Source organism: Elaeis guineensis, chromosome 2, assembly GCF_000442705.2.
Source record: "Elaeis guineensis isolate ETL-2024a chromosome 2, EG11, whole genome shotgun sequence".
Classification (NCBI taxonomy): domain Eukaryota; kingdom Viridiplantae; phylum Streptophyta; class Magnoliopsida; order Arecales; family Arecaceae; genus Elaeis; species Elaeis guineensis.
In genome coordinates this window covers 123,275,998-123,348,086 of record NC_025994.2, presented here as the reverse complement: position 1 = coordinate 123,348,086, position 72,089 = coordinate 123,275,998, and the positions used below count along the sequence as shown (strand labels likewise).

General features: G+C 38.7%; 4 protein-coding genes across 5 annotated transcripts in view; 2 read left to right on the top strand and 2 right to left on the bottom strand.

Annotated features, from left to right (window-relative positions):
- LOC105032310 (uncharacterized) overlaps positions 1-2,747 on the bottom strand; it is a 5,138-nt gene extending 2,391 nt beyond the window's left edge. Inside the window, exons 1-2 of the mRNA XM_010906756.4 lie at positions 2,613-2,747; positions 2,401-2,501 (exon numbers count right to left, since the gene is read on the bottom strand). Coding sequence (XP_010905058.1) covers positions 2,401-2,501; positions 2,613-2,615 — 104 coding nt within the window. The 5' untranslated portion in view covers positions 2,616-2,747. The remainder of the gene's footprint in view (positions 1-2,400; positions 2,502-2,612) is intronic.
- A 21,796-nt stretch (positions 2,748-24,543) lies between these two features.
- Positions 24,544-36,635, top strand: LOC105032387 (SWR1-complex protein 4). 2 transcript variants are annotated; one of them, XR_829819.4, is made up of 18 exons: positions 24,544-24,673; positions 24,876-25,045; positions 25,163-25,252; positions 27,707-27,772; positions 27,895-27,954; positions 28,103-28,159; positions 30,246-30,375; positions 31,392-31,459; positions 31,559-31,651; positions 31,812-31,859; positions 32,739-32,909; positions 34,486-34,596; positions 34,891-34,986; positions 35,425-35,496; positions 35,914-35,971; positions 36,076-36,110; positions 36,200-36,331; positions 36,413-36,635. XR_829819.4 is itself a non-coding variant. In XM_010906865.4 (17 exons), exons 2-17 carry the CDS (start codon positions 24,932-24,934, stop codon positions 36,275-36,277), a joined length of 1,347 nt encoding a protein of 448 aa, XP_010905167.1. In that variant the 5' UTR covers positions 24,544-24,673; positions 24,876-24,931; the 3' UTR covers positions 36,278-36,635. The 2 variants fall into 2 exon arrangements, 1 of the variants encoding a protein (XP_010905167.1); XM_010906865.4 differs by having other exon boundaries at positions 36,200-36,635.
- Positions 36,636-43,258: 6,623 nt separating this feature from the next.
- LOC105032618 (polyamine oxidase 1) lies at positions 43,259-45,330 on the top strand. Its single transcript, XM_010907141.4, has one exon. It carries the CDS (start codon positions 43,503-43,505, stop codon positions 45,051-45,053), a length of 1,551 nt encoding a protein of 516 aa, XP_010905443.1. The 5' UTR covers positions 43,259-43,502; the 3' UTR covers positions 45,054-45,330.
- A 19,496-nt stretch (positions 45,331-64,826) lies between these two features.
- LOC105032745 (pathogen-associated molecular patterns-induced protein A70) lies at positions 64,827-65,820 on the bottom strand. The gene has a single exon (XM_010907327.4). The coding sequence runs from the start codon at positions 65,794-65,796 to the stop codon at positions 65,035-65,037; it is 762 nt and encodes a 253-aa protein (XP_010905629.2). The 5' UTR covers positions 65,797-65,820; the 3' UTR covers positions 64,827-65,034.
- Positions 65,821-72,089: the final 6,269 nt, after the last annotated feature.

Below are 72,089 nucleotides of genomic sequence, written 5' to 3'. Positions count from 1 at the left end.
GGCAGACATTATGGTGCCAAACTTAATTAAAGAAACTTCATTTCCAGATGCAACAAAAGGCAGCAAGTCACAACTCACTGAAACACATGATGGACTTAAATTTCAGCACGACTTGCAAACTTGTGGCCACTTTGGTTAAAGTTACATACCATAACAAGTGAGGCATCAAGCAAAAGATAGAAAAGAAATGGTTTTCCTGAGTGAGAGGAGCACCTGGCAATTCATTAGAGCTATTCCTAGTATTAACATACAATTATTTTTGTAATCAAGAGGAAGAAATAGCTAAGAATAGCTATACTGCAGAATTCTACTTCTACTGTCTCAATGAGACAGTTCCATGTCACTATGTCAGGCCGCAGTTGTCATCGGCAGAGTAACTGAAGGAAGGATGCAAGAAATTTGGACTTTATCTAGCCAAAAAGAAACAAATTTCCTCATAACAGGTCTAAGCGCAGCATGAACACTTACCAATAAAAAGCTAAATGCGGCAAGCTAGCCAACACCCATCCCAAGTTGAACCCAATCAAGATTCATGTCCAGCTCATGCAACTCATGGATAACCCATATAACACTTGTTCTGAATAGCCATTCATATCCAGGCCATATGCAGTGGCACATCCCAGGTCAGGATATGCCACAGGGCACCAAGATTTTTTTTTTTTTTTTGTTGTGTGTGTGTGTTGTTGGGGGGGGAGTGTTAAGAGAATTATTTGATTATAAGCTTTAATGTAGTGGTAAATCAAATGATTCTAAACTATTTATCTACACAATCTGTCAATAGAATTATTTTTATGATAAAAAAGGTTGTCAATTAATAAAAATAAAAAGATAAAAAAATCAACTTACTTTTTCTAGAAGTAAATCCAATTTATTAATTTATAGATGAAAATAAGATCCCATAATATTTATATATGACAGTAAAATAATGTGTTTTGTTGGATTTCCTAATTAGATATTCATTTGAAATGGAATTAGATCTCAGAGGAATTGAGCTATCATAAGAAATGGAAGATATAATCAATAGACTAGAAAATGGAACTCATAATTTATTCAAACTCAAAAGCTATAAGGAGTACTTGTCCAAAAAACATGGGAAGAGAAGGCCTGATGCAGAAGTTTTTTTCCTCTTTTTTTGTGTGTGGGGGATGATCTACTTTGACAGGGGCTGATAGTGTTTGAGATATCTGTTTTGAGGGCTCACTATCTATCTCCTAAATGGAATTTTTGGTTTTCAGGGAAGAGGGGATGACTTGAAAAGTTCCATTGGAGATGGGGCAGTGAAGTGCCCGTTGAATTATTTTTTGCATCCTCTAGCAAGGAGATGCAGAAGCATAAGCAACTCAAGCAGTGCCAAGCTTCAGGAAATCAACAGGCTAATTGCTAAACTTCGGTTAAGGCTAAGCTCCAAATCTAGGACATGCAACTTGCAAACCGGGGTCAACAAACATGACACTTTTGATATTTCTTTAAAGCATTTCTTTCATAAAGTCAAAGCAAAAAATATTCACTTCAGATTTCAGCTACCAAAATAAAGGCAAGAAGCAAAGGCGAATTGTTCTGTACTTCAAGCCCGCAAAGATCAACAGAAGACCAAATATTATGCATTCTTAACCAATTTCTACATACATGGAACTTGAGAAAACAACAATGTCCAGAATGTCCAGATATCCAGCCAGGAGCAAAAGAATTGGGAACCATTACATAAATGTTCATGAATTGTAAATGGTCTTGGCTTGCAGCACTGAAAAGAAAGGGAAAGCAATGGACAACAGTGCAAGTGACATTCTCAACATATCAATAGCCAATGAACCTCTGTATATTTGACATCTTTATAGTTCCCATTATGCGGTTTTTTTTATTTAAGATCGCACCCTGCAATATTGAATCTATTCTCAATTACCTTCACTCTGCTCTCATTAGATCATCATCTAAAGAATTTGTCCCCTCTGTTGCGATTCTTTAACTAGGCTTCCTCTAATGGGCCACCTCAAGCTTATCGCAATAAGTTTCTTCTAAATAAACCAAACAACAAACAAGTATTGTCTAATCGACATGGCTTCAGCTACATGGATCGAGTTACGAGTTATGACCCATCTGGTTAGAGATTGTTCTATAACAGACTCTCAGCTGAAATTAAGCCTCTATAATTCAGTGCCAAACTCTTTCTTTGAGTCCTTATACTTGTTATTATGGGGTCGCCGACTCATCGTCATAACAAATGTTCTAAAATAAATCAGGCTGGTAACGGATAATAAAACATTTGAGTTTAGATCATCACAATTACAAGTTGAAAAAAAAAGATATATAGATCGAATTCTTGTTTTTACAAAAAATCAAGAAACAAATCTTTGCAACTTTTGTCAAAGAAAGCATCTGGACAAGGGAGGTGGAATGGCTTACATGAAGAAGGTCGCAGTGCCGATTAGTCCAGCGACCAGCTTGAGGAAGGCCAGAGTTGGATACCACGCAGCGGGAACAGGGCTCGATATGGATGTCGATGCCTGAACCATTTTATTACCATGATCGGAATTATGAGAAGCACGGTAAAAATCCTCGAGAGGCTATTAAGAAAGACTGTGAGAGAGGAGAGACGGGCGTAGCGTGCTTCTTACCATCGGATGAAGGGCGAGAGGGGATGGATCCGCCGATTTACCTTTTGCGCTGATTCATGGCCCGGGCGAATTGAGATGGGGCTCGCGGGATCATAGAGAAATTTGTATTTGGGAAAACCTCGCCGCCGCCCACCCAAAAATCCAAGCCGGAGCCGTCCATATTTGATTAGTACCTGGCACGTGAGGTGCACATGCTTTGGCTCCCAAAGAAAAGAGGTATTTCGTTAATTGTTGTAATATTGATGATCGTCTCAATTTAGACTAGTTTTACCCAAAAAAACTCATTTTGGACTAGTTATAATTCATACACAAATGCACGAATGTTAAGTATTGAGCAGCAATATTTATGTCAGTAAAATATTCTTTTAACAAACACTTGATATTGATTGAATTGATCCGAATTACTAATATCTTCGCATAGGCAATTGATTAGTCTAACTCATAATTCATAGCCATCTTGGTTCAACATCATTGTAAAAAGGCATATAATACTTCTACATGCTTTACATAATAAAGTTTATGTGGAGTAACAAGGATGTTATTCACATCTTAGTACGACATAATATTATTAAGGAATCTAGGACTTCAATTATGGCATATGGATGCTACGTTGACATTCTCACCAAAAAGAAAAAACTGGGCAAGTTGTAGTTATACATTGTCTATACGCATGTGGCTGGGTGCACGGTTTATTAGTCTCGTGATGGATGCACACTTCTATTGTTCTTTTTTTTTTTTTTGTGGTTTAGCTTAGAATGGTGTTACTAACACATGGTGTAGTATTATGAATAAAACTTTAAAAATACAACAATCAAATTATTGATTAAGAAGGTGCATACTCCACTTTACATGTTTCTTCATGGAATGGAAATATGTAGAACAATTATTTGTAGATTTAAATTTCTCTTGATTGTAGTGTACAGAGAAATTGCAAATAATTTGCTATTTAACAGATTTTTTTTTGATCTAGGGATTGATTTGAGAAATATTGCTTTTTTCTTAACATTTTTTTGCACAAAAGGCAAGGCATATCTCTTGATGATGAAAATTGGAACTCAGTACCATGAATATAATCAGGGGTTGCAAATAAATTTTACTTAATACTATGTGATAATTATAACTTGGAAAACTTTTTGAGTATTTTTTAGATTCATTAAGAGATTTTTAAATATTTATTATTATTGCTCAAAACTTGTCATCTCGGAACTATAATTAATTGGATTCTTCTACTGGTTGTTATAAAAATGGGTATTACCAAAGTTTCATCACACCTTCCTTCCTTTTACTCCAAACCAAAAACATATTATTAAGGATAGATCTCAATAAGGACTTTGAAATATTTTTTGATAGCATAAACAAGAAGCATTGGGAGTCTCTATATGAGACATGAACTACGAACCAAAAGATGGTTCAACAATCTCCTAGAGGTAAATAATTTTTATCAGTGCAATAAACGAGATGATCACATATTGCTGAGTTTTTATTTGAATTTTATCATTCAAAATCTACAAATCAATCATCAACATCTCGGGATCTTAAATTTTTTATTTATATTTTATTATACTCGTATGGAGAATGTAAATTTTTATAGTCATCACATGAAACTAACTGAAATGCATACAAATTAGAAATAATTCTGCTGGGGTCTAGATCTTTTTTTTTTGAAGATTTTGTATATATCTTTAAAAGAATGATTATTGCAAATTTATTCCTTGAAGACTGCTCCTGCTCCATGTATCCTAACTCTATTATTTTCTTACATCAATATTCCTAAATTTTTATGCAAAAATATAGTTTTGCCGAATGGTAAAATTTTATAAGGATACTATTGCACTCAACATAGACTTATACAGCTATCTATTTATACGACAACCAAAAATATATTGAGAAACATATCACTATATAAAGAATGAATTGGGAAGCATATAGAAATATCATTGGAAAAAATAGAGGATTCAACTCAAGTCTAGAATTTTTTTAGATTTTTTGTATACATGCCTAAAAGATGAATTTATTCCTCAGATACTATGATATACCTTTGATTTAATCTATTTTTACAAAACCTCAACCAACATTGCTAATAAATAAAATCTTTAAGGTGCTATTTGGATATAGAATAGGGAGATAACCTGCAAATTTGGAAATATCCTTGCTAAATATTAAAAAAGTAATGAAACATGGGCTTAAATCGTGCAAGGAACTAAGCATATAGATAAGATCATGTGCTATAATTTCATCCCACCATTTTAGTGGAGTATACCTCTACCTCATAATAGACTTGCTCTTATCTCCTTCAATTACTTTTATTCTCTTTTCTATTTTATAAATATGCATTAAAAAATAGAAGAAAAATTTCACCAGTATGATAAAATCTAAAAATTCTTAAAATTCAATGTGCATTAAATGCACCTTATAATGTTTACCTATTCCCCCTATTTGTCATTCCTATTATGCGGACTAAATTTATTCTTTCAATATTATAAGAAACATTTGAACCCAAAAAAATAGAACAAAGGATATTCCTTTCAAAAACCAATCATGCAACCGAACACTATCTAAGTGTAGGATAATTCTATCATTCCTTTACATTAGTATATCTTAAGTTTTATAAAATAATATAACTTTCGATAGAGAGTTAAAACTTTATCAAGGTTTAATGCAATAGGATATCATTCATCTCAGACTTAAATAGTCATTTATTAATATCTAGAAATATAGGCTGTCGATAGTCTCCATATGAAATCAGACCTACAAATAATTAAAGTTTAATGAGGTACTTCAAAATATATATTTTTTTATAATAATCTAGTATTTGTGTAGATTAACATCACCTATTCTTTTCCATCTTATGCAAATCAGTTGTAATCTTTGGATAAAATTGAATTAAGGGCTTAAAAATAATGCAAGACATCAAATCTGCTCTAGAAACCCACAATATAAATATAAATATAAATATATATATATATATATATATAATTATAAGAACATCTCCTCAATTTTAGTTCGATTTCATTTACGTCCTTGTAGTTTAAAAAGTATTAAATTGATCCTTCTAGTCATCGATATGTTTCGATGTGGTCCAATCATTCATTTTATCAATAAACACTGTTATATTTCTTTCTCAATAGATGAAAATACCCCATATTTATGGATGAGCTTGGAGGAGGAAGTGGATGAAAAGGAGAAGTAGATGAATAGGAAGGGGAGGAGAGGAGTAAAAAGTATCAAATCGACCATTCTAGTCATCGATATATTTTGATGTGGTCCAGCCATTCATTTTACCAACAAACATTATTAGATTTCTCTCTTAATGGATGAAAATGCTCCTTATTTATGGATGAGCTTAGAGGAGGAAGAGGATGAGAAGGAGAAGTGGAAGGAGAGGAGAGGAGAAGAGTCATCGATAAGAAATGGACTAGAGGAGGAGAAGGAGAAGTGGAAGGAGAGGAGAGGGAAGAATGGATTACCGACTAGAAAAGATGGATGTGGACAAGGCCCCTATAAAAGAGATGGCTTATGGATGATTTGGAGGAAGAGGAGGATGAGAAGGCAAAATGGATAAAGAGGAAAGGAAGGAGGTGAAGGAAGCCACCATGAAGGAGAATAAATAAGTGAGGAAAAAGGAGGAGAGAAAGGATTTTTTATCAATGAGAAGGGACGGGTGTAGAGGGGGGCCATTGAAAAGGATAGGGCTCATGGATTGGTTTGGAAAAAAAGAGAATGAAGAGAAGAAAGAAGATGAGGAGGAAGGAGAGGAAGGGAAAGGAGCCACCGATAAAAAATAGAGTGGAGAAGGAAGATAAGGAGGAGAAGAGGATGGAGAGAAAGAAAATGGAGAAAATAAGAAGAGATGGATGTGGAGGGGGCCGCCATGGAGAGAGATAGTTTTGGGCGAATTAGAGGGAAGATGGGGAAGAGAAGTAGATGGGGAGGACAGGGAAGAGATGGAGAAATTGGTAGAGAAAGAGAATGAGGAGGAAGAAAGAGGAGGAAGAGAAATGAGTGAGGATGAAGGAGAGGAGGAAGGAGGAGGGAGAAAGAAAAATACCAATGATGGAGGAAGAAAGGATCCACCGAAGAGGAGGGAGGAGGAAGAAAAGAGGAAGAAGGAGATGAAGATAATGATATTTTTATCATTTTATAAAATTTTATTAATGAAGATAGATAGCTAGCCTATATTGGAACATATCGATAGCTAGAAGGATCAGTTTAATACTTTTTAAATTACAGATGATATAAATGAAATTAAACTAAAATTAAGAAGTTGTTGTTGTAATTTTTTTTTTCTCTCTCATAGTTGAATTATTTTTTATTTTTTTTGTAAAGAAAGTGCTTCATTGAATAAAAAGTTGGGTTATAGTGGTAATAAAGATCTCAAGCTGCTTCCAAGCAGCATACAAGGGTAACCTTAGAACCAAAAGTTGCAACCGAGATATATTACAACACAGAAATAGAATTAAAATATAAGAAGTATACAAAGTAGTCAAAAAAAAAAGAGAAAGTATAAATTATTGCAATAGTGAGACAATTAGCAATAGTACATTTGTTGACTATGCCACATGCAAGAAAGAACATTGAGTATAGATAATGCCTGAACCAACTTTAACATAGTAGCACATGAACACCAAGCGATAAATGAGAGCTGACAGAGATGCAGAAAGCTGATGAATAGTAATAAAGATTTATCGAGAAAGATTGACATCTCTCCATCTAGCTATGGTCCTATGGAGAAAGATTTCAACACAAAGAATACCACCATGCAGCATTATTAGCATGCAGTTAGCATAGTGTCCCATTGTTCTAGTAGAGAGCATCCTCCTATGAGTTAAGAAAATCCATTGTTCCATAGTGGTAAGTCCAAAATTTGAAGGTAGGTATGGTGCACTAAACTCAGACTTAGGGCAAGCATCAGCATAGATAAAAAGTGCACTCTTTTGCAAAGAAAACTCACACATATGATGGTATAAAGAAGGGAGGCAAGCGAACAAGCACCCAAGAATGCAATTAACAATAGTTAGCCCCGTGTCATCATTGTTCAATGTATAGATAGCAACAAAGATAGAGACTAGCCATACAAAGTGGGGAGTCAGGCTCACAATCATAATCCTCAATAGACCAGATACGGTCTTCATGCAAGCAAGAAAGGCCATCATATAGTGAAATAAGAGAACCCATATAAGAAGCAAAGTATAGCCCATATAAGTCGGATACCAATTTTCATGCAAAGCCAACATGTCGGAGAAAAAGTTAGGGGGGCCGCACAAAGGCACACAGAGCAAATACATTAGTATAGAAGACATAGAAGCCAGCAGAATAGAAATATTGCTATATCTCATGTCTCAAAAAGGGCAAATGGTATGCATCTATAGCGAAGATTTGAGCCAAATTTGGTGATAAGGGAGTATTACCTGAAAAGAAGAAATCTCCTACTAAAGCATAAGTTGCCAACCAATCTGCAACTTGATTGGCTTCTCTAAAAATATGTGAGACAGCAACATTTGAGAAGGAAGAGAGCCACATATTAATGTCAAGGAGCCAAGGGGAGCGACATGATTTGATCTTTGGCTTAAGAGAGATCTAGGAGATGACAACTGAAGAATCACCCTGCAGCCAAATAGATTGAGGATGAAAAAAAAGAGATAAGAGCTTGCAAACCAAGCCATGCACCAATGAGCTTCGCATAAGGTACTGAACAAATAGATAAAGATTTGCCATCCGCACATAAAAAAGCACCTTCATGATTCCTTATAATAAAAGCTGTAGGTGCTTTGGAGTTACAAATTGCTCTATCAAAGCTAACTACAAATATCTCAAAGGATGGAGATGACCAAGATATAATGTGAAGGGTGAAAGATTGCTGCACTGACAGCAGAAGATCATCCCAGTACTTTGAACAGGTATTTATAGTTGAAGTGGAGGAGGGAGCAAGAGAAAATTGATCATGAGAAAAGACCTCACACAAGCGAAGCAAAGAATTCGGTGTAAAGTGAGTGTGCTGACAAGGTTGGCAGTTGCGACTATCCCAAATGAGAAGAGCCATATATGCAGTCACAACCATGGTCGCCATCTTCATCTTAGTATTCGCTAGAAATGTAAAAAAATTTGGCAAGGACGATGGCTTAAAAGCTGTAAGAGCGAGAGCCAAAGCTGACTAACAACTTTGTGCAAATGTACAAGTAACAATAGAATGCTCAGAGTCCTCAATATCATCCAGACATAGATCACAAGTAACAACAAAATCTGAAATAATGCCTCTTGAAGCAAGAAGATACAAGGTAAATATTGTCAAGCAAGCTTCCAACAAAAATATTTAACCCGCATAAGAGCAGATAACAGCCAAATCCATGCAAATGAATGAGCTTGTGGGTCATGGTGATGTGGATAAAGGGCTGAAGACATGTCTTTAAAGGCAATATATGAAGAGTGGAAGGATGCCCAACTAAGTTAATCAACCAAAGGATCTCTTGCAAGTGGTAAGGATGTTACAAGAGTTACCATTTCAACACTAAAGATTTGTGAGAGAGAAGAATAATTCCATCTACGGTTAGAAGTAATAAAGTGGCCTATAGAATAGAGTTGAAGATCAATGTTAGAATCAAGGAAGTAAGGCCAGCGAGACAAAGGAATAGAAGAAAGCTAAGGATCACTCCATACATTAATAGATTGTCTATTGATGACCTGCCACATAAACTGATACGGGATCTTTCGACCAAGAACACAAATTTTATGCTAGATGGTAGAGCAACGAGTGGGCTTCCGATAATTAATCTAAGTGGATGAAAAGCGATACTTTGAGGAGATAGGATGGGCCCACATCTGATAAGTACCATAAATATGTTAATAAAAATATTAATTTATAAATTAATTCATCTTTATTCTTTAGAAATTGATATTTTTATTTATCTTTTGTAGGAAAGATGATCGCCAATGTAAAGAGTCCAATTTATAGGTTAAAAGGACTCAAATTGAGAGTAAATCTGATTCAAAATGGATCCCAAATGGAGACCTAAAGGTGGGTCAAATCAAGCTAAATTTCTATTCAAATTAGGCTCAAAATGGAACTCAATTAACATAAAACCAACCTAAAAGACCACTTGGTGTACCATGGACCAGCCGATCGATCTATCGGTGGTCCACAGGAATAGGCGTCGGTCTACACATGGTGCAGGGGAGGCAGAAATATTTTTATACCATCGGACGGCTGGTGCTTGATCAAAAAATATATCAGACAGTTAGGAACCTACTCTCTGATGTCAAGCGGTGGTGGCCCACAGATTGAGCATGATCCAACAGTTGTAAGTGATCCAAAGATGCGATCGGATGGTTGGAACTTGATGCCGGCTGGGAGAACAAATCTGAAGCTATTTTTTGCACCATCCGATGGTCTAGAATGAATATCAACTATGATCTAACAGCCAGCATGATTTTTGATTTGATTAGGCATTGTTTAGGCTTGATCTGAGGCATTTGATTATGATCCAACAGCAAAAAACTTGTTTTATGCTAAGATGCATTTGGAATGCGGAACCGAGAGCCGTAATGTGGCCAGGAGACCAGTAAAGCATAGGATTCCATGAGTAACCAGGAGATTTGATACGAGGGGATCAGGAAAGTTATAAAAAGGGGTCCAGAAAAAAGAGAAAAAAAGGAGAACAAAAATTGAGAGAAATTTATAGAGAAAAGGAGAGAGGAAGAAGGGAGCGACTCTATGCGCGGATAGCAGTCTTCGTCTTTAGGAGAGTAGATAAAGTTCTTCAATTTAGATTTATATTTTATTTTCTGATCTTATTGTATATATATTTTTATTATGCAATCAATTATTTGAACATTATAAGGCTTTTTTATTTTTGAATAATATTGAATATTTAGCAAACATGAATAGTTTCTGTGATTTTATTCATGTGTTCAAGTAGTAATTTTCATTATTTCATGAGATAGATTTTTGAATAGTTTATAACTACATAGAGACAAGTCATGATCTAAGAATATGATTCATGCTCAACGAGATAAGTTATACTCAGAATTTAATCATGAATTTATCTTTTGTACAATCACTAAGGCTTATAGTTTTTAATGTTCTAAATTGCTTTAATTAAAATATAAATCTATGATTAAAGGATAGATTCAAAAATCTGAAGCACTTTCTTTACTTGATTTTTCTTAACTTTATTTCTATCAAACTTGTTTCTTTTATCTTTTCAAAATCCTAAAATTTTAATTCTTCACTTTATTTTCTAATTTGAATACAACTCAGTCTTTTGATCTCTGAGAATACGATATTGACTCACCCTATCTATATAGTTTGAGTTAGATTTTATTTTTGATCGCTTACGATAGTGATCAAATTTTGGCATCATTGTCGAGAATCATTAGCACGATTGTTTCAAAAAAAAAATCTCTATATTGATATCTCATAAGCCATTTAGAAAATTAGAGACCTAACCACAAAACCTAAAAATAAAAAATAAATTAATCTTGATTGTGTGCTAATTATAAGCTTAGACATCTTTTTTTTTTACATAGCATCTTCATAATACATCTTAAGGGCAAAAATCCTAAACAAGATAAAGTAAAAATTTTATCACCCTTCCATGGCCTACAAATCACCACCCTTCATCTTACATAAATTCTAACCTTAATTAAAATCAATTAGATATTAGCCCCTAAGGACTCTCAAGCTTAATAGGACAAGGAACCCCAAGAGTTGAATCGAATTAGGGTTAGTCATTTTGACTGATATCTAGAAAAGTGGTTCAAGGACTATATTATGAAGGAAGATAGTTATTTAATTAGTTTCGTTCACTTATCTGACCGATTTTAATTGGTATTTAAGAAAAATAATGGAAGAATCTCTACCAACCTTACACTTATCTGGCTAGTTGAATGTCTGATCTTTTACTTCGAGTGCTCCAAGGAGGTCTTGACAGTTAAGAGCTGTCTAAATCTAGAATAACCTTTAGTTAGCATTGATTGTATAACTTGATTGCTAACTCATAAATATTAAACCTAATAAAACTCTTCGCATCTATTCCTTAGATTTAGAACTCTTTAGATTTTCATCTTTAGAATTTTATTATTATTTTTTTATTTAAAAAAATAAAAATAAAAAAGAATTTATAAAAAGCTTGAATATGTGTTTGCTCCTGAATAGCAATATGGTTGCACCCATTGAGGCTGAACCTTATCACCAGTTGAGGAAGTACTTTACCCCTTCTTCTTATACTTATGACCCTTATACATCCATATACGAACCCAATAGAGGTGAAATCTATGAGGTTGGAAACTCCATAGATATCCATATTAAGGTAGAAGAGTTGTCTCAGAAAATTGATCGTCTATTGAATATGAGACACTCTCTTGCCTCATTTCTGTAAGTGCATGATATATGTTTGAGTCCCACCCATTTGGTTAGTGAATGTCCAGCCACATATCGATCTTGAGAGTTTGCGCATAAGCAAATTTACTAAGCCCAAATCTAGACTGTTCATCACAATCTTTTTGCCAACACCTACAATTTGGATTGGAAAAGCTATCTATTTTTTTTCTGGACATCACAACTAGTGTCTAACCATGAACCTAGCTATTCGGAAGAAACTTATACAGCGTACCAATATCAAAATATTCAGCAACCCTCTCCAAATACCTATAATTTAGCATTTGAATAGAAAGTATTATACATGTTAGAAGGGCTAGAAATGAATATCCAGATCCTCCACTCCCACACTCAGTCCATAGCCAAGCTAGAGATCCAAATTGATCAACTAGCTACTACACTCAATAGGAGAGAGGAAGAAGAATTATCTAGTTAGCCCATAAGTGACAGGAAGGGACAATATATGACTAAGAGCTCTAATGCCCATAAAATTTTCCCAGAGCATACCCAAGCGATGACATTTAGGAGTGGAAAGGTCATAGAACAGCCTAATACACAAACCGAAAATTATTTTGAGGTGGTGTACCTAAAAATGTAATAAAAAAAGCTACTCCTAAAATTATTTCTCAGAACCTAGTGCATACACGTTGGGATCCTTTTGAAGTGGACAATTTTGACCTAGAGAAGTATACTAAAAATATGAATACATTATTAGAGCCATCCAATTTTAGTACCACTCCTCCATGGGCTGAGAAATATGATCAATATCTGCTCCAATAGCTTCCTCTCTAAAATCACCACCTCCTCTAGAACTGAAGTCGTCCTTGGTCACATATAAGTACACATGTTTAGAATCAAGTGATATCCTTCTGGTATCTATTGCATCGTACCTAACTCCTAATCCAAAAACTCAATTCATGAGTATTTTAGAAGAGCAAATAGGAGAAACTCTTGACAAACAAGGGTCTAAGAATGGGGTCACGAACTATCTTTCCAAAATTGATAACAAAATACTGAAATTTATTAATAATAGGATCGTAAGCCATCTTTCTAAAATTGACAATCTAAAATTATTAAAATTTGTCAATCCAATATTTGACATGGGATAGGTAGAATTATGAAGTCGACTGAAGACTTTAAACTTAACACTTGTTAGGAGGCAATCCAATTTTTTTATTTTATTTTATTTTTTATTTTAGGTCAGCTTTAAAAACATAAATTGATTAGGAAATAAATTACTTGATGGAATTTTGATGAACACCTATTGAGCCAAAAGCACGTTTCTCCTAGGTGATGTCTCTCCTTTTCTTTTCTGTTTATCTATCACATTTTATTTCTCTCCTCCATTGAGGATAATATCGTTTAAGTTGGGGGGGAGAAAAACTAATTTAATTGAGTCCTCAAGTATGGTCAGAAAGAATTAGCTTTATGTACCTAAATATTGTTTTGATTAAGAAGTTAATTAGGCATCCTAATCAATGAATGATTAACAGTCTAGATAATTTTAAAGATACTGATAGATAAATTATTAAGAAAACTCAATAAATGATAGAATTTAGATTCGAAAAAAAATTTGAAGTAATTCTAGAACCTTCTATCCATTGATCTCGATGAAGAATCTACTTCATAAGGGTATGAGTAGAAAGATCAAAGTATATAAAAAGTTTATCTTAATAAAATAAATTTTTAACATTTCTCATTGAGCAACTGGATTCCTTCGTCTAAGTAAGCATTATTATTCACATCAAAATATAAGAATGTGAAGAAATCTTTTGTAGAGTCAGTCTTAACTCGTAGCTTTTTTGACTCGAGCCATTAAGCTTGAGGAGTGTTCTACACCCAATGCCTTAAAGCCAACTAGTTTAGAAGACATTGGCCTAAAGCTTGCTACAAGAGTTAACTAGAAAGTTTATGGGGTTAGAACATTACATCGACTACACATTGAATATTTTGTAAAAAAAAAAGAGAGAGAATAAGGGGACTAAACTGCAAGAAGACACTACACCAAATCCATAGCAAGTTAGAAGACTTAAAGAGTGAGATGAAAAGTTGACGAAATAAAAACTCTACAAATTTCTATGGGCTTCACTCAATCACTAACTGAGTTGAATTAATAATTCAATGAAATACCTCTTTAATAGTCTGACCAGATATCAGCTGCCTTTAGAAATGCTTAGGATAATTTTTAAATCAAGGATGAGTCGGTACATATTACTAATTTATCTATTTTATTTGAGAACGAGCAAAATTCAAGTTGGAGGATGTTATAAGTACCATAAACATATTAATAAAAGTATCAATTTGTAAATTAATTCATTTTTATTCTTTAAAAATTGATGCTTCTATTTATCTTTTGCGGAAAAGATGATCGTCAATGCAAAGAGCCTGATTCATAAGTTAAAAAGACTCAAATTGGGAGCAAATTAGACTCAAAATGGATCCCAAATAGAGATCCAAAAGTAGCCCAAATCAAGCTAAATTTTTATCCAAATTGGGCTCAAAATGAAATCCAAATTGATCCAAAACTAACCCAAAAGATCACTTGGTGTAACATGGACCAGCTGATCGATCCATCGATGGTCCATAAGAATAGGCACCGACCTACATGTGGTGCAAGGGAGGTGGAAATATTTTTTGCACCATCAAAATGGTTGGTGCTTGATCAAACATTGCATTGGATAGTCAGGAACCTGCTCTCTCATGTCAAGCGGTGGTGGCCCATAGAGTGAGTGTGATCCCATGGTTGTAAGCGATCCAAAGATACGATCGGACAGTTGGAACTTGATGCTAGCTGGGAGAACAAATCTGAAGCTTTTTTTTGCATCATCTGATGGTTCAAAATGAATATCAACCATGATCCAATGGCCAGCATGATTTTCAATTTGATTAGGTGCTGTTTAGGCTTGATCTGAAGTGTTTGATTGTGATCCAATAGCTAGAAACTTGTTTTATGCCTCAAACATATTTGGGATGCGGAACAGAGAGCTCTAGTTCGGCCAAGAGATCTGTAAAGCATAGAATTCCATAAGTAACCAGGAGATTTGATACGAGGGAGCCAGAAAAATTGTAAAAAAGGTTCCAGGGAGAAGAGAAAAAAAGAAGAACAAAAATTGAAAGAAAATTATAGAAAAAAAGAGAGAGGAAGAAGGGAGCGGCTCTATGTGCAGATAGCAGTCTTCATCTTCAGGGGAGTAAATGAAGTTCTTCAATCCAAATTTGTATTTTATTTTTTGATCTTATTGTATATTTTTTTTATTATATAGTCAACTATTTGAACGCTATAAAGCTTTTTTATTTTTGAATAATATTGAATATTTAGCAAATATGAATAATTTCTGTGATTTTATTCATGTGTTCAAGTAGTAGTTTTTATTATTTTATGAGATAGATTTTTGAATAGCTTATAACTACGTAGAGACGAGTCATGATCTAAGGATGCAATTCGTGCTTAGTGAGATAAGCTATACTTGAAATTTAATCATAAATTTATCTTTTTACAATCATGAAAGCTTATAGTTTTTAGTGATCTAAATTATTTTAATTAAAATATGAATTTGTAATTAAATGATGGATTCATAAATCTGAGATACTTTCTTTTATTTGATTTTTCTTAACTTTATTTCTGTCAAACTTGTTTCTTTTATTTTTTTTAAATCCTAAAATCTTAATTCTTCACTTTATTTTATAATTTGAATATAACTCAGCTCTTTGATCTCTGAAAATACGATTTCAATTTATTCTATCTATATAATTTGAGTTAGATTTTATTTTTGATCGCCCACGACAGCAATCAACATCGATTGAGGATGTAAAATAAGATCAGCAGCTAACTTAGTCAGAAGCATATACTGGGTAGCTTTAAGAGAGCGCAAGCCTAATCCTCCAATATCTTTAGGCTTGCGTATAGTATCCCGAGTAATTGGATGAAATCTCCAATGTCAAGGGCAGTGCCCCCACAAGAAAGCTCTAAACTCATACTCAATAAAATTGAGAACGCTAATAGAAATAGGAATAGCAGATATAACATAAACAGGGATAGAACATAAAACAGATTGCAGCAAAGTGAACCGATTCGTGAAAAAGAGGGCCTTCCATTTTCAACTGGTCAGTTTTGCTATAATTTTATCTAAGAGAAAAGAAAAATCAGCCATATGCAGTCAAGAGGCAGATATAGGAACCCCAAGATTAGACCAAACCCCATTTTTGTGAGGCATACATAAAATAGAAGAGATAAGTTGCCTAACATTAAGAGGTGTAGAAGGGCTATATGTGAAATAAGATTTGGAGATATTAATCTGTTGTCCTGAAGTATGACAATAAGCTTCCAAAAGTAGCTTGAGGCGTAAGGCATTGCGAATCGATGCCCAAGCAAAAAGGATACAATCATCCACAAATAGTGCATGTGAGATAATGGATCCATACCAATGAGGCTGGTAAGCATGGAGGAGACCCATGTAAACAACCCCTTTCAAAGAGAGAGAAAATATTTTGGAACACAAAATGAAAAGTAGTGGAGACAAAGGGTAGCCTTGACGAAGACCATATAGGGCAGGAAACCAAGTAGTCGGCTAACCATTGATTAATAAATAAAAGTTGAGATGCTTGATACAAGCTAGAACCCATTGAATAAATTGAGAAGCAAATCCGAACTAATACAAAACATGCTCCAAATAGTGTCACTAAATCCGATCAAAAGCCTTCCCCATGTCAGTTTGAATCATTATAAGGCAACGAGAGGAAGGAGCACAGTGAAGGGAGTGCATAAGCTCCTAAACAAGAAGAATATTTTTTATGATACTCCGACCACCAACAAAAGCTCCTTACTTAAGAGAAATTAGATGCAGCATGAGGGGTTTGAGATGATGCAACAAGACAATAGCAACAATTTTATAGACTGTATTGTAAAGGTTGATAGGTCAAAAATCAGATGCAAGAATGGGATGAGGTATCTTAAGGATTAAGACAATAAAGATATGCTTCCAAAGATGAAGCATAAGCGAGATAGCAAAAAAATAAAGAACCCTTTGAATAATATCATCTCTAATAATATGTCAATAATGTCTAAGGAAAGAAGGTGAAAATCCATCAGGATCTAAAGCTTTATCCGGATGCATGGAGTGGACAGCATAAGTAATTTCATCCTCTATAATAGGGGTGGTAAGAGCCTTGTTCTGATTAGGGATAACTTGTGATGGAGAAGTAGAAAGCCAAAGATCATCAAGTTGGTGAATATGCTCTCACTGCTGACGGAAGTGACCCAAGAGTTCCACATCAACAGCCTCAGACCCCTCAACCTATTGACCGTTTTGAGATTTTAAAGATAAAATTTTATTTCTTCTACGTCGAATTACAATGGAGCAATGGAAGAACATAGTGTTAGCATCCCCTTCGTGGAGCCATATAATTCTAGACTTCTGCCTTCAAAAGCTTTCTTGAATAGTTAACATTTTATGGTATTCTTGCAAAATTTCCATGACATGCAAGCGATCATCATGTGAAAGCCCACCAATCTGAGCATCTCTAATTTGAAGAAGATGAATTTGCTGATATAATAGCTGGGTCTTATGAAAGATATGGTCGATGTGGGAGCAATTCCATTTCTATAGGGCTTGCTTGGCTTGAGAAAGGAGTGTCAAAACATGCTCATCAGGAGGCAAATAATGGGCATCCCGTTAGGCTTTATGCATGATCAAATGAGTCCCACAAAGATTCAAAAAATTATGATAATGAAAGGGCTGACGCTGACCAACCTTTTGATGAATAGCATGCAAAAAGACTAGGCAATGATTAGATACAAAATGCACCAGGTGCTGGACACGAGTACCAAAGTAAAGGTCTAACCAACAAAGAGTAGCAAAAGCCCGATCAAGGCATTCCCACACTTTGGAGAGACCTTGTTGATTATTGCACCAAGTGAATTTAGGACTCTGAAATCCCAAATCAATTAGGCCGGTGGAGAAAAGAAATGCTTGGAACTCTTCAATATCTCTATTTACCCAGAAAGGCCTACCATCTTACTTATCCTCTGGAGATAAAAGATAATTGAAGTCACCTATAAGCAGAGTAGAGAGACCCATGCTTAGCACTTGAGTAGCTAAGTCCTACACCGCGCGACGGTGAATTCTATTAGTGCTAGCATAGACAACAATAAGGATCCAAGATGACATAGAGGGCATAGAGATGAGTCCAAAATAAACTTACCTGTCAAAATGAATAAAACCGACATTGCCTAAGTCTTTTCTCCATGCAAGAAGAATTCTCCTGAAAAGACCTTGAGAAGGAACCATATATAGATCCCACCTTGGGCCCATGATACATCGGATTCGAGGCAAAGAGTGCTCATCTAGTCTTGTCTCAACAAAATAATAAAGGTCAAGAGAAAATTGATGAAGGAGTGATTTAATATATTCAATAAAGAGGGGTTTAGCAGCACCCTTACAATTTCAAAATAGGATTTTCATGAGGAAAGAGAGGAAGGAGAATGTAGCTCTCTATCCTCGAACTGTTTTAGAGTAGATTGAAGGTCAGTAGATTGCCCTAAAGCATGCTGCAGCATAATGAAAAAAGAATCATGAGACTTTGCCGTATTACCAGATAGTGAAGGGCCTGGTGAAGACTTAGAAGATGAAGTAGAAGCAGCATCATGCACTATGTAAGCTTGATCTGAGGATGGGGAGGAGACTATTGTAGAAGAAATAGGCACTATGTCTGATATTGCAGATGATTGTGTGGAAGCCAAAGATCCAGTTGCAGGGCTCTCGATAAGAAGAGAAGGGGCATCATCAATAGATCCTTCCAATTACCTTGATGTGCCAGGGTTGACCATTGGATGCCAAAGCTCCTTCTTACCAGAGCCTTTGGGATAAGGAACTAATGCTAGAGATCGTTTAGAGGATACGTCAGCAGGCTGCTCCTCTCGAACAATAATTTTAGTTTGAAGTGGAGATTCAGAACCCAACAAATGGTTAGAATTAGTTGACTTAGCTGGAGAGCGCTTACACTTCTCTTTGTGAGTACTAGACAGCAAAGACAAGAGATGAATATTCATTGGTATGGTGTCCTGGGGGTCCGAGCTATCTTAAGTAATCAGAGAGGCAAAGCGGGATCCTTCAGCAACCTTTAAGGAACCACAAGCACCATTACCTTCTTATGGGGCCAACTTTTTTGATGAGCCTTTGCGCACAGTTTGCCATATTGCATTGGAAGGCTATATAGATCCCGGAGGGGTAGACGATCTATGTCCTTTTCTAGATTTTTCAGAAGACACCGAAACTCTAGTAGCACGCACCCAAAGGCCATACAAAAGCTTGCCAGTAGGGGAACCAGAGGCCGAGCAGCTGTTACAAGTATCCAGAGTAACTTGCAACTTGCCACAGCTATAACAAAGATCAGGAAGATCTTCATAGATAAATTCTTGCCAAATAGCCTTATCATTAATTTAAATTTTAGTGTCCGAGCATAAAGGCTTAGTGAGATCCAAGGTTACACACATACGAGCAAAACCCATACGGGTAGGGTTTGCTATCCACTCATCAAGAAACTTTGGCTTGCCAGCCTTGGAGGCAATTTTCAAAATTAGCTCTTTATCCCAAACATTCAATAGGAGATCTAGCGTCCAAAGTCAGACATTAACAGTGGTGATGGAGTCCTTGCTTGGCTTGAAAAAGGGATGCCAAGTCTGCAGAGCTAGTAGTTGGCCAGCTAGCGACCAAGGGCCATGTTCCAAAACCCTAGCCTGGGTCTCCTCAAAAGAGAAGCAAAACAAGAAAAAGCCCTCAGATAGTGGGATTACCTGAAAATCGGCATCAATGGCCCATCGGGTCTTTAACTCCCTTTGCACAAAATCCATCGAAAAATCTTTACCCAAAAATTTGCCAACCGCAGCAAATTTGTAATGCTGAAAAGTTCTATGAAGATCCTCATCACTGAAGACAACCAGATCAGTATACTTCTCTTCAAGCACCCTGATATCCTCTTCTGTGGCACGCTCCATTTCCCACCAGAAGCGGTGGCTATCCTAGACAACTTGTGACCAGATATGCCTAATGATCAGAGGACTCTCCATAGATGATGGAAGGGGCGACGAGGCCACCCCTTTCCCCTTTGGGGCTGACGTCATCGACGATTGGCTCAGTAGATCACTAGCAGCCAAAGGGACCTCCATAGATGGTCGGAGAGACGACGAAGTTGCCCCATTTTCCTTGGCAACAGACGAATATGGTGGCTAGCTGGGTGAAGCATCAGCAGAGACCCCCAAATCGAGCTCCATCTGGGAGCTTGTTGGCATTGAAAGCCCCTTGCTGGAGGGGCGAGACAAAACCCTCGCACTTTCTAGAGACTTCTCACTCATCACACTTGTAGTTGAAATGGTTTGCAGTCCTTATAAATAGCTCCTACATTTAGAAACCTTACTGTGATAACCAGAGTTCCTCTTCTTTATTTGGGATCGAGAGGTCTCTACTCCCTCAAACTTTGGCAAACGATTCCTCTATTGCTATTTTCATACTGCCGAACGAACCCTAATCCTAAAAGGCTCTTTAAAACCAAGGATGCGAAGGATATCCTCGATCTTCTAAAGAATTCCTTTCTGACAACCCAAGAGAAGAAGCCTAGGCCCTTGAAGGATTCCCAAAGGAAGCCCGATGGCGTCTCTCAAGAGGTACTTCTCCTTCTCCCAATTTCTTCTATGTTTGAAAATCGCATCCTTTTCTCCTCCTCGGTGTTGTCCCTCTTCTAATCGATCTATTTGTCATCTTCTTGCTGTTCTGGATTCTAGGTTTATGCGGTGATCGGAGGAATGGTGCCTCTCATGCCCTCCATCGAGGTCTCACACTTGAAGAAAAGGCTTAGTTCGGTGAAGGAGAAGGTAAGAGTGTTTCTTGACATTCCAATAGATTCTGTTTGCTTCCATCGCTAGGGTTCCATAGCAAGAATCGGTCCTTTAGGGATTATGCAAAATTCTTATGTTTACTGAGTGAGATTGCACTGAATTTTGATTTTTGTTGTTATGTCACTGACTAGATAAGGCTAATAGCAGAAAATACAGCCCAATAAGGTGTCATTTCTCTGCGATAACAATTTTTTTTTCCAAACCCTTTAGAAGATAGTTAATTGCATTGAGTTACTGCAAAGTGAGAAAAAAAATGGGAAGAAGCATCTCATTTTCATTTCAAAAGGATGAAAAGAACTGAAATTCAATGAGCAACTTTACAAAAATATAATGAAATCCTCCATTATTCATATCCATAAATTTGACTTATTGAGATCCAAACTTTCCTCCATTATTCCCCCTATGACTAGAGTGCTGCACGAGGGATATTATTGGATGCTCATATGGGTTCGAGGGACATAAGAATTATGAGATAGTAATATAGGAATGAGAATATTTTGCCTTAGGACTCATTTGGTTTGCAGAAAGAAATTTTTTCTCAGAAAGTAACTTTCCAAAAAGTCACTATCTGAAAAGTTATTTTCTGAGAATAGAATTTTGGTATGTTTGATTGACCATGAAAAAATGACTTATTGCAAAATAGCTTATATTTGGTTGAGCATTCATTTTTCTAAAAAAACTATTTAAAATATCCATTCTTTAATAGATATAAAACCATACCTTTTTGCTCATAAACTTTATATAAATATAAATATTATATTTATATTAATATAAATATAATATTCATATATTATAATATGATATTAGACCATAATAATTTATTATGTTAATATAATCTTAATATATATTAATATTTAATATAATAAATTTAATAATATAGATATAAATATAATATTAAATATAATATAAATATTAATATATTAATATAAATATTAATATATTAATATAAATATTATATTAATATTAATAAAAATATTATATTAGTGTAGATATTAAAATAATATTTTAAAATATAATAAATATTATAATATTAATATTAATATTAATATTATATTCATATAAATATTAGAATAATATTAATACTATATCATTATTTAGTATTTCATCCTAACAATCCATTAATATTTTGCAAAATCTTAGCCGTTGATCTTAAAAGGATATTTTGAGAAAAAAAAAGTATTACCACTTTCCATCCCATGAAAAGTGTCAAAACTCATCTCTCCATTGGTTTCTACTTCCTATGAAATATAGAAAGTGATTTTTCATGGGAAGAGCTTTTTTTAGTCTCTCTTTTTTTAAGATTCTAACCAAATAAGAGACTTCTTCTCCATTTCTCAGGAATTGCCTCTTTTCTCCTTCACTTTCTGTCAAACAAATGATTCCTTTTATCATGGAAAGTGGTAATAAAAAAGAAACATCAAAGAATTGGAGGTATCAAAATTCTTACTCCAATGCAAGACATGGAACAAAGAAGAAAGTGTGAACGACCTAAGAAGAAACATAATCCTTCTTGGTGCTTTTAGTTTGACTTATAGGCCAAATTGTCCCGGCATACTCCTAAGAAAAGCTTTTCCTATCCTTGGCTATGCTAAGGTGGATATAGATAATCACTTTATGAGAATCGGAGCATGAAATGCAAAAGTTCTTGCTGGTAGATATTTTATCCAAGCTAAGAAGATGATGAAAAGAAAAAAAATCGAAGATATTGAATTTTGCTTTAGTACGAAGCCAAGTTGCACATATTTTAAGTTCTAGACATGCACGTCCTCAGATTTTCGTACGTATTTTGTGGATCTTCTTTTTCTTTGCATGATCATGACCAAGACTCACATAGTTCATAAGTAAGACTCATACGGTGGCATTATTATTTTTTTAAAATTATTTTTTAAAAATAATATTTTATTATTATATTAAAATAATAATAAAATATAAAATAAATAAAAATAAATAAATAAATAAAATATTAAAAAAATTAAAAATATTTTTTGGTAATTAAAAAATAGAGTTTTAAAATAATAATAAAATATTATTTTAAAAATAATTTTGAAAAATATACGGATAGGGATGAAGTCATGGAGGAGCGGTGGTTAAGTGGAGGAGTCGTGGGCAGTGTCGAAGAAGGTGTGGATGTTCAGCATTGAGTCGCAGGAGGAGAAGAAAAAATGAAAAAAATTTAAATAATAATAAAATATTACTTTTACAAAGTAATTTTAAAAAATACATGGATGGGCTCGGAGGAAATTTTTTTTTTTTAAAACTACTACCAGCCATAATATTTTTTGGAATGAAAATTTATATTTATATCACTTTGTTTTGAAAAATGAAATATATATTTTCATTATTTTAATTTATATGATAATGATAATAATAAAATATAAAAATATAAATTAAATATATAAATTAACTAGCGGCTTTCAATATTTTATCTAAATAAAAAATCACTGTCTACCTTCCATATGACGTAATTTTTTTTTTTAAAATATTTTTTTTATTTTTTCAATAGTTTTTTTTTCCTCCTTTGCTCTTTTGGCCAGGCAATTTTAAAAATAAAATTTTATTATTTTTTAAAAATCTTTCTTCTTTCTTTCTTCAACATATTTTTCAAAATTATCATTTAAAATTAATATTTTATAATTATTTTTTTTAAAAATTTTAAAAATCTATTTTTTATAATTATTTTATTATCCTTCCTTCCACATATTTTATTATTTTATTTATTTTTATTTTTATTTTATTATTTTATTCTTATCTTTAAGTATTTTTTCAATATTATTTTTTAAAGAAATATTTTATTCTTATTTTAAAAATCTATTTTTTTCTTCCTTCTCTTCTATTTCAAAATAGATTTTTATAATAATAATAAATTATTTTTTTAAAAAATATTTTTTAAAAATAATTTTAAAAATCTATTTTTTATTACAAAAAAGTTTTTATTTTTAAAATTTTTAATAATTTATTATTATTTTATTATTTTTATTTATTTTTCTCTCTCTCTCTCCTTCTCTCCTCACACCTCGGCGAACTTGCACCGCACGCCTTTTGTGGCTGCTTCCATCGCCGTCCTCACTCATCCCATTGTGAGCCCGCAGCCCACCCCCCACGGCCCCCATGCTGTCTTCTGATTATCCGCATCACCTGTCGACTGCTCGCAACTCGCACAGCCCCCGACTGCCTACGTTGCCCCCGGTCCACCTGCAGCGCCTCCCCCCAGCCGCTGCTCCGCATTTCGGACATCGCACCCCAGCCACGCGTGGCTTAGCCGCCCTTCTCAGCGCAGTCCGTGCATCCAACGTGGAGGAGAGGAGAGTGCACAAATCCAGCGAAATCGTCAATTCAAATGATAATTTTCGTGAAATCGCGGGCTCAAATAGTGATTTCACTGAAATCACCAGTCTAAATAGTGATTTCCACCTCATCTGACCAGCGGGACTCGGGATGGGCTGAGGCGACCGTGAAATCGTCAAGTGACGATTTCATACGTGGACGGTAAAACCAGAATTTCATGTGTGGACGGTAAAACGCAGAAATAAGTTCCGGACGGCTGCATTTTTCGAAATAAGGAATAAAAAAATAATTTAAAAAATCCCTTTAAATCAAACGGTCAGAACGAAAGGTATGCGCATCTGCAGGCTGATCGACGATCAGGATAACTCCTTGGTGAGCGCTCGGGAAAAGAGGCCACCGCCACCAGCACCTCCCGTTAATAAACTCTCTCCCCTTCAAATCTTCCCACCTCCCACTCCATACCCCCGATCCCTGGAAGGCCTTCCGCTCTCCCCCTTCGTCTCGGACGCTGAGGTAAGCTTTTACGCTAGCCCCTCCGATCACTTTTGACCGAAGCCCTAGGGTTCGGTTTCCTCTCTCTATAATATTTCTCCGTTTCCGGCAGAGATTGGCTTCTTCTTTTGTTCTTTCTGGGTTTTGCGCTCGATTTTTAGGGTGCTAGATCTAAAGCTTTGATTGGTTACGGGGTTTTGTAACGTTCAGTCCTTATTTTTAGGTTGCTAGATCTAAAGCTGCTGAGCGAACCCTAACCCTAAAAGGCTCCTTAAAACCATGGATGCGAAGGACATCCTCGGTCTCCCGAAGAATTCCTTTCCGACTGCCCAGGAGAAGAAGCCTCGGCCCTCGAAGGATTCCCAAAGGAAGCCGGATGGCGTCTCTCGAGAGGTACTTCTCCTTCCCCAAATCTCTTCTATGCCCGAAAACCGCGTCTTTTTCTCCTCCCCGGTGTTATCCCTCTTCTAATCGGTCTATTTGTCATCTTCTTGCTGTTCTGGATTCTAGGTTTACGCGCTTATCGGAGGAATGGCGCCTCTCATGCCCTCCATCGAGGTCTCACACTTGAAGAAAAGGCCCAATTCGGAGAAGGAGAAGGTAAGAGTGTTTCTTGACCTTCTAATGGATTCCGTTTGTTTTCATCACTAGGGTTCCGTAGCAAGAACCGGTCCTTTAGGGACCGTGCAGAAGTCTTATGTTTACTGAGTGAGATTGCACTGAATTTCGGTTCTTTTTGTTATATCACTAACTAGATAAGGCTAATAGCAGAAAATACAGCCCAATAAGGTGTCGTTTCTCTGCGATAACAGTTTTTTTTAGCCAACTTTCCTCCATTATTCTTCCTAACTTTCATCATTCATATCAATGAATTTGACTTATCGAGATCCAAACTTTCCTCCATTATCCCCCATCTGACTGGAGCGCTGCACGAGGGATATTATTGGATGCTCATATGGGTTGGAGCGACATAAGAATTATGAGATAGTAATATAGGAATGAGAACATTTTGCCTTAGGACTCATTTGGTTTGAGGAAAGAATTTTTCTTCCTTGGAAGTCACTTTCTAGGAAGTCATTATCTGAAAAGTTATTTTTTAAGAATAAGATTTAGGCATGTTTGGTCGATCATGAAAAAGTGACTTATTTCAAAGTAGCTTATGTTTAGTTGAGCATCTATTTTTCTGAAAAAAATTATGTAAAATATCTATTATACCCTTAGTAGATATAAAATCATATATTTTTGCTCATAAACTTTATATAAATATAAATATTATATTTATATTAATATAAATATAATATAAATATAATATAAATATATTATAATATAACATTAGACTATAATAATTTATTATGTTAATATAATACTAATATTTATTAATATTTAATATAATACATTTATTAATATAGATATAAATATAGTATTAAATATAATAGTGTTAATATAAATATTAATATATTAATATAAGTATTATATTAATATTGATAAAAATATTATATTAGTGTAGATATTAAAATAATATTTTAAAATATAATAAATATTATAATATTAACATTAATATTAATATTATATTCATATAAATATTAGGATAATACTAATATAATATTATATCACTATTTAGTATTTCATCCTAACAATGCATTGATATTTTGTAAAATCTTAGTTGTTGATCTTAAAAGGATATTTTAGAAAAAAAAGTACTACCACTTTCTATCTCATGGGAAGTGTCAAAACCCACCTCTTCCATGGATTTCTACTCCCATGAAATGTGGGAAGTGACTTCTCATGGGAAGAGCTTTGTCCACTCTCACTTCCCATGGGAAGAGCTTTGTCCACTCTCTCTCCTCTTAAAACTCTAACCAAACAAGATGCCTCTTCTCTACTTTTTAAAAACTGCTTCTTCCCTCCTCCACTTCCTGTCAAACAAATGAGTCCTTAGTTGAGAGTGTTTTAGCTCCTCATTGTACTATGCCAAATTTTCATCTCAAGCCTCATTTTCAATCTTCCCTCCATCAACCCTTTTACCATTGGTTCGATCAGCTACAATATTGTAATTTTAAGCACTAGTATGTGAAATAACTATGTAAGTTAGTTACACCAGGGCAATTAAATTTAGTTTGAAGAAACATGTGGGTCAAACTATCAAGCAATAATTGGCCATCTAGAGAACATTGTGGGGCCTTGGCTAAAGAGACTTACCATGTGGTTTTGCAAATTAGCATGAAGCTGCTGCTAAGTGCTTGAGATCTTAAAAAAAGAATTGGAAGCATCAAAATTCTTACTCCAGTGCAAGATGTGGAACAAAGAAGAAAGTGTGAATGACCTAAGAAGAAACATAATCCTTCATGGTGCTTTTAGTTTGACTTATGGGCCAAATTGTCCTGGCATCCTCCTAAGAAAAGCTTGTCCTATCCTTGGCTGTGCTAAGGTGGATATAGATAATCACTTTATGAGAATCAGAGCATGGAATGCAAAAGAAGTTCTTGCTGGTAGATGGTTCATCCAAGCTAAGAAGATAATGAAAAGAAAAAATAACCGGAGATATTGAACTTTGCTTTAGTGTGAAGCCAAGTTGCACGTATTTTAAGTTCTAGGCATGCATATCCTCAAGTTTTCGTATGTATTTTGTGGATCTTCTTTTCCTTTGCATGGTCAGGACCAAGATTCACATAGTTCATAGGTAAGACTCATATGGTGGCATGATTTGTTTTTCACTTTACCAACTGGGATTTGTGTTTCGGTCAATCTGATCAGCTAGAATTGATGGTAACTTGTGGGTTCTTTTCTATGGCTCTAGATGGATCTTGTCACCATCTTTATTTTTATGGAAACATGTATGACATGAAATTCAGCATATTAAAATGCAATGCATGTGTGGCTGCTCTTTTCCAATTATTATTTTATAGCAAGATCCTAGAGTTGAACTTTGCTATTTGGGTGTCTTTTCTTTTCTTCTGACTGTTGTAATTATAGTAGAACTAGATCAGAGAACTTTCAAGTCTATTGACTTCGTTACTATTTTCTAAAAATCATACTTATATACAACCTGTGCAGATCACATGGCAGTGGCTTCCATTTACATCGTCTGCAAGAACAGATAGCTTACAACTCTATCATTGGGTTTGTTATTATGTCTTCTTCAACGCAAACATAATGATATCTGGTTTATAGAGTTCTGCCTTAGAATGCTGCAATTGATTCTCTCTCTCTTTTTTTTTTTTGGGGGACATCATATTATTCAGGTCAGGGTTGTAAATGGTGTTCCACCAACTGGTGATTATTCATTTGCTAAGTACAACAAGGTAAGAATGGAAACTTAACTCAGTTCTGTATTGCATACTAGCAATGATATTTTTCTATTTTCTTTCTGTTGTTTCACTATTGATTGGTTATGCCTCAGTCCTTTCAGTTGAGGAATAATATGCATTTCTTATTGCCACATGGATGCAGTCTGTGGATGTTCTTAGGTACACGGATGAGGAATATGAAAAGCACCTGATTGATCCTGTAGGTATTAGGTACCATAGAATATGCAATTTTAAATCTTTGTTTCTATCTATTTTGCAATGCAATTTATGGATGCACATACAAGTATATCACTGCAGCAATTTTTTGAGACCTGATATTTCTGGATTACTTTGTTATTTTATTTATATATGTATTGCTAGGGTTTTCCTAACACTTGGTTGACTGGCTATGTTATATATAACTGAAATACTTTATCAAGCGAATGAAGATCAGTTATGTGATACGAGTGGATGTTTTCTTTGTCTAAATTCTCATTATATGCAATTGTTTATATTGCTGTACAGCCAGCACATTATTTGCAGTCTGCAGATATGATAGTGCCTTTGTTTAATAAGATAGCTATTCAGCAGTCAACTCACCCACATGGTACACATATGGGTCTATTTCGTGAACTCTGTTACCTAAAAGCTGACATGCCCTCAATTATTTTGATTGATGAATGTGGGAATTTACTGAGCATGTCATAGAGAAACATTTTAGAGTTCTCTGGTAACATGGACATTGAGAGTTTGGTGCATGTAAACCATTCATCAAGGGTCTTCATTGGCGACAGTATAAACAAGCTGCTTGTTTTGCAACTGATATTTCTCTGCCTCCATGGATTATGTTAGTCCACCTCAATGCTAAGTTTTATTGTCAACCAGTTCTGTTTGTTTGCATATCATATAGCAATTAGTGTTAAATGTTGGCAGTGTCAATCATACACTACTTTTGTGGTGTGCAAGCCTGTACAGTGTATGGGGAATTGGAAGGTTGGCAGTATACTGGATACCACCAATTAAGTATACAATTATAATTCATTTTTTCTGCAGTATCTTTTCTCTGTTGATCTGTTTAGGTCCGACTTGATGCTAATCAGGAGCAAAACCTATTCTATTTTATAGCATTAGAGTGTTCATTTTTTTTTTTTAAAAAAAAGCTGTGGAGTCTTTTGATTCGATGCCAAATCTCCATTTTTTTTTCATATAACTCTTTCTTTTGATCTTGCTTGATATTCTGAACTTCGGATTTAGTGGATTTTGTGTTCCTTTTTTTGCCACCAATAGTTATTCTTGTTAGCAGTGATTGATTATCAAATAGCCCCTTGACCCACACTCTGTTGCCAAAAAGTCCAACTTTGGGAGTGCCTCATGGATGGTATCATAAATCTTGTTTTGCAGTGAAGAAACTTATTCTGCATAAAGACTTTGACTTGTTCAGATTTTAATCCACATTTGCTAATAGAATGCTCATTTATTTTTCAGGAAATAGAATTTTCAGTATGAATGAACTCTCAACAATTAAGACATTGGTGCTCTGATGGTTTCTCAATCATTTTTATCTTGTTCGGTTGTTTGTATGATTGTTGCCACTTATGAAACTATGCCTTTGGAGTCTGCAAAGCTTGCTGGCTTGCCCGCTTATGTAAGGCTTGGTTTACAGCAGGCATTCTCATATCCAATGGAAAAAGGTTTTAGTTAAACTTTCAAATTCTGAATGGTAATGATGAGAAGAATATGGTGGAATTAGGTAAACTATGGAGAAGAATCAGATTTTCTGATGTTAGTTTTCATCAAAGGTCCCTATGTAGAGTGGTATTTAGTCGAAGATGAAGAGAAGGATTTATTTTCCTAAGAATCTATGTTTTATTCCAAATTAGTCCATTCTTGATATAAAACTGTGATGTAAAATATGCAGACGTGATTTTGTTGAAAGATTGTGGATATTTAGGAAGGTTTTAAATATTGGTGGGACAACGGTCCCACGGTCCCGATTGTCGGGATGGGATGAGCTAGGAAATGGACCGGGATGGGACAAGATGTTCACCACCCGAAGTGTCGAGACATAAGGCATCCTGTTCCATGGAAGTGGGACAGCCCTGCTCCACAGTATTTAGAACCTTGCTTTTTATCATTTGTTGACAGGGTATTATGGAATATTTGTTGACACACTTGTACTTTTGGTGATGCTTTTCACTTTTTCTATGAATATTGATATACCAATTTTCTTGTTATATAATCTGAAAGCATTTAGCAGCTGCATGCTTTACTGTATTAGGGATCTGATTTGATGTGATTTTCATTAGATGTGGAGTAAGGAAGAAACAGATCAGTTATTTGATCTCTGCGAAAGATTTGATCTTCGCTTCATAGTGATAGCCGACAGGTTTCCATCATCTCGGAGCGTGGAGGAACTGAAGAGTCGCTACTATTCTGGTATTGTTGCTTCTTTAAAGTTAATTGTGGGGTTTGTTAAGACAATTTTATGTTTCCTTGATTAGATTTTTGCTAACAATGATATTGGAGATTATCTAGTTATGCTCTATTTTTCAGGTTATTTGGATATTATTGGATTTCTGTAAAATTTAAACCTGTATTTGAAAGCCTCATGCAAAATCTCTCTTAGGTGGTATTTGTGAACACTGATGAAAATATCATAGATATCCGTAACTCATGTTGAAACAAATTCAGACATCCATAAATCATATAGAAACAAATTCAGATATTGGTTTCTAATCTGAAACTTGTAGTCTGTTATCTCTATTTCTTTGCCATAAATTACCATCAGACTCTGGAAAAACAAACTATCCTTAAGGACATAATGTTTTGATGATAGGCATATTGGAAGCTCAACATGCTTGGCAATTCAAAAATTGTGGATATATTAAAAAATAAAATAAACTTTCCTGTAGTAAAATGAATTTTGAATGACAAAAAATAAGTGACCGAACAATTTATTCTTCTATGGAAAATGTGCATGGTGATTCTTACTCAGGGCTTGGGCATTTTCTTGCAATCACTGGTGATGGCTTTCTTTCTGCATCTGCATTGACACATACACATGGGGAAAAATGCTGCTAGCAACAGATGAATATAGTTTTTCCTTCCTTTTTCCTAGAGAACTGGCTACTAGATATCTATATATTTAATGGACATCATCTTAAATTGTAATTATAATGAGACTAAAAATCAAAAACAGCTCAATTTGTACAACAAAGAAGAGTAAGTATAGCAGTATAACCAATAAAGGGTTTTTATTTTTATAATCATGCATTGATGAGATTAAGTTTTAGACTTGAAAGTATAATTTTTTGAAGGATTTGTATGATTCCTATCTATAAGCATCTTCAACTCGATGATGAATTGTATTATGTGCAGGCTTTGTGCATGACTATGTTATTATTTTTGAAATGTGGTAAGTTAAGGTTTTAATATGTTTTGTCTGCTTGCAGTGACCCGGTCACTTTTAATTGCTAGAGCACCCTCTGCTTCTGATGTTTCTGGACATCCACTTGTTAAGGTTTGGTCTGGTTATCAAACTTGCTTGTCTACTAGGACTTCTAACATATGATGTGCACAAACTAATTTCTTTCCTTTTGAATTCCTCATCCTTCTTTAGGAACCTTACAACATGGTTCATGAGATTGAAAGGAAATGCGCATTGTCTGCTGTGCTTTCTCAAACAAAACAGCAGGAGCGCAGAGATGCTGAGGTAAATGTATTGTTTTGCAGTGTTAGCACTGATATAATAATGTGCATGTTGGTCGTGAATGATTATTTCAGACCACTTGTTTGTTTATTATTTTTGTGCCTAGTTTTTTAACATTGCTTCTCCAATCTGATAGCATTAACTAATTTTTTTCTTTTGTCAGATCCTTGCTGAAGCTAAACGTATAATGGAGTCACGCATGGCTAGTAAAGTGAGTATGCAATTGATAAACAGCACCTGTCTATTTATGCTGCTTGTTCCTTAAAAGGGTCTCTATTACATGTACAGGTGGAAACTAAATCTTTTGTATTTTTTGTATTTTTGATTGGTCAAAATGTCAAATTGGTTAGATCCATAGTGCAACTAAGTTGTCCAAGGGCAGCTATAGTATGTCAACAAAGTCCTATATACAATATTCTGCTCTATCATATTATGATGTCCATCAATCTGAGAACAAAGCTTCAAATTGAACATAATGACTTTGTCCACTCTGCACTTGATCCTGCTATCTCTTGATGGGTTTGGGAAGCCAAGCCCTGCTTCTTTTCTACCATATTGTTTTTCTCCACTATTCATGGGAAAGTATTCACTTTTCTGTGTCATCAAAAGTTCGAAGCTATTTATGTGGTTTTCAAATGGGGCTAACACCAAGGGTAAGTGTGGTACCATGATTTAGGTGTTAATAGATTCCAGTTGCTTCATAGGTAGGTATAGTTCTGATTCATTATCAATATTCTTCTCCCATCTTCATATTCTTTCTACATTTTCTCTAATTGCTTTCATTTTTCTTACCACAAACATCAGGGATTCATCAACAGAGCTGATTCTTCCTGCAGTATACCATATCAAACTCATATTAACTCACTAGTTATTCTGGTTTTTATTGCTATCGTTTTTAAATTAACTTGTGCCCACAACCCTGTATCGTTAGTCTCCATACTTCTTTTTTAAAAGATATTTATCTCATTCTTTGACAGTATAATATACTCCAATCTCTAACATTATAAAGTTAATTTTTTGAGATTTTTTTTAAAAGTAATGTACTGTGCTCTCAAGGCTTGCATATGTTTTCCTTTGACTGTAACTGCAGAGTGCCGAAGATGCCGAAATGCCACTTAACCCAACTGGTAATGAAACTGAGAAGGCTACTGCACCTGCTGAATCTGTATCGCCATCCACTAACATCCATCCATCGTCTTCAACTGCTGCACCTGCGACAGCCACGACAGAAAGTGCTTCAACTCCAGCTTCACTCCGGATGGTAGATCCAGTATTTTATTTTATTCTTTGACAACTTTATTGATTTGCTGTAGTTTTACCTTGTTATTGCCTTTCACTTTTACTGGTGATTTAAGATTATGCTTGACACACTTGGTTTCTCTTGTTTGGCATGCATGATTGTGATAAACAAGGCTAGTAATCATCTGCACTTGTATCCATTTCAATCCATGTGAAATTTGGATGCTGCATATATCTGTATCCAGTTTATTTTCATTTAGTCTTGCAATCTATAGGCCCAAAATCTATATGGTTTTTTTTGTATGCATATATTTGTTGTCTAGGCTTTTACTGGATGCAGGTCAACACCTGATCTCCAACCACTTGAAACATTTAAGGGTCTGTTTGGATATTCCCACGTGATTGGACTGAAAATCCTGTAGGAATCGGGCTTGCTTGCCCATCTAGCTTCCATTTTCTAAGAAGCTGTCCAGACATGAAAAAAATGACCTATGTAGTTTTTTTTTTTTTTTTTTTTTCTTTTCCTTCCCATAGGATTTGGGTTGGGTGGAGTTTGGTTGATACAGGGTCATGCTTAAATGGATGGCCTTGTCGGTGAATCCTATAGGATTTTCAGCCCAATCCTATAGGAATAGCCAAACAGACCCTTAAATATTACCTGTGGCCTGAGCATGATAGATAAATTTGTAGCATGTCCTGCATGTGAGGTTTGGTGCGTACAGGTGGTTGGCTAGATGAAAGAAGCTGTTATTAGCACCACTGATTTCAATCCGTGCTTTTAAAATTATGTTGACCTAGCCCTACATTGTTTTTGTCATTTCTTGTCCTTAACTCCTAAGATGCATGCTTGATATTCCTCTCTGCTAGAAATTCATTTGACAGTTAAACCAACATAAAACTTCTTCCTAACCAAAAGCTTAGGGTTGAAACAGATGCGGAGTGACGTCAGAAAAAAATTAAATGCTCACATTAATCCTGAGGGAATCTATAGACTCTTCTATAACTTCGTTTTTTTAAAATTTTCTTTATAAAAGAGACATGGCTATGCTGTAGATTGCTAGAGAGAGAGAGAGAGAGATTAACGGTCTTCCTACATAAAACTATAATTATTCTTTGTTCATCCATTGATGAAAAATAAAGTACAAGAGGACCTTTTCAACAAAAATCAAGAATATAAAGCATGTCCGTGAGTTATACCATGTCTAATGTAAATTCTCATAGGCATTGTAATTAAGCTACCTTCTGTTGTGGATTTGTGTCATACAATGTGGTATTCTGCCCTGTTGTATGATTTGATTGCATTAGATGGGTTATGTGATAGCGATGTACCAAGTCTTTTTTTTAAAAATAATAATAATAATAATTATAGGTGGAACAATGTCTCAACCTAATGGATCTTTAGTTGTACTTATCCAAGAAATTTCTTTTAATGCGAGCATGTCATACAAATGTTATTTTGGGATAAGTATCTTCTCAAATCTTTGTTCTATATTCTTAATGCACCTGCTTGGTTAGTTGTCGTATATGCATCTACCTTTCTTCCGTTTCAAGTGTTACTAATATGAAAATTTAAGTGTTACTAATATGAAAATTTTCAGCTTCGCGTGTACTTGAGAACCCATGTACTTGACCAAATGGTGCAAGCGGCAAGCTCAACTGCTGGTCTCAGGACCATCAAAAGGGTTGATCAGACTTTACAAGATCTTGGGGTTTGCTTCCTCCTCACTTTCAGTGCTTAGAGTTATGCAGCAGCATTTAGCACTAATTTTGAAAAAAAATATACATCAGATAATATGGATACAGCAATAGTTCCTATTTTCTATGTAATAGTAGATAATTTCTTTTTTCCTTTTTCAACTGCTAGCCCTGAGTCTATTATCTACAAGTTTAAATGTGTTTTGTTGTAAAATTAATTTTACATCATGTTGGATATAACATCTGTAGCAAATTGAGCTGCTTTCAGCTTGCTGCTATTAGCTTATGATGATCCAACTTCTCTTCAGGTTCATGTGAAACCAAAGGTCCCAACAAAAGCAGTTTGTGCAGAACATCTTGAATTGCGAAAAGAAATACTTACATTGCTCAACCTACAGAAACAGGTTCCTACATTTACTACAATTTATGCCATGTTCAGACGACAACTGCATTTGTTTGTTTAATTCTGTATCTAAGATTTACATTCATCTGTTATATCAATCAGCAATAGCAATCTTGTTGCACATGCGTGCATTTTGTGCTTACATGTACGCTTATCTTCATATGCACGTGCATGTGAATAACAATGCGTGTTTTCATGCATATTTATCTGTCAAGGTGCATCTCTCTCTCTCTCTCTCTCTCTCTCTCTCTCTCTCTCTGTGTGCGCGTGCGCGTGCATGCATGCATGCATGCATGTGTAGGTCCTCTGCACAGGCTGCTCTAAAATTAGAAGGCAAAGAATTATATGGGATCTGAAAACTCATTGTTTTCTTCAACACACCCGGGGGCATGTTTGTTGATACTCTTCATAATGTGACTTTTAAATTCTCTCTGTACAGCTCCAAAATAAAGAGGCAGAAGCTTCAGCAAATCGTGATAGTTCATATGCTGAAGCACCAAGCACTCCCAAGGTAAATATACTTGTAATGGCTATCTATGCAGTATTTTATCAGTTTGTGTGAAAACATGTCAGCCATATTATAAATCACTCATGGTCACCATATAGACTAGTTTTTTTTATATACGGGCTTTGGAATTTAAGTATTGGCACCTTGTGTTCATGGAACTAAGTCCTTTTACAGGTGAATGGCATATGATGATTAAATACCAAATCATAAAAAATGGACAGCCTTTTTTTGATATAAAAAATGTGTTTCAAACCAGTGATCTCCAAGTCAGATGGAGAAAACTTATCATTACACTAAGGCTCACTTTCCACCAAATTATAATATCATTAAATAAATGTATGTGCTTACTCTGGGTGAATGCGAGTGAAAATTGCACTGTTTTCTGCTGAATTGATGGTTTAATTATCAAACTGTGGGCAGCGTACTTACCGTGGGGATGTTGACCGGGCATTCGTCCCTGATTCTGTTGGTTTTGGAGGTAATATGGAAAAAACTGTTAGCTTTTCCTCACAATGACTGCATTCGGTTTGTAATTATTAAAAGGAAGGCAACTTGACAAATATCATCCGAATGTGTTTTCAGGTGAGAGGGTGGGTAAAAGGGACCACAAACGCAAGGTCTGCGATTTCACTCTGCAATTTGTTTTGGTTCTCTCAAATTTTGAAAGTTCATCCTCTTATCTCTATAGGTGTTCTTACTTTTCCAGGCATCTGGAAGATTTATAGATGCACCACCATCACCACCGCAATCCAAGAGGCCCCGGAAGTTGAAGGCTTCTGATTGATGATGTCGAGAGAGACAATTGCTCTCCCATCTTCACAACAATCTGATGGTCTTGGTAATTTTATGCTCTTCATGCAATCCCAACCACACAAAGTCTTCTGCAATTATCTAAGTTGTAATGATGTTGCTACGCAAGGATAAAAAGCTGAACGGCAAAACCCAGTGAAAGCAGCAGCATCGATTGGGAGAGTAGCCAGGTGATGACAACTCCCCGCTGGTTTCTTCCTTTGAGGAGCCTTGGGTTGCATATCTGCCGACAGCTCTTGTAATTCTCGTGCATCAGATTGTAGCATACCGAACATCTCCAGTTCGCTGGTGCAAAAGTTGGCGTTGAATGTTTCAGGGAATTTTTTTTGAAATTTACGTCTCTCTCTCCCTCTCTCTTCGTGCGTGCGGGATAAACTAGAGGGTAAATTAGAGAAAATAATAATAATCTACTTGAGTTTTAAGTAAAAATAGTTATCCTGAAACGTATTCTAAAAGAAGTAACTAGATGGTAAAAAATAATTTAATTATCTTTAAAATTAAAAAATAATATTATATTATTATAAAATAATGTTATATTATTATAAAGCAATATTGTATTGTTGTAAAGCAATACAATAATAAAAAAATATTATATTATTATAATATAATATTATTTATTATAAAAAAATTATATTAATATAATATAATAAGTAATATTATATTATTATAAAAAATATTATATTGATATAATATAATATTATCTTATTGTAAAAAGGTATTGTGTTAATATAATATAATAAAGTAATATTATATTATTATAAAAATAATATTATATTAATATAATTTTATTTTATTTTATTGTGAAAAAAATATTATATTATGATAATATAGGATTTTAGTATTTTAAAAGATATTAAGAATTATTTTAGTCAAAATAGGTAGTTATTTTTAATTTATGTTTTAAATGGGTAGTTTTTTTTATTCAGAATTTGTGTAGGTAGTTATTTTTAAGTTAAAGATATAGTTGAAAATTTATTTTTGTATAATATATTTGAACGATAAAATGTATCTGGGGATGGTTATGCTACGTGACATGTGTACCTCCTCCCCCCCACCTCCCGAACACCCTCCCTCGCGGTTCTTTTAAATTACAATCCATGTTTGGTCCCTCATGTTTCAAAAAGTTAAAAAAGAAATTCTATTTTGTTTTTCTTGGAAGAGATCCAAATCTCATGGTACTTCACTCTGGGCATGACAGGATGCCAACCGGTCCTTACCCGCTCCAGAACATTGGCTTCTTGTTGTAGGCTTGCGTGCTAACCATACAATGTATGCTTTCTATGTGATTATTGTTCTTGCTGTAGGCTTGCGTGCTAACCATACAATGTATGCTTTCTATGTGATTATTGCATATTGAAAGATTTGTTCGAGCTCAATTGTGCATTTATTTTAAAATCGTGTCCGATGCATAGGATTGTGGTTTGCATCTAATTTGTTGCCGTATATGCCCTTTCTCAAGGTGTCGTGACCCCATGCAGGAGGAATAAATTCCATGCGACCATAGCTGGTGGGCAGGCCCGACATTTGGACCATGTGACGTACACTGGCTCGAGTTCAAGGCCAAGTCCACATTGAACTTTATTGGTTTCGTCTCTTGACCGCTGGAAATATGATTCCCAACTCCAGTCGATATACTCCTGCAGTTCGCTACTCTACGTCAATTGATTTCTCTTTATCCGAACGATCTCTCTCTTTTCGTCATGTTGTTATTTTTTAAGTTCACTTCAGCCACGAGGCAGTTTACTTAAAACAGTAAACCGGAAATGATGAATGAGGCTACAAGTTGCTGCTCTGGTTATAATAGCCAACCGAAAAAAAAAAATCATTTGGTTAAAAAATAAACATATTTTTACATTTAAAATATAAATACGTCTGATGTAGCTGATTATTTAAAAAAAAATGTATGTATTCTGATGATGATAATAACAAAGATGGAGATGCAGCTCGTGCTGGCAGTGGGTGGTAGAGGAGAGGGGGTGGGTGTGATGGTACGGTGAAGATGATATGGAGGAAGAGGCAGCAGTAATGGTGAGGATATTGACGATGTTGTATAGACGAAAATAATGATGGTGATGTTGCCGTGAAGAAGATGGCAATGATAGTGAAAGCGTTGACTATGTGATGGAATGATGATGACAACAAACGTTATAGAGATATCTACGATGATAACAGGGGTGGTGGTGAAAAAAGCATTGATGGAGACCACAATTGATTGGTGATGTGACATGAGTTGGGGTGGAAATAATCTTAATGATGATGATAAAAAATATATATTTTTTAAAAATATTAAAAACAAAATTTATCATTTTGATTTTACATGATTTTATAATTTTATTTTAAATTTTCCACAACTGAGTTGTCATTACGGCATCTCGTGACTGTTCATATATTGAATATAAGCCGCCCGCATCGCATTTCTTGCAAAGGAAAAGACACAGATTCCCGGTGGGCTCAGCTTCCGTGGACTCGCACTGCTGGTGAAGGTCATGGACAGCACGACACCGCGCAGTCCAGCTCAAATAGCTGAGGTGTCCACGGATATTAATTCAGTGACCGTGGAGATCTGGTGTCGTGTGCCAGAGTGACAGTGCGTGTACACCTTATATCTATCCCTGTACTCACAGGAAAAAAAAAAAAAAAATGATGTCCCCTATGGCTTCTAGACCGTCCGTTTCGGACTCCAGGCCACAAGCCAAGACGCAGAAAGAGAAACCTCACGAGTCGTGATGGAGCATCACCTCACGTGTGTGTGCGTGTGTAATAATTATACGGTGTAAATAATGAATGAACGAAGAGTACCGAGTGCAGGTCTGGTGGTGACAGCTGCTGATCAAATCCTTAGGCGGAAGGGCCATGAATAAAAAGATCAGAGAGCTTCAGTGTATGGTCCACATATCTTGGACGAGTACGGATCGGAGACAAAGGCCATTTGTCTACAGGAGGAGGCAGCTTTCCTGTGAGTGGGGTGGGGCGGAGATCGAGCAAGGGTTTTTGCGAAACAAGGCTTTAAAAAAAACCCCGTCCTTCGCTTCTTAAGCGCGCCACCTCAGAGTATCTCAAGAAAATCTCCAGCCGGTCAACCAACATCTTTTCCACGAGAATATCCAAAGCTAATCTGGCGACAGCCCACACCATCACACCAAATCCGGATGGCATGAGGTACATGCATTTATTTATTTATTTATTTGATGATATAGACAATGGATTAGATAATCGAGATAACGTGTTCCAGATGCATGTGACTCCATATCCCAGTGAGGACAGGATTTCACATGACATAAAATATCAAATTGCATTGCCGAAATTGGACGACAAGAAGGAGTATCAGGTGACATCTGGACTCCAAAAATTCAACACATCATTCGAACGATGATATATCTACATTGACTTCTTTTCATTATTTTCTCCCAACTCCTCCTATCTCAAGAACAACTTCATTTTATTTCTTACATTGTGGAAGAGAGTTTTGCTATGCAACTCGTTCGTGGATTTTAATTTAGGAAAGCCATTATTAGTGTTGCAGTTCTAGATGGTCCAAGCTGATACGACAGTGTTTGGCTGGTGAAATGGATGACACCATAAAATATTTAATGAAATCAGCAATCTGGCAGAGCAGTTGATTGGTTTGCGAGCCTTTCGATAGAGCTAAAGGTCAATTCAACCAACGGAAAGTATTTGGCGGGGACGCCCCGTAGAACGGATCCAGGTCCTTGGGCGTCGCTCCGCTCGCAAAAGGAGAGGGAATCGGGCTTAGGAAAACGGGAGCTCTTTTTAATAATGCTTAGTGGCTCAAGAAGCGCTACACCCTAAATTTAATCATCTCCCCGCCTAATAATTGCAGGTGGGTAGGCGAGTCAAAAAAGCAGCAGGGTGCTGAGAAATCTATGAAGTACTGATTTCACGCCCTTTCTACCAATCTACGCGAAGGTCACCTGAACCAGGCTGCACTTCTATTAGCATGCCCTAGCTTTTTTTCTTTTTCTTTTCTTTTTTTTTTTTGGGTACAAAATAGCATATCCTAGTTCATCACAAGAAAAAAAGAACTACCTAGGAGGTTCTCACAGAAGATTGGATATACACAGCCTTATCTTCCATTTAAAATGATTGTATAATATCAAAACTCATCCTCATAATTCATCACAAGCAAACAAGCATATTCAGCTGTAAACCTCATATTTTATGATTTGCCCCATGATAATCCAATATAATCAAAATGATATCTAAAAGTATATGTTGTGCAGAAGTTTCATAGTATGTAGTAGAAACTAAATTGGCATATGTAAGAGTATTGATAGGATCATGTCGATTGGATTGTCCGCATCTTGGATGAATTTTAGCTTTTTGCTTGGGCTACCATCCTGTTGAAGAACTTACATGTTAATGATGAAAGTTGTATTATGTCAGATATTAGATATGCTGACACTTGTATATTACTATTTTTGATGCTCCGCAGCTTGTATTCCTGAAATAAGAATTTATAAATTATAACAACCATGAGATTCCAATGATCACTTAAAACTCTTTAGCTCTTAATCCTAAGACCATTTCTTACCCCATCATAAATGATCAACGAAGCAATTAAGCACCATGCCTTTGTCTACTCTCCCTATTATGATAAACTCATCCACTAGTTAACTTTATCATCCTAGAGTAAGAAATTATATATCATATATGATTCTCAAAAACCAACTAAAACCTTTAATTAGAATATTTGTCAGAATTATGAAAGGCAGAGAGTATTTTGAACAATTCATACTCAAGAAAAAAAAATCGAGGTAATATTAAAAACTTCGATCAACATACAACTTGCTAAATGTTGTATAGAATAGTCACTATCCCATGCATGAACATATAGTATTCTCATGAGGAAATATAGAGAAAGGGAAGGATTAGTTGGACCATGTGGGTTGGATTCCTCTACCATAAGATAAGGGTGAGCGTACTATCACATAGCAAAAGGAGAAAATATTAAATTTCCTAGGGTCATTTTCCAATAAACAAAGGAGAAACCTTACTTAAGATTCAAATTATATATCAGCTTATTCAAAAAGTTGGACCAACATGCCAAGCAAGTCAATGTGTTTAAAAAGTAAATAACAACTATGCTAGGTGTACTATTTTCTTAAAGAAATTCTTGCTCTACCAACTTTTAAAATCGCTAGAGAGTAGGAGGTTTTGGACAGGGCAAATGCTTCATCTCCTCCAAAACCTCTTGACACATATCTGATCATGAATTTTTTCTGCAAGCACACTTGTTATATTAATATCGGCCTTAAATTAGTCACGAGCCTCATGTATGGCCCTTAAACACCAGTACAAAGCCGATTCCAAGAAGATTGTTAGGGAATTCAACAACATTCAAAAAGGAAAATTTAGAGAGAGAGAGAGAGATGGGCAATTTAACTTCAATGACCATTTGTACACTTTCCTAACAAGATTGATTCTCCCGTTCTCTGGAGACAAAAGTGCAATTTTAGATGAATTTCTTGAATTCAGCCATGTTTAACACATGACATGATTTGGTCTAAATTCCAAGAGCAACTGAAAAGAAAGCACCCAAATATAACTCTCAGCATGAAACATGTTTTTCTTGCCACCTCATTCCACATCCCCGGCCATCCATTGGGGTTCCGCGATCCACCGACCCCTGGGTACGCTTACCAATCTTCCACCACGGACCACCCTATGCTTAAACTGAATTAATATAACGACAGCATGAAACATGCTCTTCTTGCCACCTCATTCGATAATACCGGCCAACCATTGGGTTCCGCGATCCACCGACCCCTTAGTAAGCTCACCATCCTTCCACCAAAGACCACCCTATGCTCAAATTGAATAGGTGGCATCTCGAGTCTGGTCCTACTCGGGATGAAGAATGAGAGAAGCACCAAGTGTCCAAAAGGAGAAAGAAGACAAGGGTATAGTAGGGTGCCAAACTGAACGCAAGGTACTCACACCGAGGGCAGTCCGTGTTTGGAATCAGATACTCATGTGAGCATTATTGAAAAGTGAAAACCAAGTGAAAAAGGATGAAAATGGAGGGATGAGGTGGGCCCTGGGAGTTGGCATCCGACAATAAAAGAAGCAAAGGAAGGAAAAGAAGAATGAAAAAAATTATCTAGCAGTGGAGAGACAAGACATCCTACATATCCATCTATCCATTTGTCTATACTCCATTTGACGGTCTTTTGATATTCCAACAATACAACTGGTAGTTTAGTTCAAAAATAATACAGCAACTAATTGAGTTTTATTCTGTGCCAAAGCACATAATGGGTCATCTAAGTTAATAATCCATATTGCACATCAAATTAAGAAACACATGGATCAAATTAAATTTGTTGAACATCATTAATCATCGATCCAAAAAAAATTTTTGCTTGCCATGGTGGAAAGTTCATTGGTTAAATAATCATTAATACATAAACAATAGGAGGTATCAAAATGTGCTATGTTGTTAGTATAAATTTTGTTAATGATGTTTTAGTAATTCATAAATCCTAGTCTAAAAAAAAAAATCTCACCAACTAGCAATCCTTTTGCCTGATCCGAAGTGGCATAATAAAATTTACTGTATATTTTTTAAAAAATAATTATAAAAAATAATTATGAAATAACTGACATATTATTTCAGATTTTTCCTCAGTATGATATCATCAACGAGATTTATGCTTTTTTTACTACCATGATGTTAACTTATCGATGATGTTAGCTAAAAAATATTTTTGAAAGTTAGAAAAATATGAGCTATTAAGAATATGATGGAGCCCTAAAAGCCGCTCTCTCTATTCATATAATCCGTAAGACTACGAGTGGTAGGCATGACTATGTATGTAGTGTATGGAGTTATCCTTGCCCGGGGGAAAGAAAATACTGGGACTCCACCAACTATTTTCATTATATATCAACAAGGTCAGTACTTAGTAGCCCAAAACGAAGGAAAAGGAGGGACTCGTCCTTATTCGACTCCCCGGAATTATTTGACACACTCTCTCTCTCTCCCTCTCTCTCTTTCTCTCTCTCTCCCCTCTTTCTCCTTCCAGTCTTCTGTCTTGTCTCTTTCTTTCCCCATACCATTACTTCGGTCCCCCTGTCCGTCTCCCACATCCCCCTCATCAATCCCTTTAATTAGCCCCTCTCATCTTCCCTCTAAAATCTCCTCTTATCCCCTTCAGCTCTCGAGTAGAGGAACAATAATGGTGGCCAAGAAGCCAAGAATAGTGATCGTCGGGGCGGGGATGGCGGGGCTTACCGCCGCCCACCGCCTCTACACCTCCACCGGTGACCTCTTCGACCTCTGCGTCGTCGAGGCCAGCGACCGGATCGGCGGCCGGATCCTAACCGCTGAGTTCGCTGGCGACCGCGTCGAGATGGGCGCCACCTGGATCCACGGCATTGGCGGCAGCCCCATCTACGCCATGGCCCAGGACCTCCAGGCCCTCGCCGACCCCCGTCCATGGGAGCGCATGGACGGCTTCCCCACCGACCCCCTCACCGTCGCCGAGGGCGGCGCCGTCGTCGATCCATCACGCGTCGTCGCCCCCGTCACCGCCCTCTACCGCCGCCTCATGGACTCCGCCCGCGCCGGCGACGCACCCGTCGACCCCAAGGACCCCGGCGTCGGCTCCTTCCTCCGCCGCGGCCTCGAAAGGTACCGCGCTTCCCGCAGCGACGCTGGCGGCGGCGGCGGCGGCGAGGGCGACTGGACCCTGGAGGCGCTGGAGGACGCCGTCTTCGCGATCCACGAGAACACGGAGCGGACCTGCACCTCGGCCGACGACCTCAGGTGGCTGGACCTCGCCGCGGAGAGCGAGTACCGGGACTTCCCCGGCGACCAGATCACGATCGCCAAGGGGTACTCGCGCATCGTGCAGACCCTCGCGGCTGCCATCCCCCCGGGCGTGATCCGGTTTGGGCGGCGGCTCCGCCGCGTCGAGTGGTGCCCCGATGGAGGCGGGAGCGGCGGCCCCGTGAGGCTCCACTTCGAGGGGGATTACACCCCGATGGCTGCGGATCACGTGATCGTCACGGTGTCGCTGGGGGTCCTCAAGGCGGGGATGGGGCTGGGGAAGGAGGTCTGCTTGGGGTTGCCGCCGGGCCCCGGTGTGGTGTTCTCCCCGGCCCTTCCGGATTTCAAGCGGGGCGCGATCGGACGGCTGGGATTCGGCGTGGTGAACAAGCTCTTCATGGAGATGGACGATGATTCGCAGCGGTTCTTCCCGTTCCTCCAGATGGCGTTCGACCAGGCGGAGTCGTCGGCGAGACACGTGGCGAAGATCCCGCGGTGGATGAGGAGGACGCACTCGATCTGCCCGATCTACGGCGGATCGAGGGTGTTGTTGGCGTGGTTGGCTGGGGAGGAAGCCATGGAGCTCGAATTGCTGAGCGACGAGGAGATCATCCGCGGTGCCCACGCCACGCTGGACGCCTTCCTGCCTACCGTCCACCCGCGGATCGCCCGGGTGAAGCGGACCGGCTGGGCCAGGGATCCGCTCTTCCTGGGCTCTTACAGCTACGTGGCCGTCGGATCCAGCGGCGACGACCTGGACCTCATGGCGGAGCCTCTGCCGCGTGAAAGCGGCGGCGGAGGAGACGGTGCTCCGCCGCCGCTGCAGATATTATTCGCCGGGGAGGCCACACACAGGACGCACTATTCTACCACGCACGGGGCGTATTTTAGCGGCATCAGAGAGGCTAACCGGCTACTCCAGCACTATCGCTATACCAGCAGCTTCGTACAATATTAGTCATCATTAAATTTAATCAATAGATAGTTATCACCCCAGTATTCTTAATTAAAGCTTATGTAATAGAGGGAGGGAGGGGAAGGTGAGGTTTGGGAGGGTGGGCACGTCTATGAGAAGATTTTTTTTTTTTTTTTTTTTTTGGCCCTTTTTTCCCTCTTTGCTCGCTGTTTTTCTTGAATTTTAACTTGCCCCATATTTCTGTTGTGTCTTCATCTCTCTTGTTTTATCTTGTTCTTTTGACCGGTGATTGGTTCAAACACTGAGCTTATTCCCCTTCCAGGGCTTGTTTGGATGCCCAAACAAGATATGTAGGCTGTGGTCGTAATCTGCTCCAAAGTTATATAAAGAAAGACATCGTGGAATCAGTCTGGAGAGAAAAAGGAGAACATGGGCCTGAGAATGGTCCCTACCAAGACCACCATGATATCACAAAGCAAATGATTTTTTTTTTTTTTTTTGTCTAAGGAAAAATTTTCCGTTTCCAAAATAATTTATAATCTCTCTATGTTTTAGGATTTTTGATTTCTTATTTAACCTAATAACAGAAATTTTTATTCCCGCAACCATTTACCTTCTGCTCAGCACCTCCTTTATCAGGTTAATTCCATGGAAAGAACCTAATCAAACGGCTAAACAGACACTAAAGCTTTATTTTAAACAAATTAGCTCAAATGAATCTCTTCCATCCACAGCAAATAAGATGCCCATATGGCGGTCCTCCACCACGATAACCCGTTTTTTGAACCAGGCAAGGACTGTACCCGGCAGCACAATTCTCCACGACAGAATCATGACAACTTGTAGACTCAGGACCGCATGTTGAAATAAACATGCTGAATCAGGTCAAAAACTTTGCCAAATCAGCTCGAACCAGGTCAAAGCATGCCCGTGAATCCCGAATATTAATACCACCAAAGAGTAGTAAATAATACAACTTGAATTTTCGATCCCCTCGACATATAATTTGTATATAGATTTTGCACCAACAAGTGTAGATTTAGCACTTACCCATACCAGATGGCCTATCGAATTTACAGTGGGAGGGAGTAATGAAACAGAATCCGATGCACACAACCTATCCAGGCTGCTTTCTTTGATATGCCACACAGAAACGGCCAGATCCGGGCCTGTTCCATGATCTCGTTCCAAGATCTGAGAAGTGACCAGAATCACTTGTTTGAGAGTATATGCTAAATCCCCACAGACAAGCCACCCAGATCCGGTCCGGCTGCTAATCCAAATGACAGATGACAAGCTTGTTTTCTTGTGGTTTTGTTGGGTTATGTAGGTAGGAGGTATCTCTACATGGAGGTCAACATTATTGGTGTCAGCTTTGTTTGCCAGCAAGCCACGTGAGGTGGGGCGTGTATTCCCCAGTTCTGAAACTAAGTTGGCCCATCTTCCAGTGATATGAGACGAAGCCATCTTCCATAGTGCACGCACAGCATCTCCACACAGACATGTTGTATGCTGTACCATTTGCACATCCCTTTCGGGGACACTACTCCTGGCCGGAGTATACCTGACTGCCCGTCCACACAGCAGATTGATATACAAGTTTAATTGTAAGCTATTTGAGTTCGTAGATGTAAATAATATTTTCCCAAAGGTAATACGGTAAATGTACAACAATCAAGGTTCCAGAAAATAAAGAGGGTACCAATGAACCGAGCTAAAGTTGGGCTGGACAGCTTTGGGCTCAGAGTGGGCATACAGACATGTGGACTTGCAATTTTCTGACATGCTAAAACCTATACGGTGGAAGAGGAAATGGCACATGTGCCAAAAGAAAGATAGCGGGCCACACGGCTAGAAGCTATGCATAAACGTCAAAGGAGCATAGGCTTGTCTTGCCGCAGATGCAAACACCATCCACCTCTAACGATTTGTCCGCGTTTATAGACAATCAGGCACAATGCCCCTTTCTTGGTCCCCACTCCATCTAATCAACCGCGCCAAAATAAAAACCAGGGGTCTCCAAGTTCCAATCTCAGAGCAGTGGATTTTGGATTTTTTTCCTCTCTCTCCAATACAGAATGCACAATTATAAATCTTTAGTTATCTACTCCTGGGAAATTTACGCTTATAATATTAGGTGTTAAAGTGGCATGGCAGCGAAGCTCTTCCGGCAACTTTCGGTCGCTATGTCCTTGTATTATATGTTTGTGTGTGTTAAAAGTTCAAGATTCCTATCATTATGAGAAGCGAGAAGATTTTGAGGCGCTGAAATTTATAGGAAGCACAGCATCCGGTGCCCAATCAATTAGGGAGGAATGGTTGCGATTGTTGGGTCCACCATATGCATGATAATGTCGGATTTAAAGGTCCCATCTGCGACGGCCAACTGATCATGTTGGGATATATCGACTGATCCTCGTACACCGACTTATCCTCAGACCGATCTGATCGACGACCGATGGATGACTCCGACCGACGTCCGACTCTACCGACTGTACTGATCGACGACTGTCGATAGTAGCTGCCGACATTGTCCGTCCGGTGCCCAATCAATTAGGGAGGAATGGTTGCGATTGTTGGGTCCACCATATGCATGATAATGTCGGATTTAAAGGTCCCATCTGCGACGGCCAACTGATCATGTTGGGATATATCGACTGATCCTCATACACCGACTTATCCTCAGACCGATCTGATCGACGACCGATGGATGACTCCGACCGACGTCCGACTCTACCGACTGTACTGATCGACGACTGCCGTAGTAGCTGCCGACATTGTCCGACTGAAGGAGTGTCGGTCGAACCGACCCATGCAGTTTCCGACCGATCGAGCGGCCGAACCCATATTACCGACTCACTATCGCGGGTGGCAGCCGACGTCCGATTTAAGCAAGACACCTGACCAGCCGATGGTGCCTCCGGGTCATCACCCCACACACATCCCACAACCAAATACCGACGTATGGTCGGTCGGCTTCCTCAAACGCCGTACGACTACTGAGGGCCGCCGTCCTGACAAAGGCATGCGGCATAACCGCCCTGGGACATTGTCCTGTCGAGGACATGGGTTCGTTTTGACAACCCACGGTGATTTGACAGCCCACGACGATTTGACAGCCTCCGGCGATTTGACAACTCCTCCCATTGTCTGCGCCATTAATGACGGTGCCATGCCGCACTCTACTATAAAACGGGGAAGGCAACAGCGCTGGAGGAGGTTCTTTCGAAACCCCTGAACTCCCCCCTCTCTAGCTCTCTCTCTCTCATCGCTGAGCTCCTTGATTCTTTTCTACTATTGCCTAGTCTTCTCTCTGACTTGACTGTCGGAGGGTCCCCGCCGGAGTCACATCCGGTCAGTGTGGACTTCTTTTGCAGGCGCTCGCTTTCGGCGATCAGGCGACGAGGGGATTGGCCGCAACAGGTTTGGCACGTCAGGTAGGGGGGATCACAACCTCCACAGAACTCGAAACATCCTTTCGAAATGACAAGAACCAGGGCTCAGCGATCGAGGGCTACCGGGTCGGCGAGGCGCTCTTCCCGTCGGGAAGAGGCCCCTCCTCCACCTTCCATGGCGGAGCCCAGCTCTCCGCATCCGGTGGTGACTACGAAGGCGCAAATCAAAAGCCTCCAACAGTAACCGACTCAGTTGCCGCAACTGCCGGCGGAACAACCGGCGACGCACCCTATGCCATCCAGAAGCAGCCGCTGACGCCTGCGTTAGCTCCCGTCTCCTCCTCAAGGGCAGCCGCCTCAGCACTCCCACCGAGAAGGAGCGAGGCGGCCACGGCGTGACCCTCACCGGTCTCGGCGTCCCTCTCCTTCCCAGCTGGAGCGGGCAAGGAAGGGGAAGCGGCCGAGGACACCGTCCGCCTCATCCTCACATTCTTCGGGAGGTTCGACTCCTGGGGTTTCTCAACACCGACGGTTGGACGACTACGAACGCAGGTTCGAAGAAATCGACTGTCGGCTCACTCAACTCCAGATGGATGGCCAGAAGTCTTCGAACGACGTCGACTTCCGAACCACCCAACCTCTCTCCCGACTCATCCTCGACGAGCCGATCCCTAATCGATTCAAGATGCCTCACGTGGAGCCTTACGATGGCTCCACCGACCCAATTGACCATCTGGAGAGCTACAAGGCTCTCATGACAATCCAAGGGGCAACTGATGCCCTCCTTTGCGTCGGCTTCCCCGCCACACTCCGCAGAGCTGCCAGGGCCTGGTACTCCGGACTCCGCTCGGAAAGTATCCACTCATTCGACAGCTCGAACATTCTTTCGTGGCCCATTTCAGCACCAGCCGGAAGCCATCGCGAACCTCAGACAGTCTTTTCTCCCTCAAGCAGGGAAAAAATGACTCTACGACACTTTGTGGCCCGGTTCAACGCGGCCACACTTGAGGTCTGGGACCTCAACGAAGACATGGCTATCTCGGCCATGAAGAGGGGACTAAGGGGGTCTCGGTTCACCTATTCCTTGGACAAGACCCTCCCCCGAACGTATGCTGAATTGTTGGAGCGTGCGTACAAATACGTGCGCGTGGACGAAGGAGCTTTCTACCGACGCTTGACCGAGGGCATGGGTCGGAAGGAGAAGCGGAAGAAAAATCGGGCTCCTGCTGAACCCAGTGGGCCCCACCGATAGACGGGTCTCATCCCGACAACGGAGTCTGAGACCGACGCATCACATGTATGACTCCTACACCTCTCTCTTCGCTCCTCGTGTGCAGATCCTGATAGAGATCGAAGGAGCGGAGTATCTACGACGGCCTCAGCCTCTGAAGGCAAAAGGGCCTCGACCGAAGCGGCTCGATCGTTGATCGTCGAATCAACGGCTCGATCACCGATCGCCAAACCAACGGCCTCCACCTCTGAAGGCAAAAAGCCCCGACCAACATGGCACGATCGTCGATCGTCGAATCAATGGCTTGATCGTCGACCGCCGAATCAATGGCTCGATTGCCGATCGTCGAATCAATGGCTCGATCATCGATCGTCGAACCGACGGCCTTGACATTTGAAGGCAAAAGGCTCCGACCAACACGGCTCGATCGTCGATCGCCGAATCAACGGCTCGATCACCGATCACCGAACCGACGACCTCGACCTCTGAAGGCAAAAGGCCCCGACCAACATGGCTCGATCGCCAATCGTCGAATCAATGGCTCGATCGTCGATCGTCGAATCAATGGCTCGATCGTCGATCATCGAATCAACAGCTCGATCATCGATCGTCGAACCGACGGCCTCAGTCTCTGAAGGCAAAAGGGCCTCGACCAACACGGCTCGATCGCCGATCGTCGAATCAACGGCTCGATCATCGATCACCGAACCGACGGCCTCGACCTCTGAAGGCAAAAGGCCCCGACTAACATGGCTCGATCGTCGATCGCCGAATCAATGGCTCGATCACCGATCGCCGAACCGACGGCCTCCGCCTCTGAAGGCAAAAGGGCCTCGGCCAACATGGCTCAATCGTCGATCGTCGAATCAACGGCTCGATCATCGATCGTCGAACCGACGGCATCGGCCTCTGAAGGCAAAAGGCCTCGACCAACATGGCTCGATCGTCGATCGCCGAATCAATGGCTCAATCGCCGATCATCGAATCAATGGCTCGATCGTCGATCATCGAATCAATGGCTCAATCATCGATCGCCAAACCAACGGCTCGATCGCCGACCAACACGGCTCGATCGTCAGTCGCCGAATCAACGGCTCGATCACCGATTGTCGAACCGACGGCCTCTGCCTATGAAGGCAAAAGGGCCTTGGCCAATACGGCTCGATCGTCGATCATCGAATCAACGGCTCGATCACCGATCGTCGAACCGACAGCCTCAGCCTCTGAAGGCGAAAGGCCCCGACCAACACGGCTCGATCGTCGATCGCCGAACCAACGGCTCGATCATCGATCGCCGAACCGACGGCCTCGACCTCTGAAGGCAAAAGGCCTCGATTAACATGGCTCGATCGCCGATCGTCGAATCAATGGCTCGATCGTCGATCGTCGAATCAACGGTTCGATCATCGATCGCCGAACCGACGGCCTCCATCTCTGAAGGCAAAAGGCTCCGACCAACATGGCTCGATCGTCGATCATCGAATCAATGGCTCGATCGCCGATCACCGAATCAATGGCTCCATTGTCGATCGCTGAATCAACGCTCGATCATCGATTGTCGAACCAATGGCTCGATCGCCGACCAACATGGCTCGATCGTCGATCGTCGAATCAACGGTTCGATCTCCGATCGTCGAACCAACGGCTCGATCGTCGAATCAACGGCTTGATCATCGATCGTCGAACCGACGGCCCCGCCTCTGAAGGCAAAGGGCTTCGACCAAAGCGGCTGGCTAACTTGCCAACTTAGCTTCGACTAAGAAAGGGCAAAACGTCAAGACAACCGCGACATACCCGCCCAACCAAGGTTTGGGCAACGGGTATTCGACTTGCGACATACCGATCCGGTCACGACCGATCGAAGGATATTTGGCTTGCCACCGTCTATCATACGACTCGACATGCTACGTCAACGGATATTCGACTTGCGACATACCGACCCGGTCACGACCGATCGAAGGATATTCGGCTTGCCACTGTTTATCATACATCCTGACGTGCACGCCCGATCAAGGGCCGGACAACGGATATTCGACTTGCCATCGTTATTCTATCCGAATACATCGGACGTTACTCGACTATCGGATACGTTGGATGCTACTCAACTATCAGACTCTACGGGATGATCGTGTCATGCTACGTTTAGAGGTTGGCCGACCTCCGACCCAACGTGCATGCTCGACCTGCAGTTGGGATGACCGACATCGGATCGTTCATTGATGCGATCGCCAGAGTCGGGGCAAGACATGACGGAAAACCACTCCTTTCGTCCGAAGCCGTCGCCCACGTGTTCAAGCAAGCCAACACGACATCGGACTCAGGAGTGGGGGGACAACTGTTGGGATATACCGACTGACCCCCATACGCCGACTTACCCTCGGACCGATCTGACCGACGACCGACGGATGACTTCGATCGACGCCCGACTCTACCGACCGCACTGATCGACGACTGCCGATAGTAGCTGCCGACATTGTCCGACTGAAGGAGTGTCGACCGAACCGACCCATGCTGTTCCCGACCGATCGAGCGGTCGAATCCATATTACCGACTCACTGTCGGGGGTGGCAGCCGACATCCGACTTAAGCAAGACACCTGACCAGCCGACGGTGCCTCCGGGTCATTATCCGACATCCCACAACCAAATGCCGACGTATGGTCGGTCGGCTTCCTCAAACGCCGTACGACTACTGAGAGCCGCCGTCCTGACAAAGGCATGCGGCATAGCCGTCCTGGGACATTGTCCTGTCGAAGAAATGGGTTCGTTCTGACAATCCGCGGTGATTTGATAGCCTACGGCGATTTGACAGCCTCCGACGATTTGACAGCTCCTTCCATTGTCTGCGCCATTAATGACGGTGCCATGCCGCGCTCTACTATAAAATGGAGAAGGCAACAGCGCTGGAGGAGATTCTTTCGAAACCTCTGAACTCCCCCCTCTCTAGCTCTCTCTTTCATCGCTGAGCTCCTTGATTCTTTTCTACTGTTGCCTAGTCTCCTCTCTGACTTGACCGTCGAAGGGTCCCCACCGGAATCACCTCTGATCAGTGCGGACTTTTTTTGTAGGTGCTCGCTCCCGACGATCAGACGACGAAGAGATTGATCGTAATAGATCAGAACTTTAGTTGGACGGCCAGCTCTGGAACGAGGTCCCATTCTAATTTTTAAGCAGGCGAACTTCTTCCTGGAAGAAAAACAAGCAGCATACTGTGTTTCGATAGATTTTAAATACCATAAGAAATTGAAACGACGAAGTGCAACCCAACTTTAACATTGTTGCGTTCGTCAGGGAAGGCAGGCAGGAGTCTTGAACAGAAATATAGCGTCTTAGTTGCTAGGGTGATAATACTTGGTCCCTACGTATTTATGATTCATGGACATATCTCATGTTGGTCATTATATGACCATCAAAGTAACAGGCCATGCTACGACCCCTCCCCATACCACCACAACGCGCGCCCCCCCCCCAAATAACTTTCTTCTTGGGTTAACTTGATTCTAAAATGCATTTTACAAAATGGAGGTAGTAAATAATAAAAAAGGGTCAGTGTTTCATAGACCAAATGTCAGGAATCAAGATGCACATAACATATAATTTCTTCTGAAATCTATAATTTTCCATAGCACAAGCAATATATAATCAAGCTTGCCATATATTACATAACAAGCTTTTATTGTGTAAATATACGTCTCTTTTATAGTTTTTATCATAAATGGTGACTTTATGTGTGTTATTGTAGTCGTACAACCTTAGTTTGTACGAGAGGTAACCTAATCAGAAAATTGATGTTCGAGAGGCACCCAGAACCATATATGTACGGAAAACCGGGCATAAAATTTCCAAACCGGAAAAAGGTACCGATAGGACGGGCAAAGCAGCAAAGGTCCAGATGGGTGCTGCGACCGCAAAAATATTTCGAGGCATTGACCTACGGGTGACACAAAACAATAGGCCCCTAAAAACTATCATGAAGGCCTTTGGCTTGCAGGCTTCTTATTCGCTCCCACCCAATGACTGGACACCGTAATCCCGCTCTTTTTGCTGCCCTTCATGCTAAGAGGCAACGTCCAACCATGAAAGCAACACAAGTGCCTAACGAGTTCGGCTGCAAACAGCCAAATCCCAAGATTACCCGTATTTTGGTCTACCAAACACTGTAAGGGTGTGTCCCTCACACATGATCCCAACCAAGCGGACAAATCCCCCTGTGCGAGTGAAAGGAGGATCAGGACTCATAGCAAGAGGAATAGGGGTATGTGATCTAAACAAACATGCACACTATTGCAAGCACTCAAGAAAGAGCTTGTCATTTTAATAAATTGATTGGAGGTCTTTTAGAAGATTAGACAATGATGCAGGAACAGAGAGACAAATGCTTCCTTTATCTTGTTTGTACCACAACAGCTCCTAATGGAGATTGTGCAGATGGGATAACTTCGAAGATATGAATAGAATCAACCACGACCCTTTATCAATGAGGGGATGTGAATGTTGGAGAGCATAAGGATCTCAACCCATGTAGAGCAACCAAGCATGTCATTTCCTAAGTGCAACCCAACATCAATTATTTATTTTTTTTCTAATTCATCGATAAATTGTTGATCATCTATTTACAATTCAAAGTTTTCACCAAGGTTGGATGTTTGAACACAAGCCTTGTGGTTCTCAACTCCGTAAAATATTATTAAACTATTCATCGATTGACCAAAATTGAGTGCATGTATCAAACCTCAGGAAAAGAAAATCATCATAAAAGATTCTGATTTCTGATAGTATAGCGGCCACCCATTAGGTACTCATCTCTTGCCACTGAATGTGCATAATACTGGTATATATGACTAAAAGTGTCCGAGCATCCTGTGTGGGATGAATGCTTCCTGACAGACAGGTGCATACCTTGCACGTCAGTGGCCAAGATGATGAACTGTGGAGAACCATTCGAGTAGCACACTCCCTAAATACTTACCTCCATATCTACCTCTGCAACAAATACCCAACACTCCTTACACGAAGAAGTAGATATCAACCCATCCCATGCATAGAATGTCTGACGCATCCACAAACATATGGATCCTGATAGCAATGTACTATGTGCAAACTCCCTATATGATATAATCAACTTTTGCTGTTCTTTGTCCTACTAGCAGGTTAACAGGTTTACTTCCCTAATAAGGTGTGCACAAGCTATTATGATAATGAATCGCTGTTTTAATGATACACTTCTTATGCTCTAATCAGAATTATTTTCCAGCGCCACTCCTGACAAGAAAAACTTTGAATATCATATAGGTTTTATCTGAAGATAGGAAAAACAGGCACAATAAAAACAAACAAATACAGAGATCAGCACAAAGACAAAAATGATGATTAAGTCATAATAGAGAACACTCACAGTAGCTTCTTCTAGGGCAGTGTCTTGTGTATCAGTTACAGGTTAGAGCTGTTTGCACCCACTTCAAATGTTGAGCCAGGCTTGCACCAGGGAGACTTTCCCGCCGATCCTGTCCAAGAATGAATAATCCATCACAGCTAACCTATCTTATAATCACCTGAACATATGATGTAAAAATATTGAAATAATTTCAGGCAGTGACATCTTATGTCAATCTTCATGACAGATGTGACTATTGTTATCTGTAGAGTATAAATAACTTCCTACAAGCAGTTATTTTTCCTTCAAATCAAAGAAGCAGCCGACTTACAAGTTCATCTTTTTCATATTTTATATGATCAAAGCACATTTGGATATAAATCAAACAATCTTTCAAATACATGGCACACATGTTGATTTGCAACTTTCTTCTCCAGAAAACCACATGCTGTGACAAATCTGAGGATCATTATCAAATGCAATATCTGATTACAATCAAGCAGGGAATAGAAGGCATAAACAAAAAGTGTTGTTAAAATTGCCAGTCCTATCTAATCTAGGCCATGACAGGTTTGCTCACAGTGTAGAAGCACATTCCCTCCTATAGTTTACCTGACCAAGTCCAGTGAATTTGTTGCCCCGTTATATCTGATTAAGTTACCTATTAAAAAACAAATATCAAATGAACAGAAATGATGTGGTTGAAAACAGATTATAAACACATGCAATGAACATCTGTAGTGGTGGACCTCAGTCTATATACTAAGAAAAGATGAGAGGAGAAGGGGGGTGGGGGGGTGTGGAGGTTGTTCGTTGTTATATGCAGTTCTAGAATCCTCCTCCATGATAATTCTGTTGGCCTATAAGGAATATGCAGAATATCAAAATCCATTAGTGGCAGCAGTAAGCCCGACAATGGGAATTGAAGTTGACTCAATAGGGCCTGCAGCAGCATGAAGAACTCTTCCATGGAGGTCTTTGGTGATGAATCCGATGCCAGCTCCATGCTGATGAACTGAACAATCCAAGTTAACATTCACATATGCAGGGGGTGTGGGGGAGGGGCGGGCGTGGGAGCGCGCTTTGCAAATGAGTTGAGAAGAGGTGTAAATGGAAACCTCCGTTGGGTTGGGCCCCAGAGGCCAGAATAGTGAGAGGAGACCTGTTGGACCTTGTTCAGAAATTCATCAGCATGCACCATGGCTGATCTAAGAATGATGATTAGATTGGTTTGGGTACCTTGGAAGATCTCCATGTCCCTGATTGCATACGCTCCATCTAACAAACAAGTGATGACAGTCTTCCTTGTACTGTCAGCTGCTGCATCACCTTGAGAGGCAAGGATGGCAATCGCCTCAACCCATAAGTTTATAGCCAATAAAGGTGGTGAGAGGGGGTGAGACCAGAATCAGCAACTTTAGGGCAGGTGAAGACCAAATGATCCATTTCAGTATTACCATGGCGACTTTTGAAAGTGACATAACTTGGAAGAAGAAGAATATTAACTAACAAGGGCAATATTAAGTACAATGATCCTTTCAACATAACTTGGAAGAAAAAGAATTATGATTAAGAAAATGGAAAAATATTAGTGGATTGGAGAGTTATATAAACTAGGCAGCTCAAACATTGGTGACCTTGGTGATGTGAAGGACTAACCATGCAGATTAGGCTATTGTATCATTTCTGAAGGGTGATAATGCTAATGATGCAGATCTGAAAGGATAATTTCTGCAAAAATTTATATATTTATATATATACTTATGTTACATATATATTCAATGTTGGGCTATGTATTTTATATGAATTAAGAATTTGAAATGTTGATTTGGCCCTATTTCAATCCAATTTAGATCAAATTTGACTTGATTATAAATCATAATAAAGAAACAGAAAATAAAAATCAAATCGACCAACCCGCTTAAACCAAAAAACCGTTCCAACCATTCAAATACTTGGGAAAGCTATATGAATAAACCAAACCGATACAAAATCGAACCGAAGAAACTGATTATGTTTAGTCAAATATTTAGTTTTAGAAACCTCTTAAACCGAAATGTTGGTTCGGTTTTAAAAAATCACTTAAAACTGAATCGACCGAGCCGTTTTCAGCCTTAGGTTGGTGTTTGCATTTTTGCAACATGGCTAGCCATCCATTTATCTTAAGAAGTGGAGCAAATTTTGCCTTGATTTGCTGATGTTTGAAATTTATCTTAATCTTTATAGACGATAGCAGAGATTCTTGTTCTTATTAGGAGCCTGGTACTATAACTGGCTTAAAGCTCAAGAATCCCATTGACCAGACCAGCCTTGGTTAACATATGTATAGGAGTTTGATATATATTAGAATTGTCAAGATGCTAGGGTCATGCTTGAAATTTAAAAAAAAAAAAAAAGAAGAGCAATCCAATGCACGAGGCCCTGCTCAGAATTAGATCTTCATTTTTAAATGAGTGGTTAGCTATGTACTAGAAAAGCTTGTCCCAATCTAGAGGTTGTGATCGACTAAAAGAAAAATTATCTTCTCCAATTGAAGTGGCAGGAACCAAGCATTTTGGGTTATTCTGAATACACAATTATCTGTTTTCAATGAATAAAAACATTACTGTAGCTGCTGAAGGGGAGGAAGAGGAGCTACTCTTCCTTCAACAGAGAGGGACAATGACCAAAATCATAGATTGCTTGTACATGTTGGTACAAGCTTTAGGTAAACAAAGCTCGTAAAGAGTGCTAACTAGATAAAAGTGGAAAAACACCTGCAAACTGCCAGATTATTATAAATAGCTACTGTAGGATGGATTTTAATTTCAATAAGAATTCGGACGTTCAATGCACTTGGGAGGGAATATCTGATGTTAGCACTTGTCATTGCACACCCCCCCCCAACCCCAAAAATAATAATAATAATAATAATACTCCAAGTGTCAGCACCTTAGTCAAAGCAAGCACGACATACACATGAACGCAGTAACACAGTGTAGTATCACATCCAACCGTCCAAGTGTCATAAGTTTCAAAGCTCCAATATTCAGAAAAACTTAACTCTGAAGTTAACACTTAGATCCTTTAAAGTACATATCATCCATTCAAAGTGATACCAAGGGCTAATCATTTTATGTAGTAAAAACATATACCAAAAAATAAGCCAACTATGGATCTTTCAAATTTCTAAGCGTAATTACATATATACAAGTAAATCAGGCATATTCCTACTAATAAATCTTAAACTACTTTTGAATCATCATGAGAATGTAGTAGGCATCAAAATAAACTCTTACCTTAGAATCATGAAACCGGATACATGCTTGTAGCTGTTGTGAGTGCATAACATAAAGCGAGACAACAACCTGCAGATCATGTCAGTTGAACAGCATTTTAGCCAATAATAGGAGGCAAGAGGGGATAAGCAATACAAAAGAAGATTAGATCAATGCAATGCATTACAAAAAAATAAATGAATCAATAAATCAGAACTTACTCGTTCTAATTGATAGAATTAGTTCATAAAATGATACAATAAACATAAAGCCGGCATGGTACATTTCATTCTGTCTGTAATGCATCAGAATTCACCTATAAGCATATTTATTCTGTGCCTGTAATGTATAAAAATTCGCCTGTAAGCATACTTTTCCTACACAAAACTCACAAGATTTCTGATATAAACAACAAATGACATCACCACAATATTGCATGCATCAGGACATATAGCGTGATCAAATGTTTTGATCATGCATGTATATTGAAGAATCATTTTAATGTAACATCCAACAAAGTCATAATGGCAGGTGTTGGGGCCTGGGGGGAACTTACAAGACTTTTTTTTTTTTTTGAGAAAAAAAATTTATGATTTTATCACTGTAAAATTGTAACAGAATATATGACATCATGACGCAAGAATCATTTTATCAACAATGAACTCACTGAACTTAGAATTCTGACACTTTACAAGAATTTTTGATTTACCAGCAAATGCAACTGCTGAGCAAGCACTTGAACATGAACTAGCATAAATGCTACAATCGATAATTGAAGTATTTAAGTATTTCATGCAGCATGCCCTGTACAAGACAATATGGATCAACTTTTGTTTAAGCATCTTGCATGGAGGAAGACAATCCTAAATTAATTGAATAAGAGAAAGCATCCATAAAGCAGGCAGTAAGTAGATAGACCCGTATTTATCTTCACTAAGTCAATGCATATTTTGTTTAATAAAAGTCATATCTCTCAATATAATTGTAGAGGTGCATATCCCAAACTCATGACAGCTAAATGTAGAAATAGGCAGTAATTGATTGTTCTAATATTCAGAGTACTCATCGCACAACAGAGTTTCATGCAGTGTAACAATAATTATATTGAGCAATTAGCCAAAATAGATTATCTAAACTACAGCCTGATAATACCTGATTAGAGAGGCTAATTTGAATTCTGCATGGAATATTGAATGTCTAAGAGCTACTAGTTACAGTTTCAGAAATGAGGTTGTGATATATCAATTTTTCAATCATATAAGCACCAAGAGGGAAAACAGGCAGAGTTAGGCTATGGTTTACAAGCATTGAAATGTTCTTTTGGATCATGCACAATTCACCTCATGGATTTCATTAAAAAATTCCAGAAAACCCAAAATAAATCATCAGAAAGCTGCTATCTTTAATATGACAATATCAATGACCTGGAGGACTGAAGTAATTGCAAATATCTGGGTCAAAGTTAGGAAATCACAGAAGTTTCAAGAAAAACCAAAAGAAATTATCAGATAGATGCTAGCTTTGAGATGGAAACATCTATGACTTGCAGGAACGAAATAGTTGAAATGTCTGTCTTGAAGTTAGGAAAGCATAGCCCATCAAAAAAAAAAAAAGTTAGGAAATCATAGAAATTTCAAGAAATCCCAAAAGGAATCATCAGAGAGATATTTGCTTTAAGACTACAATATCAATGACTTGTAGGATTGAGCAAAGAACTGTGATGAAGTTAGGAAATCATAGAAATTTCAATAAAACCCAAAAGAAATCATCAGAGAGATACTAGCTTTAAGACGGCAATGTTAATGACTTTATAGGGCCGAAGTAATTGCCAATATGTGTCAAAGTTAGGAAATCGTAGAAATTTCAAGAAAACCCGAGAAAGATACTAGATGTAAGATAAGAATGTCGATTACTCATAGCATTAAAGGAATTCAAGAAACCAACACATCTGTGGAACTTCATTGACCTCCAATTGGAAAATCAAGAACTCATCAAAGGACAAAAAGAAGGGAATAAAAGAAACTAGGAGACAGAAACACAACAAGCTAAATTTTAACAGATAATTACGGTCACCCTTATCCAGAACAACTCTAATGTCGGTCGGATTCTTGCAGCAAAGGAGAGAGGAACTTCTTGAAAGAAAACCTAAATGAATTCTTCTAGAATAAAACCGTAGAGATCTTACATGATTCGGTGCCGGCTGCGGTTCTGGAGGAAGAGAGATCGGGGCGGTTCCAAGCGATGGGGACGAGAGCGTTGGCTGGCCAAGAACGGAGTTCTCGAGGCCGATAAAAACCACCAGAGAAGAGATGACACATTCGCCGCCAGAACGGAGAAGAGGAGACGCCTTCCTGGATCAAAGGCGCCGGAGAAATAAACGACGCTTTCGTCGTCCGATTCGTCCACGGGAAAAGGCGAAGGATGGGAGTGCACTAAAGTCGGTGACGCAGCGGACGATAATGAGGGGCGGGGATATTTATAGGGGGCCGAGGCGGTTTGCAGTTTGAAGTTAACCAGAACAATAGGTTGAACCCGGTTTTAAAAACTTCAATTGAACCAACTTGTAACGGGGTCGGGTCGCGTCGCTGCATGATCCGGTTCAGCATAAACCTTCGGTTGGGCCACCAGCGTTCCTCATTTATTTTTAATCTACCACAGTTTTTTAGTTCATTTCCAGATTTGCAGAAAACTAAACCGTTGGTCCAGGCCTGATTATCTGGACCCAATTATGACGAGCTCAATTCAGATTAATAACTGATGACCTAATCCAAAGCTTACCACATCTAAACCCAATATGATCCAATGCATGATTGGATCAAGATAATTGGAGAAAACAAAAAAGCTTGGACATTGGAAAGAGATAAATCTATAAAAAATATCTTTATCCTTTTTTTTTTGTCTTTTACTTATGCATTTTTGGATGGCAAAAAATATTATCCAAGAGTATCTCCTTTGTTTGCTTTTTTTTTTTTCGAAGAAAATACATAATATATGAGAAGAAAAGTGGCACGATGAAGGATTCGCAGTGCTAGAAAATGGAGTCTAACGTGCAAGTTTTATACAAATAATTTTTTATGGATAAGTAGATCATATGTCTAATCAAGTAATTTTTTATGAAAATCAGTTTAAGTTATTTGCTAAATTTTCATATGCCAGCGTGAAGGATGAGGCGTCAAAGAAGCAGAAGTTCGAGCCATGAAAAAAGTTTCGAAACTCATTATGCCTCATTTTTGGACCCCCCCCCCCCCCCCCCCCACACACACACATTAATCCATCTCATCAAATGCATATATTATCTACAAAAAATTTTGGCCCTCTTCAAATGATGGAATACATTATACTTGATAAGTAATGCTTTGACATTAAAGTGAAAAAGGAGCACCTAATGAATAAGCTAGATGGTAGTAATCAAGGGATCCAAGGAAAAGGCAGGCAAGAAAACATGGAGATTTCACAAATCATCTTCTAACAGGAATGCATAATCGATAATCCTCATTTTTTTGAGGGGGATCTAAATGGTTCTTTTTTTCAAATGGAAACATTTTTTCCTCTTCCACATTTATCCTCCTCAAAGTAACTTGATTCAATGGTTTTGCTATTGTGTGTTTACAAATATTTCTTATAGAATCTATGAGATGGATCCTAGCCATTCCTTATTAAAAAGTATAATGGAAATAAAAGTGGCAACCAGATGCATTCCCTTTTCTTCTTATTTTTTAATCGATAGATCCAGCTTGTCCACTCCATCTCCCTTTTCCCTCCTCTAGGACTGAAAATGGGCTGGCTGAGCCCCATTCCTACTCAAGCACGGTCTTTCTTTTGGTTTGGGCTTCGAGTCGGACTTGGTCCAAAAATCTTTGCAGAATCCATGCCCGAGCCCATCACCCTGGCCCTCACCGTTGCTGTGTTGCCCACCACCCTTGCATTGTTGCCCCAATCAATCTAAAATCCTCTCCCATGAGCCCCTTCTACCAGCTCAACTACTCCCAGTATTGGCACATCATCGTCTCCCTCTCTCCCTACCACAGGGGTGAGTTTGGACACATTTGCTGGCTATTATTGCCTTCCCATTGGCCAGAAGATTGTCGTCAAGATCACATCTGATGTTGCCTTCCTATTGGCTAGGAATTAAGCAATGGAAGGAGTACGGTGGTCGAGGCTTGGTTGTGGAGGTGAATGGACAAAAGAACAACACGATGGTGGTCGTGTGATCAGAGGTGGATGCCGGTCATGTTGTTAGTCCTGGAGTAAGGAGAAAGGAAATCAATTAAGACCCTTCCGTTTTGCCTAAATTACTATACTTGCCACTCATGTTTGGATTATTTATCGGCTATAATTGGTGACATAAGAAACATCACAGACTATTCATTATACAGTAAATAACATAGCAACATACAAAATTTCGTCTCATACAGATTTTAGAATCTCCGTAAAACATCAATCATTCAAAATCATTATCTTTTTGCTAAAATGAAAAATAATGACCGTACAATATTATTTTAGATTTGGCATAGCCCATTTGCATCAGATAACATAGTCGAGACCGGCATAATAGTAGCAATATTCTAAAAGATCCTTATTTGCTATAAGACAAGCATTGCAAGCATCAGCCTGCACAAAGGTCTAGATGGTGTATATACCAGTAGAAGAAAATAGGGATGGCAATTTACGCGATCTCATTAGGTATCCAATCCTAACAGGATAGGTTTTACCTGACCCATTTAGAGTCGGGGCAAGGATAGGCATTTAAAATAAACTATATAATGAGCTTGGGATAGAGGCGAGTAAACCTAACCTTGTATGTACTAATATATTTTTATTATTTCTTTGCTTTTCTTAGCTGAAGGTATATTTGATTTTTCTAATGAACGATACTTTTGTTTGTTGCCTGCATTATAGTTGAACATTTGGTTCGTGATCTATGTCTCAGACTTTTAGTTCATCTAATATTAGATTGGGTACTGAGATTTGAACCTTCTTTTATTTATTTGATTTGTATGCTGGAAAAGATGGATATTTTGCAGTTGAACCTCCCCAACCATCCCAACCCGCTCGATCTAACTTTAGGTAGGGCGGGGCAGGCTTGGGTTGTTGCCTCAGACCACCTCGAGGCGAGCACCGGTCGGGAACAAACAGGTATAAGGTTCCCCATCATGAGGTAGGTGTTGGTAATGGCATTACCTTGGCCATATCTGTCGCATTGCCCTCCCTGGAAGGAAAATCCTATGAGCCTCCCTTGGGCTTCTACTAGGACATTTGGCGTTCACACTAGTCAATGGGCCACGTGGTTGATTTGCAGCTTACGTCAGTCCTTTTGTCCATGTGAGCAGCAAGCCTTTGCAGGGAATCCATCGCTGCAAAAGTGGACTGTGGATCCTTTTCTAACAAAAATAAAATAAAATAAAATAAAAAGAAGCAAAAAAAGGGCCCTTGAAACAAATATTTATCCATGTTATCTTTAGACAGATGAGCCCCTAACCATTCGATGAGGTCTTGTACCTTCCAATCCCCTATTACACTGGCATCTCATTTTCTGACAATGCAGGTACAACTTGTATAAAATGTACATTACCGTCCACATAAAAAAAAATAAAAACATAAGTGCGTACAAAATAGTATCCTAGTCACAAAATAAAGTACAAACTTGCTTGATAGAAGATCAATGAAACTGCAAAATAGTTGTGGAATTTAGATTTTAATCCAATCAATTTGCATTTCCAATACATGGTTATTTTTCAGTTTTAATCAAAGTTTGCAGGCAGAGAATCTTTTGATCATCAGAGGTTGCATCATCTCATCTCTATGATTCCAATATTGATGTCCCCACGAACCAAATACAGTTTGGGGAATTGGATTTTTGTTATTGTATATTGAGACTGCTTCAACAATCCAATCTCCTATCTCTAGCTTGGTCAGGGTTGATGCAGGTCACCTCACTCGGATTGGGGTAGGGAGGAACCGGGAATTGATTGAACATTGGCAGCAGTACTCTGGGAAATCACCAATCAGCAACGCCAGAACTAACTTTTGCTGTCATCACAATGGCCCACTCGTATTAAATACATGCCCTTAAATTTCAAATAAAGCACACCAAGTTCAACGCTTCCTCATCAACGCTATTTCAGAATTCACTTGTAGTGACTTGGGTTTGGTAAGACAATCCAGATGCAATGTTTGAACAATAAAATCATCACTCGGCCCTTTAGAGAGAGGAAGATTTCTCAGTGATAATTCTTGCCCAAATAGATTCATTCCATGACAGCGTCTCATTTGAACCAAAGCCACCAGAAACCAAATAGATACCATGTTACTGCTATATTCTTCCACTCAGGAAATAATCACATTGGCAAGCAAACAAGGAAGCAATCCCCACTCAAGCAACAGTCACATTGCAAACCAAACAAAGGAAGCAAGACCTTGAAATGAGTAATTGTACAGAAACCACAGCACCCACACAGCATGTGCAGTGTCGGCTATGGAAAATTTAGTGGTTGCGATGGCTCTGAATTGAAGGTGAAGAAGGGTCGGGAACAAGCAAGGTTCAGAGCACTTAACATCATATAAAATTTTGCCTCCCAACGGCAACACTACATTTCCAAACATAAAACCATCAAGATACCAAATACAACTCTCTCTCCCTTTTCTCTCTCTCACGAACTCGAAGATATAGTAAAAGGATACTTTTTTACAACACACAGAAGCACAAAATATTTTAAGCTACATCAATTTCACAGAAAAAAATTAAAAATAAAATCAAATAAATGATTCTATTTTCCACGATTGAGCATCTCCTTGTACCTGAGGATGGAATCGAGGCGCTGAAGCTGGAGCTGCTGCTTGAACCGATTAATGAAGGCGTCTGCCCTGGCGTCCACCTCCTCCTCCTCCTCCTCCACCACAAGCGCTGCTCGGACGCGGCTCCTCGCGGCCGCCGGCCGCCGCACGATCTCCGCCTCCTCGAAGTGAGCGAAAGCGGAATTCTCGCTCGCCGACTTTTTCATCCGCCCCGCCAGCTTCTTCTCCTTCTCCTCCCCCGGCTTCTCCTGCGAGTCCGACTGGCACCGGCTGAAGTGGTCCTGCTGTTGCTTCCCGCCTGTGAAAGCATCGGGTGCCTCCGTCGTCTCCGATTTGGGGGAGGGAGGGGAGAGAGTGGCGGCGGCGTCGAGGGTGAAATCGCCGGATCGGAAGCGGTAGAGGCCGATGGAGCGGAGGCGTTCGAGGACGGCGGAGGGGCCGCGGGATATGGGACGGAGGTGGTCGTCGTCGTCGCGGTGGCGGTGGGAGCGAAGGGTCTTGGAGGTGAGGGCGATGGTGCCGATGACGAGATTGAGGAGCACGAAGAGGACGGTGGGGGAGAGCCAGTCGCGTACGGAGGACCACATCGACGGCCACGATTCTTCCATCATCATTGCTTCGAATCGGAGCACCGAAGAGGAGATGTTAGCGGGCTGGGTAGATGAGGAGGAGAAAACTGGTGGCTCATTTATAATATGTGGTGCAATGATGGGGGGGCACGTGGCTAAGCGCATATGGCTTCCGTGGGGTTGCGGACGAAAGGGGAAGGAAAGGTGCCGGTGAGATGGGGGGAGGAGGAGGAGGAGGAGGCTCTGTTAACTTTTTCCGAAGTCTATGTTTGGCGGGTCCAATACCGCGTGGTTTAAGCAAGATTGCCAAGCTTGGCGGCGCCGGATATTACAGATGCCACAACACCCAGCGATGGAATTAGTCTTATTTTTCTATTTCCATTATTGCATTTATTTATTCTAATGCTCGGCCTGAACCTCAATGCTCATACATGATTTTTTTTTTTTAAATAAAAACATATCTAAATTTATTCTTTTTTTTTTTGTTTCAAATGAAAATATAAGTGACAAAGTGAAGAATAAAATTGTTGTTGCTTCCTCTTGCTCATGAATAGGACTGGTCTGTACAAATTTTATATTCAAAAAATAAGATTAAAAAAAAAAAGAATTCCCTCGTATCAATACCAATTTCATTGTCTCATGTTTTTATAAGCTTATGGTGCTGGCCTCTCTTGATTTATCGATATCTTAATTTGATTTATGTACATACAGGAAGGCACTTAATTTCTTGGATATTCCCTTTAAATTGAAGAAACAAAAATAAAGTTCTTCATGATGGTTATAATTGGCGGAATTGTACATGAGCGGCTCAAGTAATTGAGGTTTTTATTATATTTATTTTCTAGCTTGTTCTCAAACTTTAAATTTAATAATTTTATATTGGACTTGATCCTGGAAGCTACCTCAACCGTGGAAAAGTCAAAACCGTGCTGGTGGAAACCAAAAGTCCATGATAGAACAAAAATATGTCAATTCATGTTACAGTGTGGTATAAAACTAATACAGTAACACTTTTGTCATATGTTCTAATTTCCACTGGTGTTTCCATGCTAAATGACTCGTAGAAACCAATGAAATTGGCCGACATGAAAGAAGATAACAAGTATGCACCAGGAAGGGGTGAAAAAAATGGATACGATATGCATTTCAAAGTGAACGATCGTATTAGTGAAATTTGCATCTAAATTTAAGTATCCTTTTTAACCGAAAGGAGATGGTGTATTCTCAGTGGGGAAGAATCTGCCACGTACGGAGGATATACACATCAACGGCCGCATTCTTACATCATCAACACTGCAAATCGGAATTTGGAGGGACCGGAGATGGGAAGTTGGTGAGGAGGAGGAGACTAGGGGCTAACTTGAATATTTGTAGCGTGATAAAGGACGCCACGCGGCTAAAAGCATGGGGCGCACATGGGGGATAAGGACGAAAGAGGAAGGAATGGTGCGGTTGAGACGATGAGGAGGCTCTGTTAACTTTTTCTGGGAGTAGTTTCTGTTTGGTATTTGACGCATGGACTTCTTCGGCCGCGGGCCCCAATACCGTGTGGTTTCTGAGAGAGCGGAAAAGCGCCGGATATGACTCATATTAGTCTTATTTTCTATTTTCCCTATTAGAGTATAATTATATTTATGTACTCTGGTCCTTGGCCTGAGCCTAATACTTGTACATGAATTTTCAATAAAAGAATATCTAAATTCATTCCTATTTGTTTAAAATAAATATAATAATGACAGAGGAGAATAATATCACTATTGCTTTCTCTTGCTCTGGAATAATATTGGTCTATATAAATCTCATATTCAAGAAATAAGATTTTAGAAAAAAAAAAAAAAAGGGAATTCCTTCGCATCAATGTGATCAATTGAATTTCTGCACTTATAGGGAGGTACTTGGTTATTTCTTGGCTATTCCCTTTACGCTGAAGAAACAGAAATAAAGTTCTCTTTCATGACCATATATAATTGTGGAATTGTACATGAGCTGCTCTAGTAGTTAAGTTTTTTAATAGATTTATTTTCTAGTTTGATCCCAAATTCCAAAATCTAATACTTTAAGTTGGACTTGACCCTTGCAGCTAACAGGAACCTAGAAGAGTCAAATTGAACCACGGGAAACCAACAAATTAGTAACAGAATCAATTCATGTTACAGCAGCTGGTATGAATCCAATACAGTAATACTTTTGTCATATGTTCTCATTTTTCTCTGGTGTTTAATGACTGGAGGACAGCACAGTGTGCGCCAGGATGGAGGGATGTGAAGAAAAGGATATAAGGTATGCATTTCGAAGGGAGTGTACAAGTTGGTCAAATTTGGTGTGACGAGGCCATGGAGAGGCGTGAACAAATGGATATAAGGTAGCATTTCAAAGGGAGTGAACAACTTGGTCAAATTTGGTGTGACGAGGTGAGGGAAGCAAACAGAGAAGCCAAGCATTTTTCTCTTCCGCGAAGATGGGACGGCCGATCATTGTCGTTGGGCTGTCGGCCTCCACCGAGGGTCTGAAATCTCTTGCCCTGGAAAATCTAGGAAATACCAGGTGGTCCAACATCAAGGTCCTCGTCTCATATAACTCCCACGCACAGGCATGGATGGAGTGTTAGCCTGTGGTGTGTTAGAAATGTGCCACTAGGGGAAGACTCAAAAAGATAATCTTATGTAGATTCCTATCTGATAAAGTTTATTTATGTTGTAGTAGGTGCTCAACCTAGGAATTTTCTTGCTACCCCAATTAGACAGGATGTAAGTTGTTGTCTTACCATTAATCTAATCATAACCATCCATACAACATAAAATAATAAAAAAAATAAACTAATATGAGAGCAGAAGAGTGATTCTGATGAATCAGTATTAGCATTAAAAAATCAAGACTTGCTTTCATTTAAAAGGACAAAAGGGCTTGAAGACTAACATAGCATATATTATTTGAGGTGCGTTTGTGGTGCGTCCTTTCCTTTTATTTCATCTTAATTATTTTCTTGCAGGTACTTTAGTGCTCAAAAGATGGTTGTTTCCTTTGTCTTTTCTTTTCTCTAGTTTTTTCCTCACAGACACATTAGTGCTCAAATGATTCAACTCTTCATGTGCCAACTTGGAGAATCTGAATTACCATTTTATGCACCAAATTGAAAAGGGCAACTCAATCTCCTGCCAAAAAGCCTCAAAATCTTAACTTTCTGCTAATATTTGCATCCAAGTAATAGCAAAATTTTTAAAAAAAATCAATCAGCGTTGACAGAGATCCATGCAGTAGAAAGTAATAGTAAAAAAAATCAATCAATGTTGACAAAGATTTCTACCCAAGTAATAATTAAAAAATCATTTAGATTGTATCTTCTGTGCTAAAGAATAATTTTTCTTTTTTTGCGGTATCAACTATTGGATCAGATAATATCCACTTCGAGATGTATGCAAGCAAATGATGATAGATATTATAATACTTTGAAATTCATGCAAAATATGATCCAATAATTGAGATCGTCAGAAAAGATCAATCATTCTTTGCTTGAGCCATGTCCGGAGTCCCATAAAACAAAAGTAGAGCTCTCCCATCTGGGTAATTATTTAGCTACACCTGATTAGTTTGTCATGTGTTTGTTCCACCTACAATAGTGTACAATTTGGTGCATCCTGTCTGGGGATTATATATTATTTTCCTCTATCATGCACATCCACTCATTATTTTATGATCGGACAAGCAATGAGGAAAACCAACCACGCGGCTCCATTGGTAAAATGTTGATTGAGACGATTAATAAAATTGCAACCTTGTCGACTATTGGTGAAGTTATATTCTTTATCATCCCACATCCGGCGTTCCAAAGGAAGGTCACGGTTGGTCTCTTGGCTTTGTTTGTTTGATCTGAATAAATTATTATCCGTCCAGCTGGACACCATTAGGACTCATGAATTAGGTGAGTTGTCTTTCAAAGTCATGGATTGGATCCAGTGTTGATCCTTTTGACATGCTAAGGAGAGAATAATCAGGGAAAAAGATTGGACGCAATCTTGCTCAAAAAAATTAAAAAGTTTCGATGTGATCATCTCACCAATTATTTATAATTCTTGTCTAGATCTTTGTTGCCTTTGAATGGCTTAAATGCTATGTCTCTTGATAATTTAACCAAGTTTAACAGCTGACTGCCATGCTTGATTTATAAAATGCAGATGTAAGGTGGTTGAAAGATGATATGGAAATAATAAAAAGCACTGCTATATCCATGTGGGTCATGTGGATGCACAAACTTTCTGTTACAAAGATTTGCATCCAAGAAATAGCAAAATAATAAAAAAAAATCAGCATTAGGATTTATGAAATAATGAATGAAGAGATGAGAGAGGGAGGTAAAGAATTCGATTACCTGGTCGCCATAGGCATTGAGGTTTCAGGGCTTTTTAATGCATAACTAGTTTGTATTTACCTCAATTTAAAAATATTTTATCTCAAGTTTAAACTATTTGGAATGTTGGGAATCTCCCCCAGCAGCTAACTAGTTTATATTTAGATCAACTCTATTATGTATCAACCATATTGAAACATTGAAACATAGATGTTGCAGATAAGTTCCTAATCAAACCAATAAAGTAATTCGTGTTTGAAAATGTGAATTATTATTTTGATATCCTCTAATAATATTGTAGTTTTATGGTATTATATAAACCTGCATAATTAGGATGTAGGTTTACATTAAAAGCACAGTTGAAATATCAATTTTGTATTTGTATTTGAGGCTCACCATTCCTATGTACATAAAAAATTTTGCTCTTTATCACCGTTCACCAATGTAGAATGATTATATATGGAGACATTAGTGTATCCATCAAGGTTTTTAATTTTATTCTTCTACAAAATTTAATAAAATTTGAGAATCTGTTTGGATGATCTTGTGCAATTCAATGGGATTCATAAGAACATATGCTAGGCAAGATCTATTTTACGGTATTCACAAGAAGTGTTTTAGAGTAGACTGGCCCGAATACCATAGATAGAATAAAATAATCTCACTAGGTCTTTTTTTGACTCTATGTGAATGGATTGGAAGAGGTTCAATTGACAAAGGTCGTGCTGGCCTCACATTCTATAATATCAAATATAATCAGTGCATATTATTATGGGCTGAGCTTGATTTCTGCAGGATTTTTAATGTAATCCTATGGAAATATCCAAACAAGCCCTTAACTATTAGATGTTGAAACCGAATCTCTATAATAGCAACTAATCTCAATTTTTGTATAATGATCCATATTCCAATATCTCAGCTCGTATATATTGTCCAAGATTTTGGGATATCTCAAACCATTTCAAAAATTTTCCAACATCCTGTTTGTTTTGAGATAAATCTTAACATGGGCTAGGTATCAATATTTATTTAGATAGTGGTGTAGGCAAACCAGGAGGGATAGATGCATTCACCTGGTTCCTAAAATAACTTGAGGGGAGTTGTAGCTGGTGATGGTCAGTTCAGTAGAAAAGCAGCCCATTTAGAGTGGTCCAGAGACATTGCGGCTGCCTCGATAGTCCACTAAACCTAAAAGCTTGGCCCCTGGGCAATTGGGCTGGGGCTTCTTCGCAGCTCAAGCCCATTCCTTGTTGAGCCCATCATTTGTCCATGCGCCATTGAATTGCCGTATAAACATTAGTGACATAAATTTGCTCAAAAAGACATTAATGTGATAAAACCATGGGTGCAATTCTGACCACTTAATTAAAAAAAAATCCCCCTGATCTGATCCAAGCTATAGTTCATGTTGATGTGCTGTAGGATTTTCAATGGGGTTGGGTTGGGATTCGCAAACGTCAATCTTTTTTTTTTTTTTTTCCAAGTCAGGTTCGCTCAGGTTAAACCTTGGTAAACCTGATCCAGTTCTAACTTGCTTTTCTCTCAACCCAATCCCTATCCAATCTAACTCTAAAACATTGCCCTTCCAAATCAACCCAAGTTGATGGTAACCCATAGTCTTAAGAACGCGTCTTTCCACCTAACCAGTTGGTTGGGTTGATCTCATCCCACTCTGCTTGTGGACTCGAGAGGCAAAGGAGAGCCCCCAAGTAAAGGCAATGCCATGATGGCTCCTGGTGTGGAGGCAAGCTCTCCTAACGCATGACGCGTACATGAGATACCCATGATGATCGAACGACAGGCTTTTGAACTTTATGGTGGCAGCAAGTGGGCTGAGTTCCATGATTCACAAGTAATGAGATGTCATTGTCTTTTGTAATTAGTTTTTATATGTGATGCAGGCGAGCTTCTGGTGAAAGCCGAGGAACCAAAATGTCACCAGCTTTTATTATTATTATTATTATTATTATTATTTTGGTGGGCACAAAGTCTCCTATTCTTGTCCACTATGTTATCTGTAGGATAAAGATATGGCAAACAGAACATCCAAACTGAAGAGACTCACCAACGACGAGGCATAAAATTTCTATATTATCATTGCCTTCTACTCATG

Bases quoted from the DNA above. Each gene is read 5' to 3' on its own strand.
- LOC105032745 (XM_010907327.4), bottom strand. From the start codon at position 65,796: ATGCGCTTAGCCACGTGCCCCCCCATCATTGCACCACATATTATAAAT.
- LOC105032387 (XM_010906865.4), top strand. From the start codon at position 24,932: ATGGATGCGAAGGACATCCTCGGTCTCCCGAAGAATTCCTTTCCGACT. The intron at 30,376-31,391 runs GTATTGTTGCTT...GTCTGCTTGCAG, and splicing joins GAAGAGTCGCTACTATTCTG to TGACCCGGTCACTTTTAATT. The intron at 34,987-35,424 runs GTTCCTACATTT...CTCTCTGTACAG, and splicing joins TGCTCAACCTACAGAAACAG to CTCCAAAATAAAGAGGCAGA.
- LOC105032618 (XM_010907141.4), top strand. From the start codon at position 43,503: ATGGTGGCCAAGAAGCCAAGAATAGTGATCGTCGGGGCGGGGATGGCG.